The 63,466-nt window shown below is 40.1% G+C and overlaps 1 long non-coding RNA gene across 1 annotated transcript; it reads left to right on the top strand.

The window, feature by feature from the left end:
- The first annotated feature begins 47,133 nt into the window (after window positions 1-47,133).
- LOC138424564 (uncharacterized) lies at window positions 47,134-50,377 on the top strand. Its single transcript, XR_011250866.1, has 2 exons — window positions 47,134-47,235; window positions 48,484-50,377. It is a non-coding gene; the product is annotated as an uncharacterized lncRNA (long non-coding RNA).
- The last annotated feature ends 13,089 nt before the right edge of the window (window positions 50,378-63,466 follow it).

Consider the following 63,466-nt stretch of genomic DNA (forward strand, 5'->3'; position numbering starts at 1 on the left):
TATGACACTATTTATTATTTACTCTTCCAACTTCTTCACTAACTGCAAGAAGATGCTGGGCTGATAGATGAAGAGAGACAGGACGGCTTTGCTCAAGCAGAGTTAGGAGTGACTTCTTGGTATCCTGATGCTCCAATGACATCACACTGACATCAGACTGGTTACCAAGAGTACACAAGAAATTCAAATTATTATGGCACTGTTAAAGTGGAAACATTATTGGGGGTAATCTTTCTTTTTTTTGCTTTTCTTATGAATAAGTAGTTATACAGTTAAGGAAATAAGTTTTCTATTCTAAATTCTCTTTACTAAAAGTAAATATTACTTTTGATATGGCTAATAAATCAAACATCAAAACGTGACCAAAATAAAGTGAATAATTAAGTTAACAGAAAAAGAAAGATCTCAAATAGAAAAGAGGTTCCACAATTTCTTCTTAAAGAACATTGTAGAAAAATATAACAGTTCAATGAGATCATCATGATCAAAATTAGAATTATCATCTTATTTTTCACTTAATAATATATAATACACATCTTTACATGACATATTTATATATATACACACATACATAAACATAGATGTATCCTTTAATAGCACAAAATACTTCATTGTATGAATGTCCATAATTTACTTAACACCTCACTATACATATTTTCGGAGAAGGCGATGGCACCCCACTCCAGTACTCTTGCCTGGAAAATCCCACGGATGGAGGAGGCTGGTAGGCTGCAGTTCATGGGGTAGCAATGAGTTAGACACGACTGAAGCGACTTAGCAGCAGCAGCAGCAGCATACATATTTTAATTTCCAGTTGTGCATTAAACAATGCTAATCTGAACATCTTCATTGTTAAGTCCTTTAGTATGTCTTGAATTATGCTGTTAAATTGGTAGAAGGTGAATTAGAAGTCAAAGTGTATGGTACATATAGGCATTTCCCTTCGAGAGATTTTATTGGAAGGCAAAATTCAAGTTCACCTTTCTATCTGCTGTTTTACCTTTTCTAACAATGTAACTCTACTTCCAAAAGTCATGCCAACTGCAATTGGTAGTGAGCAGGATTTTTTTCAGTGACACGGACTACTTTATGCAACAAGAGATATCCCACAGCTTCTCCAAAAACTGCCTATATTAAAGTGAATGCCAGGTTTTGATTCAACTGAGTACTGATCACTGAATTATCATGCAGGTAAAAGTTCACAGAGACAGACCCATAGCAAATCTGATTCAGCCATGAGGGGAGCCCTTATTAGCAATTTGTCATTCCTTCAAACTAACCTCTTAACCTCACCCAACTGTCTACGTGTCAATTTAATTTACACACATAATTAATTTTTAAAATGTTGTCCCCAAGCACCAAGCCTCCTCTTTCTGATGGGTTCTCAGCAAACACTCATGGAGACAAACACTATTCAAAGTTTCTGACCTCGCTTTTGCTGTCCCTATTGTCAAGAATTTTACCTTTATTTTTCTTCTGAGACTTGCTCAGCTGAACTAGAAGACATTGGAAGTGATTTGGCTAACACAATGGAAAACACATAAGGTCCCCAAGGTCCCCCACACGTTGGTGTGAGGAATTAAGAAATAACTACACTGAGGTTTTTAAAAGTCATTACAGTAGACCATGTTTGTCCCTGGGCATATATGCCATTAATACAAAATATTTCCGACTATGGTGCGACCCCATAGACGGCAGCCCACCAGGCTCCCCCGTCCCTGGGATTCTCCAGACAAGAACACTGGAGTGGGTTGCCATTTCCTTCTCCAATGCATGAAAGTGAAAGTGAAGTCACTCAGTCGTGTCCGACTCCTAGCGACCCCATGAACTGCAGCCCACCAGGCTCCTCCGTCCATGGGATTTGCCAGGCAAGAGTACTGGAGTGGGCTGCCATTGCCTTCTCCAATTCAGTGGAAAGGCTTCCTCAAGTGTGAAAAGGGCGCCATATTTCAATAATCTGAACGATGATGTCATGATGCTGCAGTTCTCCTCTCTGGCCACTAGGGTGTCATTTTCTACTCCAAAGGGGAATTGGCTAGATGAGGCCTCTAGCCTATAATACCTCCCTCCAAGTGTGAATTTATTCTTTCCCGCCTCGCAAGCAATTTTTACTTTTCCAGCTTGGCACATAGAATCTTGCAAGTCTCCCTGGAAGGTGACTCATATTTAAATATGAATGGGGCAGCTGGCTTCTGTTATCTTAAAGGGTTTCATTATGTCACTGCACATTTTCAACTGGGGTAAAAACAAACTGTGCTCTTTCCACACATCAATTCCAGTAATATATATATTTGTATAAGATCACAGGGACTTATAAAATGTCTGAAATTTTTCCAGCTCCAAAAATTAAGACCAATATACTAGGTTTCTTAAGAATTCAGCAACTACTAAAGATATCCCTTTGTTACCTGCCTTGCAGTTTAGGATTATTTCTCTAAAAAAGGATTAATCTCCAAAATATACAAGCAGCTCATGCAACTCAATACTAGAAAAACAAACAACCCAATCAAAAAGTGGGCAGAAGACCTTAACAGACATGTCTCCAAAGAAGACATACAGATGGCTAATAAACACATGAAAAGATGCTCAATATTACTCATTACTAGAGAAATGCAAATCAAAACCACAATGAGGTATTCTCTCACTCCGGTCAGAATGGCCATCATCAAAAAGTCTACAAACAATAAATGTTGGAGAGCGTACGGAGAAAAGGCAACCCTCTTACACTGCTGGTAGAAATGTACGTTGACATAGCAACTATGGAAGACAGTATGGAAATTCCTTAAAAAAAACAGAATAAAATTGCCATATGACCCAGCAAACCCACTACTGGGCATATACCCTGAGAAAATCATCATTCAAAGACACATGTACCCCAGAGTTCACTGCAGCACTATTTACAATAGCTATGACATGGAAGCAAGCTAGATGTCCATCGGAAGATGAATGGATAAGGAAGCTGTGGTACGTAATGTACAATGGAATATTACTCAGCTATAGAAAGGAATGTATCTGAGACAGCTCTAATGACGGGGATGAACCTGAAGCCTATTATACAGAGTGAAGTCAGTCAGAAAGAGAGAGACAAATACTGTATATTAATGCGTATATATGGAGTTTAATAAGATGGTACTGATAAACTTATTTGCACTGCAGCAAAGGAAGCACAGGCCTTAAGAACAAACTTCTGGACACGGGGGCAAGGAGAGGGTGGGACAAACGGAGAGAGCAGCATGGAAACATACACACTACCATATATAAAATAGATAGCCAGTGGGACTTTGCCATATGACTCAGGGAATTCAAACTGGTGCTCTGAGACAACCTAGAGGGGCAGGATGGGATGGGAGGTGGGAAGGAGGCTCAAGAGGAAGAGAACATATGTATGCCTCTCGCTCCTTCATGATGATGTATGGCAGAAACCAACACAGTATAGTAAAGCAATTATCCTTCAATTAAAAAATAAATAATTTTTTAAAAATTAAAACGATGATGACAATGATGATATTGACAAGAATAAAGACAATAAAGGTTAAACTGTGTTGACATTCACCAACCACTGAGTACTGTGCCAACAGTTTTCCCTATAGTCTTCACTACACTCCAAAGAAAGAGATATTCAAATAGTTCCCAACTTCTAGGTAACAACTTAATGGGAAAAGGTCAGAGCTAGAAAATGGAAGAGGCAGGGTTTGAAAATAGCCAGTTTTAACTTCAAAGCCCATACTCTTAACCATTATGATACACAATCAACCTCATGTCTTAGTAAATAATTTTCTAAGGATCTGGTAAGCAAAGCTTAAATTTTCCTCAGATGCATTTCCTCTATGAAACCTTTCCTTGCCACCTAAGGCTAGGTGAGATGCCCTGAACTTTCCTAAGTAGCACATAGTCAAGGCCTTATAAGACCAGACAGCACACTCTATTTAAACCATCTGTCATCCCTGTCTCGAGTGTCCTTGTAGACACAAATTTAACTTGATGCTTCTGAACTGTGGTGTTGGAGAAGACTCTTGAGAGTCCCTTGGACTGCAAGGAGATCCAACCAGTCCATTCTGAACGAGATCAACCCTGGGATTTCTTTGGAAGGAAAGATGCTAAAGCTGAAACTCCAGTCCTTTGGCCACCTCATGAGAAGAGTTGACTCACTGGAAAAGACTCTGATGCTGGGAGGGATTGGGGGCAGGAGGAGAAGGGGATGACAGAGGGTGAGATGGCTGGATGGCATCACTGACTCGATGGAAGCAAGTCTGAATGAACTCCAGGAGTTGGTGATGGACAGGGAGGCCTGGCGTGCTGCGATTCATGGGGTTGCAAAGAGTCGGACACAACTGAGCGACTGAACTGAACTGAACTGAAGTGCACCCCAGAGAAGGCAATGGCACCCCACTCCAGTGTTCTTGCCTGGAGAATCCCAGGGACGGGGGAGCCTGGTGGGCTGCCGTCTATGGGGTCACACAGAGTCGGACACGACTGAAGCAACTTAGCAGCAGCAGCAAGGGCACCCAATACCTGGTAGGCACTTGGCATCTGATCAAATAATGAACACAGACGCAAATGACATCTATCTCCTTTATAATAGAGCAGTCAAGTTGAATTTCAGTCCTTCAGCCCTACATTCCTTTTCTATTTTTCAAATCATTCTCCATGAAACTGACCTCACTAGAAAGTTATCCCCAGACTTGCCTCCTTCTGAAAAATGGTGAGCATTGGAGTCGGAATACCTAGTTAGAATTCTGGGCCATTACTCCCCTGATGTAGATACAAGGTTTAACCCTCTTGTGTCTGTTTCCTCAGCCATGAAAGGGTTCTGTAACAGCACCTAATCCACACGATAGAGCTGAGAAGAGGATTAAACATAATATTGCAGTAACTGTGACTAGAATAGTGACTGACACAGAACAAAAACTGAGGAAAAGTGAAGTACAGTAGTAATAGCAATAGTACGAATAACTGTAGGGTAACAGAAGTAGTACATTTTGATTGAGTGTGGACTCTAGATTTATTCATCCATTTATGCCTTCTTTTTCTCCCCACACATTCCAAAACTCCCTATTAATAGAATTAATAGAAGTAGTATTAGCAGTAGAAGTATTCCCTGAAAAACTGAGCATGAAGAATGAAGGATGAAAGAGAACCTCAATTTTTAAAAGCTCATATGCTACTTGGTGCTATCCTTGTAAAGGACATAACTACTGCATTAAAAATAGTATGTATCTTCTTTAAGCGTTCCTTCAAACAAGTTACAAAATAACAATGCCTCTGTGCCAACGACTATGCTAAACATTTATGTGTGTTGTGTAACTTAATCTCCATAACAACCTTTCAAGGTAAATTCTGCTAACCTCAGTTACTGATGAGGAAGTAAAGATTCAGAGAGGTACAGTCATCTGCCAAGAGTCACACAGCACCAGGAATATGAGCCTGATTTTTTTCATTTACTTGATGACCTGTCCCTTCCACTAGCGTGCCATGACACAACAGATCACAACTATTCTGTCCCTTATTGTCCTCATAATAGCAATAGGGAATTTTGGAATGGTGAAAAAAAATGAATAAATGGATGAATAAATAGTCTAGAGTCTACACTCTTAACCAAAATGCACCTCTTAATTATCTGAGATGAATGACACTTTTGTATAACAAATCATCACCAGCAATGTTAGAAGCTGGTTGAGAAATTCTGTAAATAATAATACAACTTATTGAGTACCTACTATATTCGTTGTTTCTATGCTAGGCCTGGTAAAAATCTTGCTAATGCTTCCATCAATCAACAAGGTAGACAATACCTTTGTTTTAGAGATACTTTGTTACCCAGTTATGCAGGATTTGAAGGCAGGTCTTTCCTGAAGCCTTTTTGCACTTTAGGGTCTCAAATCTGCAATAGGAACAAAGGTAGTTGTGTGTTCTGTTCACTCTCAGAGTCACATGAGGTTGATGCCAACCAAACCTCAATTAACAGAAGCTTCATAACTCCACTGACCACACCCAAGAAGAATCTTCCAGAACACCAGATTACCCTAAGTGGCCCATGTGAGCTGAACTTGGTTCTGTCCTCTCCCAGTATGTTTCGCTTAGAGTTGAAGGGTTGAAACACTCAAGAGTTATGGACCTTCTGCTGTCTGCTTCCTTCAGGGAACAGGTGTATAGGTTTCAATTCTGACTTCTGAGCATGAGCAGTGACTTTATTCCAACACCTGATGATTAGTTTTGAGTTACCGTAGCTTCACGGCTCTGGCAAATGTTACACCAAGCCATGGATTAGTTTATAAATACCAATCAATTCCTGTAAGACCTCTCCATTTCTCTGCTAGTAACCAGTGCTGAAGTGCCTTCCCACTTATGATAAATGCTCCAAATAATGCCATCTGATGAATACAGATAAGAATCAATAAATCCATTCATTTTCTCAACAAATACTCACTGAGTGCCGACTATACATCATAGGTGGTCATTTTTGTAAAAGGCACGAAGGAGGCACCAAATAAAAGTGATGGCAGTAACTGCTGTCGCTGTGGGACTCTGCATCTTTCTGTGTACATGGGCAGAATAATGGTCTCCCCAAAATGTCTACATCCAAATCCTCAGAACCTGTGAATATGTTAGCTAACCTGAAAAAGGAACTTTGCAGATATTAAGGACTTTAATATGGTGGTTGAGCTTGAATTACCTGAATGAACCCAACCTGGTCACGTAAGTCCTTAACAAAGCCCTTTCCTGCTAACGTGACAGGCAGAGGAAGATGTGACTATGGAGGAATAGTCAGATGGGTGCAACCTGGCTGACTCTGATGATGGAAGAAGAGGCCATGAACCAAGGAATCCAGGTGGCCTTTAGAAGCTGGAAAAGACAAGGATGCAAATGACCAGCCTCCAGGAAGAAGTACAGCCCTGCCAGAACCTTCATTTTAGCTCAGTGAGACCTAGAAGGGTAATATACTAAATGTATATTGTGGTACTTGGTTACAACAGCAATAGGAAAACAATATACACAGCAATAGGAAAAGAATACACACAACTTTCAAAAAGAAACAGTTCTCCCAGGCTTCCAAGTAGTAGAGAAACCAAATTTTTCATTCAGGTTTTTCCATAACATCTCACAGAAAAATCCAAATGAATTTTTCAGCCAACCCAATATATTAAGAGTAAATATCAACTTTTACACCTAAAAACTGCAAAGTACAAGAATATAATTAATAATAAAATAAATATTAGTACTGGATACACTTGGTACCAGCTGCAAAAATACCTACTGCACAAATCACACTGCAAATCTGCCAAAATCAATACACAACATTAGCGGATTAAAATGTGCTCCCTCATCAGTTGGGATAGATGGTCATTCCTGATACGAAGTCAGCAGAACTCCCAACTGCTCACCAAAAAGATCTACAACAATCATTTGATTTTCATTTTTTCACTACAAATATTTTCATTGGTCACATTCACCTGTAAGTCTGTTCTTTCAAAAAAAATGTGTTTTCCACTAAGATCACTTCATCTACTGGGAGGGGAAAAAAGGATTGGAGTTGTGCCAAACAAGAAAAAAAAATTAACTTTCTTGCCATGGAGTATCTTGTTAAAAAGAAACGTCTTTTCCCATGAAATGGATGCTAACACAACACAACAGAATACTAATAAAGCCTTTTCATAATATTTTTCCTAAAGATTACTTTCATTTCAAAAATTGCCTTTTCTATTGCCCCCAAGTGATTCTTAAAAAGATACATCACTTCTGAAAAAGTGTTATTTTTTTCTTTGCATTCTGGTTAACTTACATATGCTTTTGTGAAGTTATCCTCAGTGAAAAGGAAAAAAAAAAAAAACATTTACCAAAAGAAAAGATCCTTTACAGCTAAAAGGAATACTTAGTATGATTTAAAGAAGCATAATAAAGCCCCACATTTTCTCAAGATAACACACATGCATGGCAGGGCCATATTTGTGCTTAACAACTAGGAAAAAAAGGACTTGTGTTTAATATTTCACAAACAATATATTCATTTTATGTGCATTTAATACATGCAATTTTAAATGTAGGCTTCTAAATATTCACTAGTCACTTCATAATGAAAATTGAGTGCCTCATGCTTTGGGGTTTTGGGGGTGGGGTGATGTATAAATTTTTAAGGAAATATGTATCTGCATTTTCCTCCCACAAGAAAAAGGAGGGTGGATAAAGAAAGCGTTGATGGTGTCAGGGTGTTGAACGGCTGGTGAGCAGGTGCGTGCTCTTGAAGGGGCCTCTGGTGAATTGGAAGCTTTTAAAAGAGATTGATTCTCTTGCTTAACTAGTTATTTCAAACATGCTTTTAAAGGTATTAATTACTTTGCGGAAAAGAGTCTCCATTTGCTTCTAAATTGTTTCTTTGGGTGATTCTTTGCTGGCAAAAATGTCTGGGGTAGAAGTTAACAATCTGTCACCATAATTTTAAGCATAACATTTATATAATATATTTAAATGTTATGCTTAAAATTATATAAAATATACTTGTGTCATTCAAGTAATATTTAAAATATATTTATAATACACTGAAAACATTTAAAATTTTATAAAATATTTGAAATTATTTGTTTTATATGTACAATTAAGGACTATAAAACAACTATATGCATTATTCTATACATACATAAATATATGTAAATACTAGATGGAACATCTCTTAAAAGAACTTCAGTGTTTGTTTTATTTGTGCACGGATGTGTATATTACAGAATTGTATGAAAACTTCTTAATCTTGTAGAATTTTGTAAATTATGATCAGACACTAATGAGCATCTTTACTCCCTTTAATACTGGTCCCCAGTGCTTCAAAATTGTTTATTCAGGGATTTTTTTTCAGTTTGATCTGCTAAGGGTATTTGAATCTGCATCAAAAAAAGCATCTTTATTTGGCCCCAAATATTTTAAAATACGTTGAAAGTAGTACCACAAGGGTAGACAGTACTATAATTAGGTCTTTGGGACATGAAACATAATGCTATACCGCCTCGGGTTTTAGCAGCCTGGGGCATCCAGGTCTGCAAGAAAAATATTTTTGCAGCCCCTCAGGTACATTATATTCTCCAAGTACAAAAGGAATACTTTCCAGTGACAAGAGGCCATTTTGCCAATTTGCTGTTCAGAACACAGACTAATGAGTCACAGACAGCAGAATAAAGAAACTCAACATTCCTGGCATTAATGAGTTGGGCAAGGATTAGTCATTTTCAATGATCCTTAGTAATACCATAAAGGAAGAAAATAACTTTTAAAAAAAAAAACAACAACCCATAGGCTCCTTGATGTTTGAGCAACTTTGACCCAGAATCTGCCAACATATGTAAAAATATATCCCGTATGCCAAAATGTCTATACCTTTTTCCACATAAACATTTTGAAACCAAAAGAGAAGAGTTAAAAAAAAACAGTAATCCTATCAATTATGTTCACTCCTCTTAGATTTTTAATAATGTTACAGCAAATCACCATCACTCATCCAGAGTTTGAAAAGCTTCACTGCTAATGTGAAATATAGATAAGAGAAATACCAAAGGAAAAAAAAAACGACATCAAAAATGCATTTTTCGTTCGCCCAAAACACATTTTAAGACACTGAATGAATATCTAATTGTTAAAACTAACACAAAAGACTGAAGCCTTTCTCTCAATGTTCCCAACAGGATAATGTAGTCTAACAGTTTATAAACACAAGTCGGGAATTAAAATTTAAAACTACCCCAGGTCAGAAATGAGACCACTTTATAATTACAGGAAAAAAATTACTGGTCCCCAGTGGAGATTAAGGAGGAGATGGTTTCTGAAAATGTACATAAGAGGGACAAAAATAAACAACTTCCACAGTCTGGTGGCACAATTCTGTTCCCTTGTGATGGAAACACAAAAAGGAGTCTCTAACAAGCTCCAAAAATATGTGGATGTGTATTTTAAGGAAAATTTAGCTTTCCAGACAACTACGTGCTTCTGCTGGAAATAATGAACTAACATAAAAATGATATAAGAGTGTGTGTTAAAAGGACATTTAAGTGAAACAGGTTGAAGAGCTTCATAAATTTACCAAAGATTAAATTAAAGCTGGATGTGTAAGATATAGTGATAAAACAATTTGGGGTGGTTCCTTCTTGAAGCAAGGATGGTTTGGGCTTTCAGGAAGCAGGCTTGCATAATTAATCAGTGGTAAGACCAGCCCAGGCTCCAAAATAGGAGTCCCAGGCAGCCCCTTGCAATACAGACACACTCAAAACTCATTATGTTGGATACGCCTTGTTCTTGACCTAAATGCAATAGAAATTCTTCCTTGGGGTGCATGATATACATGAAAAAGTACAACTCCTTTTTAAAACACCATTAGAATATTTTATTGTGTGTGGACATACACTCCTGTTACTCCTAAATGCTATTCTATTGAGTACAGTTTATATTCACTGGCAAAGCGAAATCTCCAGGGATGCCAGAGAGGGGAATGCAATTTCTAGTAATAACAGCTCACAACAGTGAATACTATCCACTTATCCCCACAATTTCCAGCTATTTTGGACTCCTTTCTGAATTAACCTTTCATATCAAAAGGAGCAATTCTGCACACAAGAGACTCCGGTACAATTTCATGCATAATTTATTCACTCAGTTCAACATTAAACGCACAGTCCTTGACTTTGTCAAGGTGGATTCTGTTGGCAGACTTCACAAGCAGCAAAACAGGAGAAATGAGATCTACAACTCAACCTCTTCACCTATTCTGTCTGGTGAGAGATTGGGGGTGGGGGCAGAGGAAAGAGAAAAAGCAGGCAAGATTGTAATAATGTGTTGTCATCCACAGAATCACTTGCAAGCTCACTGTATTTTCACATCAGTCATCTCTCAAAGGTATTTCTTAAGTCCAGGAAAACTGAAACAAGTTTGAATTCTCTTTCACCAACAGAAGTCTCGGGTAATTTCTTATCTTCCTGATGATTCCACCATTCATGGGATACAATATTTTTATCCTGAGTTGCTTAGTAGGTGCTGCTGGAAGTAATGGCTGAAAGCTGTTCATCAAACAGATCCACACATGGGCTTGAGGTCATATTAGAACAGCTCGTTTTAGAAATTTAAATAACACGACTTTCTGATGAGATCCCAAATCCCCGATTTGCACTCCCAAATTGGTCTTCAAGAACGCAGACATTCATTTTCTCTCTTAAACTACCCATTTGAACCCTCAAATGAGGGATGTGTGCAACCACTTGTAAAAACCGAACCTTGTCCGGATTAAAACCCACAGACTGCTCTATTTCCCGCTCTCACGGATGACAAGCTATTTTGTTCATGCTGTAACAGAGGGGTTTCCTCTGTCGATGATTACAGTATTAGGACTTAATACATACCAGCAACTTCGCTGTCATTATAGACTTTATTCCAAGGAACATCACCACAGAGATGGTGTTATTAATATCCACGAGTCGCAGATACAGAAACTGAGGCTCAGAGATTTCTGAACAACTAGGCAAACCACCTCCCTTGCAGGCGTCACTCTAGGCAACTCTGAAACTAAAGGAATAATAAATTAACACTGATTTCCCCAAATACACTAACCAAAGTGAACTGCTCCCTAACTTTAGCACTTGCCCTTTAAAACCTGACCTCCCAGCAACCACGGCCCACTCTCCAAACCTGCGGATAATATGAGGCCTAGGAGTATACATGGAGACGCCTTTGGAAATGCCAGAAAATGCTGGAAATTTTCATGCAGGACACTTGGCAAAAGTCTTAAATTCAACTTTCTTAGCCAGCTGCCCCCACAGGCTACTTAGAAGAAGCCCAAAGCATTTAAATTGGAGCCTTACCAAAACTGAGCCTTAGTTTTATAATTTGCCTTTAAGTTTATTGCAAGACCATGAAAATTAAATACCTCTGGTACCGTCAAAGTAGCTCGCTGAGAGTTTTAGCCGTCTTTCTCGGTTACCATTCAGCAGCTTTGTTTTTAGTGTCTCGAGATAGTTTCTGGATTGGGACCAAATCATTGAAATCTGTGAAAAACGGGAGATGCAGCAGGTTTTCTGTTTATGACCTTTTGCACCCCCTGAGATGTTTGAGGATTTGCTTCCCACGGAAGACGCACCAAAGTGGATGTGAGAAGTGCCATTTTGCTGTGCATCACTGCCCCGCCTCCCCGCGTCACGAGTGCCATTTGAGATGATTGGCAGGTGGGTGGGACTAGGCGGAGCCACGCCCAGCATGTTCCATTTGATTCTAGAAAGCACCGAGCCAGAGTGAGTAGCTGGAGTCCCAGAGATTCCCACGGCTCATCACCCTTGCTGTGCATCCGCAAGGGAAGGAATTTCCTTGTACTCCGATCCCTGCAACAGGACCTCAAGCTTCCACGACAACTAAGCCTCAAAGCTTCTAGAATTCGATTTATCAGAAGCCACACAGAGCTTTGTTTCCTGCAGACACTCGGAAGAATGCTCTTTTGTCCTCCAGCCTGGTGACCTGAGGCTCGTATTGTAACCCTTCGGCACCTCGGTTTCCACATTAGGAAAACAGGGAAATAATACCAACTTTAGAGAACTGTTGTGAGAATTTAACCTAAAAAGGATTTTAAGTGGCTTAAGCCACTGCCTGGCACAAGAGTTCAGTATTCACAGGTGACTTTAGTTGCTCTCCGTGCATGATTTCACTTTTAATTTTAACCTTCACGACACATCTGGGAGGCAGTTATTGTAATATTTGTCATATGGATATAGACTCAGAAGCCAGAAGTTACATGTGTCAATGTTGCTTAGCAGGTAAGTTGGCAGCTGGAACTTGACCATGTGTTAGGCTGGCCAAAAGGCCATTCAGGTTTTTCATATTGTCCAACTGGAAAAACCCAAAAGACCTTTTTGGTCAACCCAGTATATCTCTTTGATTTCAAGCCCCCAAAAGTTGAAATCACTAGACTATGGTGCCACATTAATAAATATTGCCAAAAGGAGCTTTGCAAGAACTGACAAAGTACTGTGGAAGGATTTATAAAGGGCCATAAATTTAACTTGCAACTAAATAAATGTTATTCACTACTCTTTTTTTCTTGCATCATTTTTCCAAGCACCCCATAAAAGGGATGTCCAAAAACAGGCTCCCTGAAGGAGACTGGTGCTTCACCAAGATCCTGTTTCTCAGCTGGTACATGTAGCCACCAGCTGCTGAGAAGGCCACTGCAAAGGGCTATTTTGTGATCTCTGTAAAAAGAATTGCCCTTGGCAGATGAAAGCTACCTCTCCCAAGAAAGAGGCCTCCGGAAGATGTTTCAGTCAGGATTCTCTAGAGAAATAGAACAAATATAATGTGTATATGGAAGAAATTCGGGCTTCCCTGGTGGCTCAGATGTTTAAGAATCTGCCTGTAATGTGGAAGACCTGGGTTCAGTCTCTGGGTTGGGAAGATCCCCTGGAGGAAGGCATGGCAACCCACTCCAGGATTCTTGCCTGGAGAATCCTCATGGACAGAGGAGCCTGGCAACTTACAGTCCATGGGGTCACAGAGAGTCGGACACGACTGAGCGACTAAGCACACACAGCATGGAAGAAATTCATTGTAAGGCGTTGACTTGTGCTGTTATAGAGTTGGCAAGTCCAAATCTGCAGTGTGAGCTGGCAGGCTGGAGACCCTGGAGAGCTGATGATGCATGTGAAGTTCAAAGGCGGTCTGCAGGAGAATTCCCTCTCACTTGAGAGGCCGGTCTTTCCATTGTATACAAGCCCTCAACTGACTGGACAAGGACCACGCACTGTGTTATGGACGGCAATCTGCTTTACTCAGAATTCAGGGATTTAAATATTAACCTCATCCAAAAACATTCTTGACTTGTACAATTAACCATTGCAGGAGGTTCGCCAGGCCCTCCACTTTCAGATGGCCAGTGACTGGTACAGGATTCAAAGGGTCCAAGCAGGACATCTTTATGGACCAGATTGAGGCTCGCTTTTACATAAGATTGTATTGTTGCTTGGATTTTCCCTTTCTCTATTTAGCTTCCATCTCTCTCTTACAGACTTGTCATAAGAAGCTGGCCCTCAATAATCAATCACATAAAACATAACCAAATCCTTGTCTCAGACTTTGCTTGTGGGGAAACCATCCCAAGACAATCACTATTAGCCTCTGACTTGCTCCTGAATCACTCCACGCTTTTCTGGGTTTTCTGGACTCCTCTATTTGTATTTCTCTTGCCCATGTGTTCTCCTATTATGAATTGTGCTATTCTGACTCCAGCTTCACCTGTCTGACAGATTGCCCCAAACTCACTCTGCCCCTTCACAAACTTTTCATCTGAGGGTTGGGCTCCGTGAGTCCAAAGTGAAAACCAGTTCTCTAAGGAAATTTAATTTACTTATCAATTTCCATCACAGGTTTTTGGTATTTACTGGAACTGCATTCATAATGAACGACAGTTATCTGGACCCTCTTTCTACAGCTGTATTTGAGGTCCGAGATCCCAGAAAGCCTTTTGGCATAAACTACCTTATGATAAGGTCTCTAAAAAGGTTTTACACTTCTCTTGATTGAGGTTAACAAGAAATTTGCACAAATAAAAAGCTGACCAAAATCACTGTAGATGGTGATTGCAGCCATGAAATTAAAAGAGGCTTACTCCTTGGAAGAAAAGTTATGACCAACCTAGATAGCATATTCAAAAGCAGAGACATTACTTTGCCAACAAAGGTCCATCTAATCAAGGCTATGGTTTTTCCAGTGGTCATGTATGGATATGAGAGTTGGACTGTGAAGAAAGCTGAGCGCCGAAGAATTGATGCTTTTGAACTGTGGTGTTGGAGAAGACTTTTGAGAGTCCCTTGGACTGCACGGAGATCCAACAAGTCCATTCTAAAGATCAGTCCTCGGTGTTCTTTGGAAGCGCTGATGCTGCGGCTGAAACTCCAATACTTTGGCTACCCGATGAGAAGAGCTGATTCATTTGAAAAGACCCTGATACTGGGAGGGACTGGAGGCAGGAGGAGAAGGGGACGACAGAGGATGAGATGGCTGGATGGCATCACCGACTTGATGGACATGAGTGTGAGTGAACTCTGGGAGTTGGTGATGGACAGGGAGACCTGGCGTGCTGCAGTTCATGGGGTCGCACAGAGTCAGACATGACTGAGTGACTGAACTGAACTGAACCATATATCCATCATATATTGCCAGCCCATAGAAAATTGTATTAGTATTTTAAACTGGCTAGCTCATATCCACTGACCTTTTTTTCTCAACTGTAGTAACTCTCAAACCAGAGTGTCAGGTTAATATTATCAAACATCTTAATATGATATTCCAATCCCTCCACAAGGTATTAACTTTACCTGACAAACCATCCTTCCACATCAAGATGGACTCATCTGGGCTGCTACAACAAAAATAACATAGGTTGAATGGCTTCAATATCATTTGTTTATCTTATTTCTTGAGCTGAGAAGTCCAAGATCAAGGCACCAGCCGATTCAGTGTCTGGTGAGGACCAGTTTCTGGTTCATAAGCAGGTATTTTATGTTGTCACACAGAAGAAGGCCTAGACAGTTCTCTGGGCTCTCTTTTATAAGGGCACTAATACTATTCATAAGAGCTCCACCCACAGGTCCTGATGATCTCCTAAAGGCCCTACTTTTAAGCACCATCACACTGGGGCTTAGTTTTCAACATATTAAGGCATTGTCATCTATCTGATCCAGCTAAAAGGCTGGATGGCAACTTCAGCTTCATCCTCTTTCAGCCTCCCACGGAGTCACCAACTCCCTTGAGTCAAGTGCTCCCACATCCTTCCAATCTGTCCCCTCTTCCTCGTTCACTTTCTGAGCCTCCCTTGTTCATCCTCTCTCACCTGAACAGTTACAAGCATATCCTGGCTAGTGTCCCTGCCTCCTGCCTCTTGCCTCTGATCACTGCAGTCCTGGAGATCATGTTCTCTGAGGTCACTTACAAGTCAGTGTTGAATCCCTCTTATGCATCAGAAGGCTTTTGACAAGTGATACCAACATACCTCGCTAGCCTCTGCCCCTTATCAGACTCGTCAGCTTTCACACTCTGACGTACCACCATTCCCCACACATCCTGTCATCTTCGGGGCCTTCAAGAAACACTCTATGTCCTTGGTGCTTTTACACCAGATGCTCAAGTTACCAGCAAGGTAACTTGCCTCTCAACCCACCTTCCCCCTTGAACTTCTAACTCACATCCTTCAACTCCTAGCTTAAATGTCGTATTATGTTTCATGTGGGTTCTTCTAAAGGCAGAGCCTGAATTGAGGACCAGGTAGTTTAGTTGGAAACTAATCACAGAAAGCAGGAGAGCAAAAAGGAGAGAGGGAAGACAGCAGAAACGAAGGAAAATAAATAAAGTTGCTTATCAAGGTGGTTATTATAGGAAATGTCAGGGCCTACTGAAAACCACAATGAAAGTTTCTTAGAATTGTTCCTTCTTCTTAGAATAGGGCATTGATCTACTCATCCTTAGGGGCATTAACTACCTGGGCAGTTCTGCACTCACTTCCAAGTCCTAATGCTTCAGGTACAAAGCTGAGTGGCACAGCCCACACTCTCAGTAAATGGGAACTCTCCACTGCCTGAGCAGTGGAATCAGAGGTGGAAAGAGGGAGGTGATGAAAGGCCCTCAGGGAATCTGCTACATTTTTCTTTCTTTTTTGGTAAAGCTTTTCCCTGCTCCCACAGATTCAGTTCAATTCAATTCAGTCTCTCAGTCATGTCTGACTCTGCGACCCATGGACTGCAGCATGCCAGGCTTCCCTGTCCCATCACCTACTCCCAGAGCTTACTCAAACTCATGTCCATCAAGTCAGTGATGCCATCCAACCATCTCATCCTCTGTAGCCACCTTCTCCTCCTGCCCTCAATTATTCCCAGAATCAGAGTTTACAGAGTCAAATCTTCACAGCAGGTGGCCAAAGTATTGGAGCTTCAGCTTCAGCATCAGTCCTTCCAATGAATATTCAGGACTGATTTCTTTTAGGATTGACTGCTTTGATCTCCTGGCAGTCCAAAGGACTCTCAAGAGTTTTCTCCAACACCACTGTTCAAAGCGTCAGTTCTTCGGTGCTCAGCTTTCTTTATGGTCCAACTCTCATATCCATACATGACTCCTGGAAAAGCCATAGCTTTGACTAGATGGACCTCTGTCAGCCAATAAATGTCTCTGCTTTTTAATATGCTGTCTAGATTTGTCATAGCTTGATGGGACCACATGCCATGATCCTAGTTTTTTGAATGTTGACTTTTAAGCCTGCTTTTTCACTCTCCTCTTTCACTTTCATCAAGAGGCTCTTTAGTTCCTCTTCGCTTTCTGCCATAAGGATGGTGTCATTTGCTTATCTGAGGTTATTTATATTTCTTCCAGCAATCTTGATTCTAGCTTGTGTTTCATCCAGCCCAGCATTTCATATGATGTACTCTGCATTACTTTGTCAACAAAGGTCCATCTGGTCAAGGCTATGGTTTTTCCAGTGGTCACGTATGGATGTGAGAGTTGGACTATAAAGAAAGCTGAGCGCTGAAGAATTGATGCTTTTGAACTGTGGTGTTGGAGAAGACTCTTGAGAGTCCCTTGGACTGTAAGGAGATCCAACCAGTCCATCCTAAAGGAGATCAGTCCTAGGTGTTCATTGGAAGGACTGATGTTGAAGTTGAAGCTCCCATATTTTGGCCACCTCATGCGAAGAGCTGACTCATTTGAAAAGACCCTGATGCTGGGAAAGATTGAGGGCAGGAGGAGAAGGAGATGACAGAGGATGAGATGGTTGGATGGCATCACTGACTCAATGGACATGGGTTTGGGAAGACTCTGGGAGTTGGTGATGGACAGGGAGGCCTGGCGTGCTGCAGTTCATGGGGTCACAAAGAGTCGGACATGACTGAGTGACTGAACTGAACTCTGCATATAAGTTAAATAAGCAGGGTGACTATATACAGCTTTGACATACTCCTTTCCCAATTTGGAACCAGTCTGTTGTTCCATGTCCAGTTCTAACTGTTGCTTCTTGACCTGCATACAGATTTCTCAGGAGGCAAGATGGTCTGGTATCCCATCTCTTTAAGACAAGAGTTATTCCAAAATCCTCTGTGCTTATTCCTTACTGCAGCGTCTCCAAAGTTTACTGTGACTGATTACTGCTCACTCTCTCACTCCAGTTACGCTGTGAGCTCCCAGATGTTATGTTCTCCTAGTAAAGAAGTTGGTTGACCCATTCTAGAATTCCTTAAACATTTGTTAAATACATCAATCACTAAAGCCTCTCCTAAGTCATTCCATGATCCTAAATGTCTAATTCTGCATATGTTGGACCCAGATAAAAAAGATGAGATACCAATTCATTAACAGGAAGTTTAAGATCTATAGCCCTGCTGTCAAAATAAAACCAAATATTTTAGACTCAATTCAAAATGCTATAGTAAAGTTGTTTTCTTCCTGGCTATTGGAGAAGGCAATGGCAACCCACTCCAGTACTCTTGCCTGGAGAATCCCATGGACGGAGGAGCCTGGTGGGCTGCAGTCCATGGGATAGCAAAGAGTCGAACACAACTGAGCAACTTCACTTTCACTTTTCACTTTCATGCATTGGAGAAGGAAATGGCAACCCACTCCAGTGTTCTTGCCTGGAGAATCCCAGGGACGGGGGAGCCTGGTTGGCTGCAGTCCATGGGATAGCAAAGAGTCGAACACAACTGAGCAACTTCACTTTCACTTTTCACTTTCATGCATTGGAGAAGGAAATGGCAACCCACTCCAGTGTTCTTGCCTGGAGAATCCCAGGGACGGGGGAGCCTGGTTGGCTGCCGTCTGTGGGGTCGCACAGAGTCGGACATGACTGAAGCAACTTAGCAGCAGCAGCAGTATGGTTATTTTAAAAGAAATAAGTAAAAGAGACAGAGAGCAAACTCTTCTAGGCTGAAGAATTTTAAATTTATATATATATAATATATATATATATATATATGCACACACTCTTTAAGTCACCAGTCAATACATCTTTATTATATTTTTTAAATGTTGTTGTTATAAACTCAATCAATAAAAAGCTACCTTTAAAATAATTTTAAGCAAGTGGCTATATTTTTTCTATTCCAGGCCCATTCAACTTAATTTGAATGATTTTTTTTTTTCTGTACACTTCTCTTCCTGTTTGCTTGATGTGTCCTGACATAAATTCAATACAAATATGGGTGGTTGGTCAGAGAGGCAGCCTAGAAATGTTAATTGGCTGATCACAATAACAGTCTCATCCTAATTCTGGGCAGTTCTCATCCCTGAAAGAATCATGCTCCCAAATTCCTATAAATTCAAAATAATATTACAGTGCCTTTGATTGAGTGTGCCAGTTTGCATTATTTTTCCATTTTATAAAACATATGGCTGGGGAAAATGTGCATTGCACCCAAAAATGTGCAACACACAGCTCATAAATAATCTTTTAAGTTGAATTATGATGTTGCTGTTGGCTTTGGGTAAAGTGAGGCTTGCCATTCAATCCCTACTTGCTCAGCACATCCCATGTGCTGGCACTGTGCTGCTGGTTGTATTTATAATTAGGGATACAGAGCCATTCTGCCATGTCAGGCTCCAGAAGTCCACAGTGTTTTAATAGTTTATCATCAAACTCTCTTGGAAAGTCAAATTGTTTCCACTTAGCAAAGCTAACTGATATCCCACGAATTATGCACACACCTAAAATAAAGAAGTTTTTCTCCCTTCAAAAGTGTTTACCATCTGTTAAACCTGATAGTCACTACAATTTTAACCAAACTCTATACTTAGATTTACATTTCGGTTCTCACCTAGCCTTTTTTTTTTTGCCCAGAAGTGTTTTACTCCTTTCTACATATATATATATAATACATATATATGCATTATATAGAATACATATATATGTATATAGAATACATATACAAAATATATATGTATGTATAAAATATGCATAACATAAAAGGTATAATTTTGGCAATTTTAAGTGTACACTTCAGTGGAATTACGTAAATTCCCAGGTTGTGCTAGTGGTAAAGAATCGGTCAATGCAGGAGACGTAAGGGATGTGGGTTCAATCCCTGGGTCGGAAAGATCCTCTGGAGAAGGGCATGGCTACCCACTCCCGTATTCGTGCCTGGAGAATACCGAGGACAGAGGACCCTGGCAGGCTACAGTCCACAGGGTCACAAAGAACTGGACATGAATGAAGGAATTTCGCATACATAAAGTGTCAGGCATTCATAACCTTTATTTCCAGAACGTTTTCATCATCCAAAACAGAAACTCTGTACCCATTAAACAATAACTATTCATTCCCCTGTGCCCCGGCCCCTGCTAACCTGTGTTCTACTTTCTGTGTCTATTGGTTTGCCTATTCCAGGTAACTCAGACAAATGGAATCATACAGTATTTGTTGTTTTGTGTCTGGCTCATTTTACTGAGCATACTGTTTTCAAGGTTTATCTATATTATAGCATGTATCAGAATTTCATTGCTTTTTGTAGCTGAATAATATTGCATGATCCAGCCTATGACTCAAGATCCTGTCTTACACTGTGATGTGGGTAAGGAGCCATCAGATGAACTTTAGGATACATCAGCCTCTGGGACTTCCCTGGTGATCCAGTGGCTAACACTCCATGCTCCCAGTGAAGAGGGCCCAGGTTTGATCCCTGGTGAAAGAATTAGATCCCACATGCTGCAATGAAGACCCAGCACCACCAAGTAAGTAAATAAATATTTTTAAATAAAAAAATAAAACACATCTGGTTTCAATATAGCTTAATGGTTTGGCTCATAGCCTCAAGAGCCAGATGGTACAAATGCAGGATCTCTTATGTTACTTTGAGCAAGCAACTTATATTCTTGAAGGCCAGACTGCCCATCTGTCCAATGGGCCTAAAAACTGTGCCCACCTCAATCCAGTGGGATGAATATGGAAGCACTCGGACTAGGGCCTGGCGATGCCTAACACATTTTAGAGATGATCACTATTACTATTCAAGAAGGCAACTCTCTTGTGTCGGTATTTGGACTTGCATTTCTTTCCCTGGAAAAATATTATATAATCTTATTTTGGCTATGCCTAAAGAATGGAATGATATTAATACTATCTGGAGAAGTTTCATTTCCAAGAATTGAGAAATGATTTGGTCACAGTTTTTGCTGTCTTTTGTACAAACAAGTAACACCACACTGACCAAAGGCATGACTTCTACCAAAATATTCCATTAAAACTTTCATTTTGCCTCCTCAAATTTAGGGTTGTTCCTTTCCCAACTAATGAATAACCAGACAATTTCTGGGCATGGATGTGACAGAACTCTGTGGCACACACAGGAATTTGTCACTCACCCACATATCTTTGGCCAGAACAAGAATCTGCCAGCCACGAATTCTGCCAGTTAGTCCCTCCCTCTGGCTGCAATCATGGGAATAACGGTCTTGGGAGCATACCCCTGCTCAAAGTAAACACTACCTATTGAAAAAGTGTAAGACATGTCATATCCACAAAGGGAGACAAATTCAGGTGAGGGATACTTTTTTAAAATTTTAATTAAAAAAAAACTTAACTCCCATCAGGGAAAGCATTAATTGGGTGAAAACGCAAAGCCATTTACATTTGCTTTAATATTGCCTAAGTGTCTGCTGCAAAGGCCTTGAAATACCGTCTATTTCAATATTACCTCCATGTGAAAATGATTTTGCGATGTCTTCTGTATTCTTTGCTGGGGACTGGAAAGAAATCACTGCATTACCTTGCATTTGCTCTGAGAGTCATTAGCCTTAGACAGCACCATCATTTAAGAAATTTATCATCAGTGCTGTCCTTCGCACAATGTATTAGTGCAATACATTATAAAAGCACCTTACTCTGATGATGTATAGCTCCAAAGATGGCAACATCTGGAGACAAATGGGTCTAAGAATAGATTTGGTCTAATAAATGTATAGGTCCACCTTGGTTGTGTTATTCTGAAATAAACCAGTATTTGTTGTTCTCCACCAACCCCTCAAACACTCATAACAATCTTTACAACTTCCTTGATTTAACAAAGAAACAATTGTTAGTGACATTAAATTGATTTTCATGACAAAGAAGGAAGGCTTCTAAATTAGTGGGCTGATACATTGAGGGATAACCTAGCCCAAGCGTGATGATAAATTTCAATCATGGCTTTCAGGAAAACTCTAATTTAGTCCACCTCTCGCTCACTTAAATTTTTCAGTAGATTCTCCAAAGGAGAGAGCGGAGATTAACGTCTGATGTCCTCAAGGGTATTAGAGCAAAATTGAGTCACAATTAATTCATCTATACCAAATTCTGGCTTTCTACATGGCTGATGATACATTTTTTTCCAAAGCTCAATTGTCCCATTTCCATTCTTCAAAGTCCTGAATGCTGTCCTCTCCATTAGTTTGCTTAAATAGGGCACAAATATTTTAGCTAACTACTGAAATAAATCATTATGAATGCTCAACCTCAGAGAAAATGATGGCAAATGAAAAAAATTCAATGGTTCAATCCATGCCTGCTAGAGTAAAATGCAGGGCCATGGACTTCTTTGTTAAAATGGATTCAGTTTCCAAAGTGCCCAAAGAAACTTTCCAGCAGTCTGGAAACTGGTCCTATTTGCTCATTTTAAGCACTGTGCCTCCAGGAATCAGTGTTAAAAAGTGATACTTGCATTCATCAGAGACTCCTGTCATTCAGTGATACTTCCTTAAGTGGAGTTCATCGATACTCCCTGTGTTAAGGAAGAAAAGACTGAGAGGATAAAGTTCCTTGCATGCACAGTCCCACCATTATGTCCAATTAGTGTATTTCCTGCAACTATGGTGACGTGCCAACCAGTTCAAAATATCAGTGTGATGAACTTGGAAGACTCCAGTTCCTTTGACTCCATGACCAGCAACTTGAATCTTGAAAGAGACTTGGGGCTCTCTCTGTCTCTCACCCTACCGTAAGCCTGTTTTATTACCCAACCTTAAAAAGCAAACTATTTCCCTCCCACAGGAAGTTATGGAGGGAGAAAAAAACCATAGTCTAGACCACTTGTCTGTGGTGGCCAGGGACTTGATGTTTTCAATGCTCCTGCAGTCTCTCATCTTTTGTTTCTGCCAAGGCAATACCCTATGTTATTTCTTACAGATTTACCAAACCACCAGGAAATCTTGATTGTGATGGGAAAGAAACAGAGGCAAAAAGAAACACAGACAAGTCAGACGAGAGAGAGAGTGGCAGAAGGGAAGAAGAAATGAAAAAGAAATGGATAAAAGAAATAAATTGCTGTGCTTCAAATTGGTTTATATTTAATGAGCTACCAGCTATCTTAAATCAGAAATCCTATTCTTAGAAGTTAAAAAAGAATCTATTCAATGCCTGGAGAGCAGCACTGAATATCATCTTCCAAAGACATTATTTCCTTTCATGAAAGAGAGAACCTTGGCAAAATAAAATATTTAATTAAGGAACATATCATTGTGTCATTGAATAATTTTCCAAGACTATTATATTTCCTCCTTTTTCACTTTGATGAATAACTAAACTTCCACTGTTTGTTATTTGCGTTATTTTAGTTTGTTCTCCTTTCTATTTCCTGTTTTCTAAATTCTTTCTGAGAATAGGATTTGATTCACGGTGGCTTTTAACTTATTAAATACAAAAAAAGAAAGAGAAAGAGAAGGCTCAGTATTATCATAAAACTCTGTATATATTCCAAGATCCTGTTTCTCCAGACTCTTTGAAGCAAGTGTGCCCCAAAACCTTACCACTCCCCCAATCCACAAGTGCTATGAAGTTCAGCTGATTTCATTTAAAATTAACACACATCCTCTGCACCTAAGTATAGATATTGGTCCATGGTGTCCTTTGTGGGAAGCTCAAGGCCTTTGTCAGCCCCTTCTTCATCCCTTTCACCAAGAAAGGGACAAGCTCATGACCACAACAAACTTTAGGTCATCTTTCTCACACCTCTTCCCAAAACTGATTAAGCAAATCTGAATTGTCAAATATTTACTCTCCAATTTACTGCCTCTCTCACTCCTTTTCCTCTGTATCTTTCTTTCTTTGTCATCAACGTTAACATCCAAGATCTGCATGACATATGGGAAAGCACATGATGTGATTTAATGTCTCATCTCTGGAAAACAAAACACCATGCCACTGGGACCAGCCTAAATGGCAAAATTCTACATTGAAATTTGGAGGCAAAGTCCCAGTCAATAAAAGAGCATTCTGACAGTTTTCTATGCCTCTTTGTGTATGTGTGTGGGTGTGGCTGTGGCTGTGGGTATGGGTGTTGCTGTGGCTGTGGCTGTGGGTGTGTGTGGTCAGTCGTGTCCAACTCTTTGCAACCCCGTGGACTGTAGCCCACCAGGCTCCTCTGTCCATGGGATTTTCCAGGCAAGAACACGAAGGGGATTGCCATTTCCTTCTCCAGGGGCTCTTGCCAACCCAGGGATCAAACCCACATCTCCTATGTCTCCTGCATTGGCAAACGGATTCTTTATCACTGTGCCACCTGGGAAGCCTATATATATATATATATATATATATATATATATATATAACATATGTCCTCTTAACATATATCGTATATCTCTTGGGGACCTTGTGGAGAACAAGAGATTAGGATGAAATAAAATTCAGCTGGGAGGCAGCAGAGTATAATGACTGAGTGGTCCTCTGGCATCTGAGACTTTACTGCTTTCTGGCTCTAAGCCTTTGGGCAAACATCCTATATTCTCCATTTTACATTTTACTTGGTGGCACATGATAACTTGTGGATAAATATCTACTCATTTTACCATTGTTCTTGGGATGCTGGTTTAGTATCATTTTCTAGCTTCTATTCTAATCAGAATGGATATGTCGACCTTGTTTTTAATTTAAGGCAAATAGAAGAGGTGGCCTTGAAAAACCAAAAGGATAAATCATTAAAAAATTACAGCCAAGTATTGTGCTTTGACCATGGTATATCAGTGAAAGCTGGGAAGTCATGCATTGGTTCCATTAATCAGATACTTGTTTAATATTAAGCACTTATTACCTTTCTAAACTGTGCCAGTCACTGTCAGAACACAAAAGAGGTATGGGGCCTGGATTTTTGAGTCAAAGAGCTACAGATTTGGTGGAGGAACCAAGATGGACATAGAATGATGGGATCTGGTATTTTTAGTGACTGAAGCACATCTGAAGTAAAGGACAGACTAGTGTGGGTGACCATAATCAGGAAGCTGACATAAAAAAGGAATCTGAACCAAGCCTGATTGGGAAGGTCAGACTAACAGAGCCAAAAGGAGAAAGTGTGGGTGTCCTAGGAGGAGGCCTCAATGTGAGTAGAGAGACAGAAACAGACCTGACCACAGTGACAGCTAGAAATGGGGAACAGATCTTGCTTCACGATTATTGGAAATCACTTGGTAGTTTCCACTGAAATTAATAATGTTCAAAGAGCCAGTTTCAGAAGAGAGATTATGAAATGAGCTGAGATTTTGTAATTCTGATGTCACATAAGATATTTCAGAGGCTAGTGGAATTTAAGAAGGGTTGGGATTCAATTTCTCCACCCATTTTCTTAATCCAAGGCGGTCATGGGAAGATATCAACCCAGTTTTTTCTTCACAAGAGACGTATGCATGCAATCTTTCCTCCATCTCCAGAATAAAAAATAAGTAAATAAAAGCCATTTGAAACTGATGGTAGCTACCATTATGTTTCAAGATGAGAACGTTAAACCAAATTGAACTATAATCGTCTTACAAGCCTTTTAGTTGCGCACCAAATCAATCAGCATCTATGAATTCTTTTATGATATTCTTGAGAAACACCCTGGGAAGATGAAATGAAATGGTGAGATGCTTACATCCAAAGGGTCCTTACTTCGTCTGGTCAATTAGAATTGCCTTTGGAATTTATGATGCAAGCCAGAGGACTACATAGATTTTGCAGTAAGAAATGAAATTAGCCTCATAAATGTTCCCAACTGAAAGGCCAAAAGAACTGGAGGGAAAAAAAAAAAAAAGACTATTAGAAATAAACCAGTCGTCTTACTCTCTTCTAAACTGGCTGTCACAATACAATTCCTTAACAAAATCAAATTATATATATTTGGGGGCCAGTGGAGGACATCATGGTGTCATCTGAGTCCTCTGAGTTTCTGTAGAGAACCAGTTTTGCAGAAACTTTTGTATATTCCAGCCTCAACTCAAGGACAACAGATGATTGGAGGAACAAAATCTTTAAGGTTGGCAAAGACAAAAGGCTCTTCTTGTTAATATGTTGCCTTCCAGCAAGCACGACTTCTCAGCAGGCAACATGAGACTCTGTCACCTACCATGATGGCTAAACAGGTTTAGATCTCAAAGTCTTTCTTCTCCTTGATAGAGACTTCTCCTTTAAAACTGTTGATGAAGATTTCACAGGTTTCTTTGAAAAGAATTATTAAAAAATAAATGGCTCCCAGGCTTTACCCACGCATAGCAATAAGCCTCAGCTACAAGCAAGTTTTTTTAAGTCAAGAATTTTCATTCCAAAACACAGCTTTGTAGAAATACATTAAGAAAAAAACCTTATTAATTGAAGCAGGCTACAGGCCAATTATTTCAATGGCTTAAAAACAATTCCAAAATAATAAAATATACAATAGTGCTATTTTTTCCTGCAAATATCACCACAATCTTAGAAAATCTTTGAGGCATTGCACCAAAAGTAACTTGGATCTTTAATGACTTTTTTTTTTTTTGGTTTTGCTACACGGTGTGTGGGATCTTAGTTCCCCAACCAGGGGTCAAAGCCAGGACCCCCGCACGGGAGCACAGAGCCTTCACCACTGGACTGCCACTGAAGTCCCTCTACTGACAATTAATTACCAAAAATCAATGAGCGAGGTTTGAAGAGTAAAGAAAATATAACCAGGTATAGTGTACATTCATTTGCACGATTTAAATAAGCTATGTTTTTCTTAAAGCTCGTTTAGTATTTTGCCACAGATGTTTTATTTTATAAGTGGATAAATTTTATCATTTTCACAGACTAAAATTTTTAAATGTAAGATAGGCAAAAAGGTTACCTACTGACTGGGAGGAGATATTTGCAAATTATATATCAGATAAGGGGTTAATATAAAAATATTCAAAGAATTCACACAATTCAACATAAAAAAAAAAAACACCAGGCAATGGATCTGAATAGATATTTTTCCAAAATACAGATGGCCAACAGGCACATGAAAAGATGCTCAGCACCACTAATCATCAAGCAAGTATAAATTAAACCTACAATGAGATACCACCTCACACCTGCCAGAATGGCTATTACCAAAAAGGCAACAAATAACCAATGTTGCTATGGAGGAAAGGATACCTCTGTGCATAGTTGGTGGGGATATAAATTGGTGCAGCCACCATGTTTTTAAAAAGTATGGAAATTCCTTTAAAAAACTGAAAATAGAACTACCATAAGATCCAGCAATTCCACTCCTGGTTATTTATCTGAAGAAAACAAAAACACTAATTTGAGAAGATAATCATGCCTCTATTTCATTGCAGCAGCCTTTACAACAGCCAAGATATGGAAACAACCAAAGTGCCCTCAAAAGATGAATGGATAAAAAAGATGTACGGTATCTACATTATATATATATATGTACATCTATGAAAGTGAAAGTGTTAGTCACTCAGTTATGTCCAACTCTCTTTGACCCCATAGACTGTAGCCCACCAGGCTCCTCTGTCCATGGAATTCTCCAGGCAAGAATACTGGAGTGGGTAGCCATTTCCTTCTCCAGGGGATCTTCCCAACCTAGGGACTGAACCCCAGTCTCCTGCACTGCAGGCAGATTCTTTACAGTCTGAGACACCAGGGAAACCTGTGTGTATGTGTATGCACGCATGCATGTTAAGCTGCTTCAGTCATGTCCGACTCTTTGCAATCCAATGGACCCTGCAAGGCTCCTCTGGCCATGGGACCCTCCAGGCAAGAATACTGGAGTGGATTGCCATGGCCTCCTCCAAAGGATCTTCCCAATCCAGGAATCGAACCTGTGTCTCCTGTGGCTCCTGCACTGCAGGCGGACTTTTTATCTCTGAGCCACTGGGGAAGCCCCATATACATGTGTGTGTGTATGTGTGTGTGTGTGTATATATATGTATATATATATATATATATAAGTAAACATGTATACACACACATATATATACACACACATATATGCATACTGGAATATTACTCAACCATAGGCTAAAAGAAATCTTGCCATTTACAACAACATGGATGCACCTCGAGAGTACTATGCTAAGTGCACTAAATCAGACATAGGAAGACAAACACTGTATGATTTCAGCTACATGTGGAATCTAAAAAAAAACAAAAGAAATGAATAAACATAACAAGACAGAAACACAGTTATAGATACGTAGAATAAACAGGTGGGTGCCAGAGGGAAAGAGAGAGAAAGGAAGGAAGAAATAGGTGAAGGAGACCAAGAGATCCAAACTTCCAACTGCAAAATAGATTACTCATGGTATGAAATGTACAGTGTAGGGACGATAGTCAATAACTACATAATATTTTTTATGGTGGCATATCGCAACTAGATGTATCATGGGGATTGTTTTGAAGTGTGTCGAAATTCCGAGTCACCATGTTGTGAAACAGCAATTAACACAGTATTGTAAATCAATTATACCTCAAAAAACAAACTCATAGAAAAAGAAACCAGATATGTGGTTATCAGAGGTGGGGGTTGCATGAGGGAAGAATAGAATGAAGGCGGTCAAAAAGTATAGATAATCCAGTTTTAAGATCAATAAGTAGTAGTGATGTGATGTACAACATGATAAATATAATTAACATTTCTGTATTTTACATACGAAAATTAAGGGTAAATCCTACATTTTGTTTTTTTCACTACAAAATGCTTTTTCCATTTCTTCTATTTTGTGCCTATATGAGATGATGGTGTTCACTAAGCTTATTGAGTCAATCCATGATGTAAGTCAAATCTTTATACTGTACACCTTAAACTTAACACAGTGCAGTATGTCAATTATACCTCAATAAAACTGAAAGAAAAAACTGAGGTAAATAATTACAAAAAGACCAAACAGTTCGCAAAGCTAAAAGAGAGACCATATACTAGCTTATTTCTTGAAAAGTAAACATATTTAGCAGAAGTAAATGAATATCTAATACCAAAAAAATGCACATTCTTAATTGAAAACAAAAACTCATTATACTAACTGTAAAAGCAGGAGATGTGCTTTACACTGCCTCTTATGAATAAGATCCCTCATGTCCTTCCTTTCCACCCTCTCCCCAAACACACACACACCACACATACACACCACATAATTACAAGAAATTCTTTCCATGAACCAATGATGTGGTGAAGAAAAAGCTCTCTATAGTCATTTCCCATGAAAAACAAATTTCCACTTTTAGCTACCTCCTTGAAGCTAAGGCATCAGAATGCCCACGCTGAAATACAACTGTAACACCTCAGAGGGTAGAACACTGCACTCACCATTAATAGCTCGTGGGTTTGGTTCTGCCTCTTTGGAACTCAGAAATTTGCACAAGGGTTCTAAATCCCTTCATGGGTAAACAACTATAGGTGTTCATACAGCAATGCAAGTTCATATAGTTGCTGGGGAGGTGTTATGAAATGATGTCCGTCAAGAGCTTGCTTTGCCTCATGCCTCATGAACTGCAGAAGGGGTTCAATCAGCAGAAAATGCTGCTCCCTGGTGATTACCGTTACTCCCATCAGCTAACAGGAAGGGGCAGGACCCAAGCTGGCTCAGTCAGATACATAGTTGGAAGGTATAAAGAAACGTGTAGATGAAAGTAGTGGAAGATGGGCAGTCTGAAAGATCTGGGTCCCTCACTGCAGTGGGGAGGGGAAACGTCTAAGATAAAACCACCTCCTGGTCAAGTTCGTCTGTAGCTAGGCCTGACTGGTGGCTCACCTGTCACTCCCACAGATGCCACCATCTCCAGACCGGTGGGCAGGTGTCTTAGTCCATGTGGGCTGCCACAACAGAAATATCACAGACTGCGCAGCTTATACGCAGCTAAAATTTATTTGCCACAGTCCCGGAGGTTGTAGAATCCAAGATCAAGGTGCTAGAAGATTCAGTGACTGATGAAACCCTCTTACTGGTTCATAGACTTCCTTCTAGTGGTGTCGTCAAATGGCAGAGGGGCAAGGGTGCTCTCTGAGGTTTCTTTCGTAAGAGCACCAATTCCACTCACGAGGGCTCTACCCTTATGATCCAAACACTTCCCAAAGGCCCTGCTTCTCATACCACCATCCTGAGAGTTAGGTTTAAACATTGGCATTTGTGGGGCACAAAAACATCAGACTAGGGCACTTAAGTTAGTAGAAGCAGACCTGTGCAAGTACAGAGCATTTGGATAATTTATTTCTACTCCTTAGACCACTTCCTGGGAACATTAAAGTTGTACTCTTTCACCCAGGGTACTCACAGGGAACAAAAACTCCCCAGAGAGAAATTTCCTTGATCATTCAGTACATCTTACACAGAGCATTTCATGGAATTACCAGTCTCCTAAACACTTGGGGAAATGTTTGGCAAAATCCCAAGATGGTTTTACATCTTGATTTGCTCTTTTTACCTTAGGTTATTTAGATGTGGTAATCCAAGTTCATATTATCTACTTAAGAGAGAAATTTAGAAACCCTATCATCATCCTTAGTCATGCTGAAATGACATTTAGGACACAGGGCTCAAGATCTTTAACAAAAGCCACAAGTCCGTAAGAGATACAGAGAGATGGACAACTCATACAGAATCACACACTTCTGTGAAAAAGCCTTTTTCTTACACTCCACTGTTGACTCTTGAAGATTAAGGCCATTAGTTACACAAGGTGTCAGAGGAAGATCAGCAGGACTGATTCTGTGTGTAGCATATGCTAACTGGCACCCTAACTGGCACCTTTCCATACCTTTGGAGAAGGTGGTCACAGGTGGATGCCACTTTGGTGTGTTCATTCCCACCTCAACCCCACAGAACAGAACTGACGTATCTGGATTTGGCTGGAAGGTATGCCCTCAGAGAAACGTTGTGGTTTTGCCCAGACTACAGACTACTATTATATCAAAGAACAATAAATGTTATGTCCTAAGGAATGAGGGAGCATGGTCCTCAGATACAAGCAGTTTCTCCAAAGTCTCCTCATGGTGGACAAAGGTTGACTTTGCCTACAAAATGAGGATGTGTTTTATCTTCCTTTTAGATACCTCTATATCTTGAGGAAGAAGATACTGTCTAACACTATACGAAAGCATCTCACTGTAGCCTATATAGATTCCCTCTGTCCTGTAGGTAAAACCTTGGGTGCCAGACCCACACAAGGCCCTAAGAGTGGGAAGCCCCTCTCCCCTTTGGAAATAGGAGATGCTATGGGTTGTAAGAGGGCTTCCCTGGCGGATCAGTTGGTGAAGAATCCACTTGCAATGCAGAAGACCCAGGTTGGATCCCTGGGTGGGGAAGATCCCCTGGAGAAGAAATGGCTACTCACTCTGATACTTTTGCCTGGGAAATCCCATGGACAGAGAAGCCTGAAATGCTACAGTCCATACCTGAGCCACTAAAGCACCACCACCATGGGTCATAAGCCTGGAACAAAGCCCGTATCATTGCCATCAGAGCAGAGATGCTCTTCTTGCAACTAAAGCCAATACAGAGGGAAATAGACTTGCAAGATGTAAAAGTATCATTTCCAGATGATCGTGCCAGGATACCACTGAAATCTTTTCTCCTTAAGCTAGTTTGAGTTGAATTTCTAAAGCTTCAATAAGAAAGTGACTGAATAATCCACTCCTATTCTTAAAAATTCATGCAAAATTTGCATTCTCCTTCATAATGCACCCATGTTTATTTTAAAAGAAAAATATGTTAAATTATTTACCTTTGAGTAGAGCTGACTTTCTCAGAAGATATGCCATGTTTATACAGTGTCTCCTAACCCCCTGACTCATTGCTGAGGTTCCCCGTTTTGGGGTTGCCTGATTATGGAAGAAGAATGCAATAGTGCCTTTTTAGTTCTTTCGATCTTAACTATCCTGAAGGCAAAGAAAGGACACATCAAAGAAGATGAAGAAGAATTACATTCTAGGGAGGCTTACGCATCGACTCCTGGCCTTCTCTGCCTGGAATCCCATTGACTGCCATGTGGCTAAAGTTTTCTGAGCCCTTACTATGTGCTCTATGCTTTATATGTATTATCTAAGTTCTCAGAAAACTTGAGTCAGTTGCCATTATTATTTCTACTTTATGGATGAAAGGGCATTGAGAGTCACTCAGATTTAAAAACAATGTACATGATCACAAACTTAAGAATAGCACCATAATCAAAATCAAACAAATCATCACCACCATTATCACCATGTATATTATGTTCTAGGCACTGCTCAAGTATTTGATGTAAATAACTCATCACTTAGAGACTGTTATCCTTACATTAAAAATGGAGAGACTAAAGTTAACTGACTGGCTTAAAATGTCATAGTGAATATGTTCCAAAACCAGACAGTCCTGCTCCAGTGCCTACAAATCTGGCTAATGTACTACCTTCTTTATGAGGCCTGGATGAAAAGGAGAAAGAGGGCTTCTCCCAAAGTAAAATAGTCCCCAGCATTTTCATGCCATCCCACCCACCCATGGTAAAAAGCTAGAACTTCTAAGAAGCCAAAGCAATCACGACTTCCCATTGAAAACTAAGAGTGAGAAGCAGAAAACTTGCCATTCAAAATCTCACCTGTCCGTAGATGAAACTCAAAGTTGTACCTTCTAAACTGTGAGCGGACACCTGTCCTCTGGATTGACTGAGGCACAGTGAGCTCGTCTTGTAGGAAGAGTGGAAAGGTTGTACCTCTTTTCAACTGCTGCTGTAACAAATACCACAAACTTGGTGGCTTAAAAAAAAAAAAATCCCTCACATTTATTATCGTATGGTTCTGGAAGTCAGACAAAGAAAATGGGTCAGTAGGGACTTCCCTGACCGTCCAGTGATTAAGACTCTGCCCTTCCACTGCTGGGGCTGCAGATTCAATTCCTGGTCAGGGAAGGAAGATCTCTCATGCTGCAAGGCATGGCCAAAAAAAAAAAAAACTAAGTAAAGTTTAAAAATTAAGGGATTTCTCCAATGGTCTGGTGGCTGGGAGTCTGTCTTCCAGTGCTGGAGATTCAGGTTTGATCTCCGGTGGGGGAATTGGGCCCATGGGCCACACCTACTGAGCCTGCACGCTCTGCAGCCCACATGCTGTGAATAGAGAAAGCCTGTAGGTTGCAACAAAAGATTATATATGCCACAGCTGGGACCTAGTGTGGCCAAATAAATAAACACATAAATATTTTTTAAAATAAAATAAAATGGGTTAGCAGGGTTGTGTTCCTCCTGGAGATGCTAGGGGAGAATCTCTTTCCTTGCCTTTTCCAGCTTCTAGAGGCTGCCTGTAGTCCCTAACTCGCCATCCCTTCCTCCATTTTCAAAGTCAGTGGTGTAGAATCTTCTCATCTCTACTGCCTCTTGCACTTAGAATGGCCCTGGTAACTACAGTGGACCCATCTGGACAATCCAGGATACCATCTCAAGGTTCCTACCTTCATCACATTGCAAAGGCCCTTTCGCCATGTCAGGTATCCTCTCCACGGGTTCCAGGGATGCAGGCCTGGTTGCTCTAGAGGAGCTACTATTCTACTCATCACAGTAGGCAGAGGAGGTGTCAGCATCCGCAGTGGCCCACAGATACTGCCTCTAGAAAATAAGTCCGACTTCAGGATTTCTGCGTTCAATCTCTCCACTCCAACCCTGCATCTTGGGGTGGAACTAGCCAGCCCTGTTTGCTCAGTCTGGGAGAACTCTAAGACAAAGGGGTGGAGACAGTTCCCACAATGATCCTTGTTTCTTCTAGGTCAAAGGTCACACTGCCTTTTAACCCAAAGCACTGCCATTTATGGTTGCCAGGATGCAATCACCTGCGGGAATTAATTTCATCTACTTCTTTCAAAATAAGTTTCCAGAGGCCTCTCTTCGATAACTGTGCTTAAAAACACAGTATGAACAGTGATTATTTCCTTGTCTAGCTCTGAGATCACTGTGCTTTCCACGCTTCATAATAGTAAGTGATTTATCTGTTCTATAGCTTGCTTTCTTGGATTCCCTCCCAGGTCATGTTGAAATGGGCATTATCAGATTTTCCCAGTCTGTTTTCTTTGCTATTAGAGAAATGGAACTGAAATACCCACAGTTTTCTCTTCAGATACTTCTCAACCAATTGACTTCATTCCTATCATAAAAAAATTAATAAATAAATCTACGTTCTTTCAGTCTTGCGTACAACTCTGAGACCTTTTCCCTTCCTTGAATTTTGGAGTAAATGAAAGCAGACAGGCTTTTGTTAAGATTACAGACAAATTATGTACATTATGAATGACTAACAGAAAAATAAAGAATAAAAACTCCCCCTACAAATATATTGGACTCGGGAGAAGAAAAGCCCTAAATTTAAGAATTCCATTGGTCAGACTCTTAACTACAGGTACTTTTAAAACTTTTGGCCAAACGCTTAGGTATTCAAAGGAGATCTAGAATGGAGTTTGTAGGGAGAGCAAAGGAAAAGTGGATTGCTTTTCCCGTAAGAGAATGAGACACTTGTTGGTTTTATTTTTACTTTTTTAAATCTTAGAAAACAGCTATACATAAATGAAAATAATGGTCTTTCACAAACTTTAGAAAAACAGGTAATGAGCCAGATTTGGCCTGTGGGTCATAGTTTACTAGCCTCCGATCTAGTTCTTGAAGCTAATAAATTCTCCCCCATTCTTGACATGTTTTTTTCTTTTTTGCTTGAGCTAAACCAAGTCATCGTACTGAGTGAAACTCTACTTCAGTAGAACTGGTTTCCTTTGTATTGCAATGAGAAACATTAATGTGAGGTGTCCGCACAAGGGATCTGAAAGGGATCTGAAATACAAAACAGGTTAAGAACCCCTGAGTAACACACCAAAGTGTAAAAATGAGTGCTCTGTATATACACTTCTCAGGAACCAACTATTCCTGAGAGATTATATGTGATGAAGTTACAAATAGGTTATTAAAAGTTGGGGAGGTTTAACAGAAACCATAAGACATGAAAATAAGGTCAAAGAGAATAGCATCCATCCTCTCCTTGGTGCTATTGTTAGAACATCAGTAGAACAGGATGAGCCCAGGGCTAAGCCCAAGTGGCATTTCTCATGGTAAAGCATGATTTTCTTCTGACTGAGAGTCAGCTTGGGAGCAGGAAGTCATATGGATTCTGTTAAACACTGAGTCCGGGGCTTGAATCCCATGTTTATCTCTAGGTAGCTGTGGGTCCTCACCTACTTGATTTCTGTGAGTCTCAATTTCCATCTCTGTCAAACGTCACACAGCTCGTAAGGATAACAAAGGACAAAATGCAGTTAAAGAAGGGCAGGCACTTCTCTTGCTCTCCTTTTCGCTGTGGTTATTGGTTTCCTAATGACTACCGAAAACAAGAGGCAGGAGTGTTCCACGAATGTGTAGAAGCACACAGCTTCTCATTTCGCATTTCAGGTTTTTATTAAGCAAACTGATAAGACTTATATTCTGTAATTGGTACGTGTTCTTCTTTTTGCCTAATGACACTAATCTGTTTTCATCTGAGTCATTTAACCACGTTTCATGATTAGCACAGGCAAGGTTTTAGGGATTTAAATCATTTGTTTGATGTTTTCGCTTTTAGGCATGTTTGATTATTTATTAAAATCGATAAAATCAGCTGTGTCAACTAGTTATTAAAACTATAATTCTTTTATTGGCTAATACCAGGAGGGCTGAAGCAAATGAAAAACTAAAACATTACATGAATTCTTGATTACAAAGCCAAGCTTCGATAGGGGTGGCCTACATACTTTGCATTAACTGCAGCCTGTTTAGAACAAGTCTGTTCTATCTTTAGTCCATAAGGAAAGGACCAAGTGGGTAAGCATATGCGCGACTCATGTTCTAATTTATGCTTTAAAATAAATACAAGTTTGAAAGAAGCAATGTGTTCTGGTCTTTAGAAAAGAAATATGAAATACTTGCCAACGGAGACTGGTGAGTAGTATCCAAAGATGGCTTCCATCAATCCCTTCTCCCCACTTACAGGCACATCACTCCAACCACCAAGAGGTGGATTCTATCGCCCCTTCTCTGAATTTGCACCTGCCCTGTGATCTACTTTGACCAGTGGAATATAGTGGAAGTGACACCTGACCAGCTTTGTTCAAGGTCTTCAAGAGACCTTTAAGAGCCTCCACTTTCAATGTAGGGAGCCAGATGCCAAGCTCTAAAGATGCTTAGGCCAGAATCCTAAATGACGAGACACCACATGGAGAGAGAAAGGACACATGGGGAAACACAGAGAGGCAATGCCAGACAAGACAGTAACATCTTCTTGTACCTTTTGGCCCAGCCCACCCCATATGGAACAGAAGAACTGCTCAGATGAGCTCTACCAGAATTCCTGATGCAAATACTGCAAAAGATAATTAATCATGATTGTTTTAAGCCACTAAGTTCTGGGTTGCTCGGTTACCCAAAAATAGATAACTTAAATGAAGGCAGAAGGGATAAGGGAATGAACACAACTTTTGATCTCAGTGCTCAAAATAAAATATCTAGTTGAATGAGAATCCCAGGAGTTTTTACTTACCTAGGATTATCTCAACCCTTCAAAGCTACCTCAAAAGAAAGCTCCTCTTATGAAACACTGCTAGGAAGAGAGAGAAATGCCCAAAGTGTCAATACAGTTGAGGAATAGATGTTGGTCCAGGAGCTGGTCCAGGTCCAGTGGAGTCCAGGTTCACTCCAGATCAGAGTGACTAGCAGGAATAATTAGTAACATGAATAATGTGCTTGTTCATAAAAAGAGTTAATTTATTCGCCATAGGCAGCACTTAGATGAGTTTGTTTTCTTTGTATGTGAACAAAGAAGCAGATAAGTTACCAAAAGCATCCCTTATACTTTAACCTCAGTTATGTGAATAATGTAGGCTCTCCTCATCTCTGAGTACGGAAAAATGCACTTAACCTTGTAAGAAATTAAGTACCTAAGATAAGAAAAAGGTAGTAAATATATAAAACATACTCAAATTAAAAGAGTATAATACCACTATCATCTGTCAAACTGGCAAATTAAAAAAAAATAATTCCCAATGAAGGCAAAGTAAAGGCATTTTTATTCTAAAAGACTAAAAGAATTTGTCACAAGCAGATACTCACTAAATAATATGCTGAAGAGGATTCTTTAAGTAGAAGAAAGATCATCCCAGATGAAACAAGATGCAGAAAAGAGTAAAAAGCAACAAAAACAGTAAACATGTGGATATGTCAAAATGGATATTAAAGTTACAAAACAATAACACTCATGTTTCATTTGCTTTTGCACTATATAAAATTTAAGTGCATGATGTCATATTAGTCAAGAGAGGGTGAAGTGAAGTGAAGTCGCTCAGTCGTGTCTGACTCTTTGCGACCCCGTGGACTGTAGCCTACCAGGCTCCTCTGTCCCTGGGATTCTCTGGGCAGGAACACTGAAGTGGGTTGCCATTTCCTTCTCCAGGAGATCTTCCCAACCCAGGGATCGAACCTAGGTCTCCCATATTGCAGGCAGATGCTTAACCATCTGAGCCAATAGCAGCAAAGTGGTTAACATTAAAGTTCGAATATCCATAAAGAGGTTTAAAATAGTAGTATTTGACTTTGGTAAGTCAAGGATGGGTGTAATAATCAGATAAATAATGAAAGAATATGAGTAAAACTCAAACTCCTGGAGAAAAATAAGAGACATTTAAGAACTCTTTAGTTTAATTCATCCAATACAACACCAAAAAATAAAGGGAAAAGAAGAAAGAATAGGTTGAACAAAATTATAGAAAACAGTCTGCAATATATCAACAACTATATTAAATATATATGTACTAAATGCTCCATTTAAATGACAAAGACCACTCAACTGGATGAAAAAAAAACAAACACTAAATCCAAGCTGTTTACAAGTTATAAATAAAAAGGGTTGAAAGCAAAGGATTTTAAGGGAAAGAAAATGTTAGGCCATACAAACTCAAAGCAAGAAAGTTGTGAAGCAACATAAAGTAAATTTTAAGTCAAAAACACTACTAGAGTTGAAGAGGGACAATTTAAATCATAACTATTTAACTGACTGGGCAAATACAAAAATTTTAAATCTCTGCAACTGATGGGGCTCAGGGCAAGTTGCCTCAAAATATACAAAGGTTGCATACTGATTACTTTGAATTAAATTTACTTAAGAAACAGTTGGTACAAAAAGAACCCCCTGACCCTCCTTTGTTCCCCTGAAAGCAAGAAATCCAGCTTTCACGGGAAGGTATCGTCCCTACGCTAGGAGCATGGAGGGCATCCTCATTCTCCCACTGAGACAGAGAATACAACCAAGAAAGTATATAAGCTGACGTTGTTCTTTCATTATTTTGCTCTGCCAGCTGAAACCCTTCCATCTTCACAAATCCTCATAAATATGATTCCTGGTCTTAAAAGGGATACAGACAGACTACTTTGGTCTTAGGACCTGTACTTATCAGACCTCTATACTTACAATATTAATTTTTTTCTCCTGTTAATATATCTTAAATAAAACTTGCGAACTCCAGGAGATAATGAAGGACATGATGTGCTGTAGGCCACGGGGTTACAATGAGTCGGACATGACTGAGCGACTGAACAATAACATATAAACTTGATTATTATATCAGCTAAAAGAATCTAGAAGGGTAGAGGAATATTTTTGCTCTCTTTGCATATCTAACAACTGAACTTCAAAATATATGAAGCAAAAACTGACAAAATAAGAAGAAGAAATAAATAAACCCGAAATCATGGTAGGAAATGGTAACATATTAATATATTTCTCTATTACTCACAGATCATGTCAACAAAATCAGTAAGCATGTAGAAGGTTTGAACAGCACAGTTACCAAACTCAGTTTAAAGAGAGTACAAAGAATACTGCCCTGAAATAGAGAAAGATACACATATATATAACCACAATCAATCACGTAATGGTCCTTGAGGCAAGTCCCAGCAAATTTCAAAGGGTTGAAATGATACAGAATATGTTCTGTCACCACTAGCAATTAAATTAGAAATCAGAGAAACAAAAAGTTAAGTAGAAAATCTCATATATTGGGAATTTAAGAAATATATTGAATGGCCTCTATTTCCAGCTATGATGGAATTGCTTGTTGGTAACAATTCTCTTTTAAAAAAAACCCCTAAAATCTAGACAAAAAACAACAACAATGAGTAAATGTAATTCTACCACCATGTGTGAGAAAACTATAAGTGATTTGGCAGCTGGCTTTTTTTGTGTGTTTATATTTATTTTCCAAGTTTCATAAACTCAGCAAGAATAACTTTTTCTATATTCATTAAGAATAACCTTTTCACTTAGCAACCCCAGAGAGTTACTACAAATAAAGTATAACTACATTTTTTCCATTATTTGCGTTCTCTGTCAGTAGTTACAATAGAATGATTATTCTCATGTAAGGGCCTTAGATACCATTTCATGCTATTAAAATTGTACACATCCTTTGAACCAACAGTTTCATTTATGGAAATTTACCTTCTAAAGTATATTCATACATCTGTCTAAACACAGGTAAACAAGAACAAATATTGTGTATAGATGTATATTCTGGAGCATTTGTTGTTGGGATACTAGAAACAAGGTCCACTAGGGGATTGTCAAATAAGGGTAATACATGGATATAAACATGGATATATACATCTTTCAAAAATTAAAGGATGATCTGTATATGCTGATAGACTGTATGCCTTTGATTAAACATCTTTGGTTCAAACAGCAGAAATCAAATCTGGAGTACTCGAGCCAAAACGAAGTGAACTGGAACATTATGAGTTGGTCCACAGAATGGCCCAGAGGCTGGAGAGCAGAAGAGGAACTGGCAACCCCAGACCACTCAGGACCTCAGGTATCACTCCATCATCCTCTCTGGGTACTGGCAGTGGCCTTCAAATGCTTTAATCCTTTAGTCACTCTGGTTGAGATTCACTTTAAAAAGCGCGAGAGCGAGCTTAGGTTGCATACCTCACCCTTGGCTACCACCGAAGACAAAGGACTTCATTTGCATTCCCACGTGTGCAAAAGGAAAAAGAGGTGATCCCACAAAATAAGATTAGGGAGCTATTTGGAAAGGCAAAAAAAATATTGTACACTACAAAAAAAAAAGAGTCTTCTACATAATGTGACAGGAATAAAAAAGGTACATACGTAGTAAGTCACCATTTGTATTTTTTTTTCATGAGAGAATATATATTACAGATATATGTGCAGAAGGTATTCTGAAAAACAAGCAAATGAACAAAACTAAAACCCCACTAGAAACACCATAGCATCTGTATCTCTCATTAGGGCCCTCAGTTCAATAAGAATAAAACTGTCCTCGGCTGTATTTTCAACAACACACCACAACGCTCACAATAAAAAGTTTCAGAGTGAATACAAGAATGCAGTTCAAAGCAAGAGAAGAGGGGATCTGGGGGCAGGGGGAGAAAGAGAGAGAGAGAGACTGACTTTTCACACATTAATTTTTAAAAATCAAGTTTTTGTAGTCCTTTCACAGAAAAAAGGGTAAAGAGAATTAGTAATTACAATATACACATCTGTTTATTTGAAAATTCCTTACTCTAGGAAGCTTGGGGATTGTTGTAATGGATGGCCAGCCTCACCCACTCTCCCCTGCACCATCTCACTGTACGCACCCAGTGAGAGTCAAGCAGAAAAGGCTGCATTGTCCAGTGGAACGCACCAGCTTCAGCAGGGGGAGCGCCCCGCCCCTGCGCAGCACACAGGGCAACCCAGTCCCTCCTGGGCCTCAGGAAAGAATGACTGTGCAAAGATAAATAGTCAAGGGTTATTTGGTCATCACACTGGGGCTCCAGCTCTCTGGAAGTCTGCACTGATAGCAAAAACATTGCTGACTGTCTAAATAATTTGAATGATATTAGGAAAGAGACTCTGAAAAGAGGAAAACAATGGCTTCATGACAGCAAGCTGACAGTGGAACAGAATTTTGTGGGCTGAGATGATTGTAGAAGCAAACAATGGTGATATTGTCCTTCTGGTGTTATTGTTGTGCGATGCCGTAATTTATGGATGAAGTGGGATCTCACACAAAATAAACAGACGTGAATTTGTTAACTAATACAGTAAGCATAGAACATTCTGCTATGTGAGAAGAGAAATGAGAATGTTTTCTATACCTCTGCTATCTGCTGAACAGAAATATGTTTATATTTGGCATAAACTCTTGCTTTCCATTGTTTTTGCTAGCTTTTCAAGAATATCCTTTTTCATTTAATCTTGAAAACAGATATAAAATGTGGGTGAAAGAGGAATACTGTCAACATGTATCACTATACAATTATTTTATAGTTTGACAACTTAAAAAAAAAAGAGTGCATTTTACCAGCCAGAGAAAAATCTGTAAAAGTGTCAACTAATTTACTCTCTTCTTTGAAAACGTAATGCCTCTCTAACCACAGATACTAAGGTAATGTGATAGCAATAACAACAATAACTATTTCTCTGTCACAAGTAGTTCATGATGTTCTGTTGAAAAATTTAGTTTCAATTACACATAGAAAAGCAGAACCATGTCTCTCTGACCTATAAAAAGTAGGTTTATAGCTCAGTAAGCCCGGTTAGTCAGAGAAGGCAATGGCAAGCCACTCCAGTACTCTTGCCTAGAAAACCCCATGTGCTGCAATCCATGGAGTCGCTAAGAGTCAGGCACAACTGACCGACTTCACTTTCACTTTTCACTTTCATGCATTGGAGAGGGAAATGGCAACCCACTTCAGTGTTCTTGCCTGGAGAATCCCAGGGACGGTGGAGCCTGGTGGGCTGCCGTCTATGGAGTCGCACAGAGTCGGACACGACTGAAGTGACTTAGCAGCAGCAGCAAGCACTGTTAGTGAAAAATTACCATTATTATTAAAAGTTATTATTATTATTATTATCCATTATTACTCATGGAATTCTTAGATTAACCTTTAATAAACTGGATAGGAGATAAATTATGTACCTTACATATCAATGCTGGGAATACTGCCTGACACATGGTAAGGAGCGGATATTTGTTGAATGAGTAAATATTTGATTTTTCTATGAGCAAGGTATTATTCTAAGTTGGGGATACATTTGTCAAAGACAAAACTAAGTCTGAGACAAAATTCACAAAGAGTATTTATTCATAAACTTGAAAGGGAACTTACAAGCTGTCACTTTCATTTCAGCAGGGATTCAAGGGTGCTAGAAAGGAGAGGAAGTTACATTGCACAAGAAAGGAAAATCTAAGATAGCCTCTGATGGACAATGGTTCTATTAATACTAAGATGGGATTTTCAAAGCCCTGGTTTGGGCACCATTGGGCAAGTAAGCAACATAGGGACACTTGTTAAATAGATGCTAGGGGCAGAGAGTTTTCCATGCCAGTAATTTTCTGGCACATAAGGTATTCAAAGTGGCATGCTGTTAATAGTCAAATGATCATGGTGGTCTTGTATGAGAAGCTGCCTACAACCTGGGTCCTCTTTCTCTCTCTCTCACACACACACACAGAAACAAATTTTGTCTCTACACAGGCAAAACAAAAAACATAAAACTCCTGAAAAAAAATCTAAAAATAAATAAAATAAGACATCAACTTCAAAATGGAAAATACCACTATCACCCCCAAATCCTAAATGCAATAAAAGTAAGAATAATATCTCTTCAATTGTTCCTGAGAATTCACCTGATAGAAGCAAATTTGCTTTTTTATTCAAACCTTATTTAATCACAGATGTGGTCTCAAGACAAAGATAAACAATTCTATTTTTTCCTGAAATTTACATCATGTCAGTGAAACATTTTCCTGAAGACAGTAGAGCCTGCTTTCCATAGGTGTTATCATGTTTACTGTGCAAAATAACCACCTTTAAAAAAAAAAAAAGCTTGCAAACATGATTTAGAAGTTAACCGCAAGGATTCTCAACCTTTCAATGCCTATGTCTTTATTTATTAATTTATGAAAATGCCATGGGGAAGGCAGTATTAGTGACCATGGGAAATTTTAAGAAATTAAATAGACCTCTGGCTTGGTTCCCAGAAAAAAAATGTCAGTCCCTGCACAGAAAACCAGGCGAAAGATAAAAAAGATTCCATTATATCTATAATACAATCTTCTTATGGCTTTAGTACAAGTTTCTTCTCTGCTAACAGAAGTCCCTGCAGAAGGTTTAAACAATCCCAACAATTTCATTATGTGAGCGTAGCTAAATCCAATAAAGTAAAAAGGCCTACAGAGCCTTCCCATATGCTCAATTCTAGACCTTTTCCTTCTCTGGGAGTCAGAGAACTCACTGGCTGGAAACTGATTCTCTCCCGATTGCCCGGAGCACAAATCTTGCTTTGTTGACATCAACGCGAGCTCTCCTGAGGACACACAAAGAAAAGAAGAAGCTATTAGAATTTCTCGTGACCCTGCTCCGAGCCAAATCCAGCTTGGCTTAAATGAATGAAAATGCTTGTTACGTGGCCCAAGAAGCTACTTTGTCCATTTGAAAATTAATTAGACCGTAGCTAGATGAACAACCGTAAGATGCTTTCACAATGTTCGTAGATGGATGACCTTGGCAGAGTTCCCGATTTTAACAAGTTTACCCTAAAGCAAAAACATGGCCTTTTGGCTGAGCTAGTGCCTACAATTATAATGCTTTCCTGAGTGGTAGCCAAGTGCTCAGCACAATCCCATCAAAAAGGAAGTTAAGAAGAAAGTTAAAACTTTCACATGCAGTTGTAACAAAAGATGTTCTTGAAGGAAAGTTTATGTCTCTATCAGCCAATTTAGTTACCCATTTCACAGCTGGACTGGGAGAAAATGTTAAAATCTTGTACATACCATGATCCACTCTTAATTAAGACTCCCCGAGGGTAGAGATTCCGTTGCTCCTTGTGGTGTAGAGGGACCAGAGGATTGGTAGATTAACTGAAAGAATAAAACACAGACCCACAAGTTAATCTGTTTTTCAAATGTTGAGTTGAGGGTGTTCCTGAATGGCTACGGATCACCTTTGGGTATAAGATTCTGATCCACTCCACTCACAAAGATAGTAACAGTTACTTTATAAAGCAATCTACATTGAGGAAGGTCTTTATTAAATATTAGGTATGACAATATAGAATAGCAAAGAGAGATAAGAAAGCCTTCCTCAGCGATCAATGCAAAGAAACAGAGGAAAACAATAGACTGAGAAAGACTAGAGATCTCTTCAAGAAAATTAGAGATACCAAGGGAACATGTCATGCAAAGATGGGCTCGATCAAGGACAGGAATGGTATGGACCTAACAGAAGCAGAAGCTATTAAGAAGAGGTGGCAAGAATACATGGAAGAACTGTACAAAAAAGATCTTCACGACCCAGATAATCATAATGGTGTGATCACTCACCTAGAGCCAGACATCCTGGAATGTGAAGTCAAGTGCCTTAGAAAGCATCACTACGAACAAAGCTAGTAGAGGTGATGGAATTCAGCTGAGCTCTTTCAAATCCTAAAAGATGATGCTGTGAAAGTGCTGCACTCAATATGCCAGCAAATTTGGAAAACTCAGCAGTGGCCACACAACCGGAAAAGGTCAGTTTTCATTGCAATGCCAAAGAATGCTCAAACTACTGCACAATTGCACTCATCTCACACACTAGTAAAGTAATGCTCAAAATTCTCCAAGCCAGGCTTCAGCAATACGTGAATCTGAACTCCCAGATGTTCAAGCTGGTTTTAGAAAAGGCAGAGGAACCAGAGATCAAATTAGATCATGGAAAAAAGCAAGAGAGTTCCAGAAAAACATCTATTTCTGCTTTCTTGACTATGCCAAAGCCTTTGACTGTGTGGATCACAATAAACTGTGGAAAATTCTGAAAGAGATGGGAATACCAGACCACCTGACCTGCCTCTTGAGAAACCTGTATGCAGGTCAGGAAGCAACAGTTAGAACTGGACATGGAACAACAGACTGGTTCCAAATAGGAAAAGGAGTACGTCAAGGCTGTGTATTGTCACCCAGCTTATTTAACTTATATGCAGAGTAAATTGTGAGAAATGCTGGGCTGGAAGAAGCACAAGCTGGAATAAAGATTGTTGGGAGGATTATCAATAACTTCAGATATGCAGATGACATCACCCTTATGGCAGAAAGTGAAAACTAAAGAGCCTCTTGATGAAGGTGAAAGAGGAGAGTGAAAAAGTTGGCTTAAAACTCAACATTCAGAAAACGAAGATTGTGGCATCAAGTCCCATCACTTCATGGGAAATAGATGGGGAAACAGTGGAAACAGTGACAGACTTTATTTTTGGGATCTCCAAAATCACTGCAGATGGTGATTGCAGCCATGAAATTAAAAGACACTTACTCCTTGGAAGGAAAGTTATGACTAACCTAGATAGCATATTAAAAAGCAGAGATATTACTTTGTCAACAAAGGTCCGTCTAGTCAAGGCTATAGTTTTTCCAGTAGTCATGTATGGATGTGAGAGTTGGACTATAAAGAAACCTGAGCACTGAAGGATTGATGCTTTTGAACCGTGGTGTTGGAGAAGACTCTTGAGAGTCCCTTGGACTACAAGGAGATCCAACCAGTCCTTCTTTTTTTTTTTTTTTCAACCAGTCCTTCTTAAAGGAGATCAGTCCTGGGTGTTCATTGGAAGGACGGATGTTGAAACTGAAGCTCCAATACTTTGGCCACCTGCTGCGAAGAGCTGACTCATTTGAAAAGACCCTGATGCTGGGAAAGATTGAGGGCAGGAGGAGAAGGGGACGACAGAGGATGAGATGGTTGGATGGCATCACCGACTCGATGGACATGAGTTTGGGTAAACTCTGGGAGTTGGTGATGGACAGGGAGGCCTGGAGTGCTGCGGTTCATGGGGTCACAAAGAGTTGGACACGACTGAGCAACTGAACTGAACTGAACTGATGACAGTATAACTGACGCTGAACTCTGCAACATGGATTTGAGGACAGAGATTATAGGAGGTGGACAAATTGTATGGAAATAAAATTCCCCACTGTTCACAGAGCAATATTTAAAACAGTCAAGGCATGGAAGCAAACTAAATATCCATCAACAAGATTGGATTAAGAAGATATGGTGTATATATACAATGGAATATTACTTTTCCATAAAAAGAGTATACTACTGCCATATGCAATAACATGGATACACCTAGAGAAAATTATGCTTAGTGAAATGTCAGGGAAAGGCAAATACTATACAGTATAACTTATATGTGGAATCTAAAATAATATAAATGAATGTATATACAAAACAGTAACAGACTCACAGAGTAAAAAATAAACTCATTGTTACCAAATGGAGGGACAAATTAGAAGAATGGAATTAATAGACATAAACTACTATATAAAGTAGATAAGCAACAAGGATGTGATGTATACCACAGGGAATTATACCCACTATATCACAATAGCCTATAATGGAATATCACCTGCAAAAATACTGAATCACTATGAAGTGCTTGTGAAACTAACACAATACTATAAATCAACTATATTTCAATTTTTTAAAAAAAATTCCAGAAACTATCAAAATTACAGACATTTTGAAAAGTTTGCCCAAACCACCACTTTTTATTAATTCATTTATTTTTTATTGAAGGATAATTGCTTTACAGAACTTTGCTGTTTCTGTCAAACCTCAGCATGAATCAGCCATAGGTATACCTATATCCCCTGCCTTTTGACGCTCTCTCCCATCTCCCTCCCCATCACACCCCTCTAGGCTGGCACAGCCCCTGTTTGAGTTACCTGAGCCATACAGCAAATTCCCATTCTTTATTGATAAAAAGGCTCGAAAGTTGACTCTGCCCTCATGATAGCCGACTGGGGCAAGGATAGACCTTTGACCTTGACAGAGCCAGTTCCCTGGCCTATGCTGACCAATTATATTCTTCCTCTGGCTTCACTCAATCTCCTGTGTGCGTGTTTTCTCTTTCTGAGGAACACAGTGGAACATCTTCAGGCATAAAGATGATGAAACAGAGGCACGAGGTGGCCTCGGTGGAGGAGAATGGTTCAGGTGTTGAAAGAAGAACAGAGGTAAGAGACCATGCCAGCTTTAATTTCTTGAGATAGAGGAAAATTATAAAAACTTAAGAAGAACAACAATGAAGCAGGCCACTAGACTCCTTAAGGAATCTTTCCTCTGGCTCACCCCCCATGAAGAATTTATATAGTTTACGTGCACAAACAATTAGATGCACTGTTTGGTAGGACAACTCTTCCTGCCTCCCCTAATTCCAGAGCTCTTCTGTGTCCTCTATGACTTAATAATTATCCACCATCATCACTCTATTCACTCCTTCTGAAAGAAACTTATGTAGATCTGGCCTCTGGAAAAATCTAATACATTCAGAAATGTTTAGGTTATATAGTTCCATGGATATCAGGGAATGAGTGACTCTGGTAAAAGTGTGTTGAAATGCAAATATTAGTCTCTGAGTCATGTTTGACCCTTTGCGACCCCATGCACTGTAATCTACCAGGCTCCAGGCAATAAGACTGAAATAGGTAGACAGTCCCTTCTCCAGAGGATCTTCTTGACCCAGGGATCAAACTCTAGTCTCCTGCATTGCAGTTGGATTCTTTACCATGTAAGTCACCAGGGAAGAGAGATATTAAATACTTCCTCTCGGTGCTCCCAAATTAGAGACTGGATAGAGTTAAAGACCCATTGAATAGAGTTAGAAACATCACACTGTTTCCTCCCCCATGGGAGGAGGAAAGCCACTTGACTTCTCCAGGATAAAATATTTCCTAAGTTAAACAGCAGGATTGGCCACTTTTATGTTATCACAGGAGGTTACCTTTGCTAGCAAGTGAATAATTTGGCATCCTTAAGGCACACTGACTACTCTGGATTTATAGAGATGTCTTCTATCACTTCCCTGGTGCCTCAGATGCTAAAGAATCTGTCTGCAATGTAGGAGGCCATGATTCGATCCCAGGGTCGGGAAGATTCCCCGGAGAAAGAAAGGGCAACCCACTTCAGTATTCTCACCTAGAGAATTCCATGGACAGAGGAGCCTGGAGGGCTGAAGTTCATGGGGTCACAAAGAGTCGGACACAACTGAACGACTAACACTTTCACTTTCTTTCCTCTATCACTTCAGGGAAGTCCCCTCATAGGCTCACGTGTGTCAGATTCTGACCCCTGCTTTCTGCCAATGGTTTGAGTGTTTTCACCCTCCACCCAAAGAACCATAACTCTCATAGAATCTCCAACAAGTATGTAGAACTGTGGATGGCTTCGAGACTCTATGTTCTGTCTCTTTCTCTTCCATTTAGAGGGGAAGTGACCTACAGGATCACTTTCAAAAGGTGGACTGACCAACAAAGAACCCAGAGGAGGCAACACAGAGACCCCCCAGGATGGCTAAAGTGGGTCCTGTAACAAGCATGGAAGACAAACAGAAAGCCTGATTTGACAAATATGCAAACAGGCCCATCACAGGCAAAGTAAAATGTTGAATACAAAAGCACAAATCAGCAGTAATAGCAACAGCAATTTCTATTTTCCCATGATGCTTCATAGTTCTCAAAGTACTTGTGAATATCTTATCACAGCTAAATATGCAGTTTGCTGTTATCATACCCAGACTGCAGATGAACAAACCGATCCTCCAAGACGTTAATCAACTTTACCAGAAGCGCAAGGCATAATTGTGGATAAGAACACATGCTGTAGAGGCAGAGAGACTTGAGTTGGAATCTTGGTTCCCACTGTTTATTAAGTGCATGAGAAGACTGGGACAAGTAGTTAAATCTTGCCATACCTCTATTTATCTGTAAAATTGAACCAACTTATAAGAACTAAGCACTGTTCTAAAAGTTATATTACAGATACAATAAACATTCTCCCCAAACTCCTGTAAGATAGAAACCCCATTTTACAGTTAAGAAAACTGAGGCAAGTAAAAATTAAGTCACTTGCTTATGATTACACAGCTAGCAAGCTGCAGAAGCAGGAATCACGCCCAGGCCCAGCTTCTCATGATGATACACTACTGCTGTATGTCTTCCAAATCTCTCTCATTAGAAGAGTTAATGGCCTCACAAGACTGCTGTGTATGGTGTAGCAAGAGTTCAAAACATGGCAGCCATTCATTGCTTTTTTAAAGGAGCTTCTCTTATTTACTGACTGTCACTATAGAATGGAGGCTCTCTAAGGGCAGAGGTGTCCATTTTGTCCGCCATAATGGCCCTAGAATATAGAACAGTGCTTGGCACAAGAGGGGCCTAGAAATTACTTGTCAAGTAAATGAAGAGGTGAAGGAATAAGGATCATATTCAGAGGACTTTGGGGGAGTGGAATAGGGAAGGAGTCAGAATAGAACCTGAGTTATTCTCTCTGAGCATATTTTCAAAAGTGGGTACACTGTCAACATCTTTAAAGAAATACCATTAATATGAAAGTTAAGACTGATGAAAAGGCATCTTAGGAAACGGAGTGCAATACACAATTGAAACTTCAGAGGCCAGACCTTGAGACAGGCAGACAGGTAGGAGAGGGTTGTCTGGGGTACATGTGTGCATGTCACCTGCTGGTGCTGCAAACTCTACAGCCTTCTGCCTCCCCCCTAAAGCCTTGCTGTACCTTCTAGTCCAGCCACTACTCCCCAGAGTTCTGAATCTGGCTGCATCCCTGGACCCACTGAACCAACTGGGGAGCTGAATGGAACCCAAGCCTCCTGACTCCTATCTCAGTTTTCTATCACCCCTCATGACCTCAAACACCCCCAAAGGATTCCATAAATGGACGAGGATCCAAATGAAAGAACTAGATTGAAGGTAGGCAGGAAAGTGAGAGTGTCCTTTAAATGCCAATAGGCACTGCCTTTGGCATAACAAAGGAGTTAAAACATAATTAAGATCTGAAGACCGATTGCAGGAATGTGTATGATTATTTTTATTATTTTTCCTCTTTCTATCTTCGTGATAGGATGTGATCAACCTTGGCCATGCTCCATTGCTTAGTAGCAGACAGAGTTTTAATTATATACTAAAATAAGCTAAAGAACAGAAAACTGCTTTATGTCTAATACGTATATATCAAGAAAGGCATGTGACAGCATCTAAATTGCTTTAGTGCCTGATAAAGAGTGCCTCCGGTAGGGTTGTCATCAAAAGATCACAGACAGAGTAGGAAAGTATTATTAATAAAGCTGCTACTCTATTTATATGTCTTCCATTGTTTGTGATTCCTTGTTAGAAGCTAGAAATGAATTTTTATCTACCACTAATTTCATCAGTGTTTTTTTTTTCTCCTAGTCAGAGGAGGAAAAAAAAAAAACACTTTTATCAATTGCACTGCCAACCGTGGTCCTCCAAATAGAATTCTTTTCACTCCTCCAGATCTTCAATTCCCAAAATATTATATCTCACAATAAAAAACTAAAGAATTAGTCCATTCATTCTTTCAATGTTCTACAAAGTCATGTGCCAGCAGCAAACCCCAGAGGCGTTCTTGGCCCTCACAGAAATTTAAGGGAAGGGAAAGATGATAAATAAGTAAAACAATGAAAAGATAATCGCAGATTCTAACAAGGGCTATAAAAGAAATAAAGTATATTATGTAGGATTATGTTTAGCTGCAAGTGATAGAAGATTCAAAACCATTTGGCTTTAACCAAGGCTGTGATTCAGCCCAGTATGTATTTAGGTAGTTACAATTTTTTAACGTTGGCATCTATTCAGACTGATCAGTGCCTGATTCTCTTTGGTTGGTTCAGATTCATATGCTGGAGAAGTTGTATATATGTTGACTATTGATTATGGTTTAAAGAGTTTTTTCTCCCTTTCTCTCATATTAAGAAAGGTTCTTCATAATGGGTAAGGCAGCTTCATGAATTCAGCAAGGACCCAGATTTTGTTGTTCACCATTTTCTGCACCTGGTTCCCAACTCATGGTCTAAGATGACTGCTTGGGTTCCAGCCATTACATCTACATGAAGAACAAAAGTGAAAAGAGAGCCATACCTCCATCGCTTGAGGATAACTGAGTGTTTACCCCAATAACCAGAATATGGTTCATGGCTGCAAGGGAAGCTGGAATAGGTAGACTTCATTTAGAAAGGCAAATGCTCACCTGGAAATTAGGCAGAAATTCTACTGCTAAGAAAACAGGGAGGACGTCCCTGATGGGCTGGCTAGTGGTTAAGAATCCACTTGCCAGTGCTGGCGACATGGATTTGATCCCTCCTCCTGGAAGATCCCGCATGCCCTGGGGCAACTAAGCCCGTATGCTGAAACTACTGAGCCTGTGCCCCCTAGACCCCATGCTTTGCCACAAGAGAGAGAAGTCTGCATATTCCAACTAGAGAGTAGCCCCCACTTGCCTCAACTAGAGAAAGCCCACATGCAGCAACGAAGACTCAGTGCAGCCAAAAATAAATTAATTGCAAAAAAGAAAACAGGGAGCACACATAAAGACAGGTAAGTAGACCTCGCCACGCAGAGTGATGGGCCGCAGGGCGACTAATACACAGAGTGCTGCTTTCAATAGTGTAGTCAAACAGGACAGCCAGGAGGCAACAGCTGAGCTGAAGCCTAGGGCATGCAAGTGACCCTGCCAAGTGCATCAGAGGCAAAGGACTCCAGGCAACAATGATGTCTTTTTCAAAACAGATCAATAGACTTTTACCTCATTTTATAAGTAATATTATGCAACTATGACGTTTTCCTGAGCTGCCTGATAATCCGTTTTCTTCCCTAATTCTTAGTTGTCCAAATCTCAAAGCACGTTACATGATATTTGAGGTTATTGCAACAGGCAACTACTGTCACCTGTAATTCTGAACCTGGGAGGAAGATAGCTGAGAAGGTATTTAGCAGCAAAATACTACTTGATGTATTATTTAGGGGTGCTTCTACCAGGGTGGGGGTATGGTAGCCAAGCCAAACAAAATGTGCATCTAGTATGTCTTAGAAACCACCATGAGTGGTGTAAATATCGTGTTAGATTCAGACAAAGCCACTTACAAATTAGGGTATTAAATCACAACTCACATTACAATAACATGATTTGGTTTGGTGTTCACTGGAATAGAACTGATCGTATGGAACTAATGTGATGTTTTGTGCAACTGTCACATTCGTTATGCATTTGTTACGTGATTTTCGTGGGTGCCAGCGTGTAATTCATTGGAATAAACAGAAAAGCCTCACAGCATGAAAGCCTAAGCTGTAAAGGGGAATCTGCCTTCCCATCCTATAATTAAGGTGATATCACACCCAGTGCATTTTCTTAATGAATATCTTACACTGACATCAAAGAGAAAAAAAGAAATTGGTGATAACTGTTTATTTCTGTAGACTTCATGTGAACAAAGGTCATTATAAAGCCAATGAATTTCATCTAAATTTATCTTCCAATGGCGCTTCCCAGGTGGCTCAGTGGTAATGAATTCACCTGCCAGCACAGGAGATGTGGGTTTGATCCCTGGGTTGGGAAGATTCCCTGGAGGAGGAAATAGCAACCCACTCCAGTGTTCTTGGGAAAATCCCATGGACAGAGGAGCCTGGCGGGCTACAGTCCATGGGGTTGCAAAAGAGTCAGACATGACTTAGTGACTAAACATCTTCCAATGGCAATCCTCCTTACTAAAGAAAACAGAGATAGTGTGTATGGAGATGGATGGATATGGATATGTGTGTTTTAAGACTTCTTCTTGACTCTGCTGACCCATCCACAGAAGAGGGGAATTGCCATTATTACATGTTTGGAGGAAGAAGCTCTAAGAATATACTTTTTCTAAATTGACTAGATTCCCTACACATCTTTATGTATCTACAAATATAAGACATAGTCTATGGAATCAAGAAATCATGTCTGTTCCAAAGCTGTGAGGATGTGAGGCTCATTTTCAAGTGCAAAGACGATGTCCTTTTTTAACCTCTGTAACTTCAACACCTGACACAATGTTTGACATAGGGTGGTTGCTCAGTAAGGTTTAAATGAATGAATGGTAACTCTCCTTCACAATTTTCACATACTCTATAGCTCTTTTAAGTCCTTGCCAAAATCCAATCTGACAAAAATCCAATATATAATAAAATTCCAAGACCATGGAAATTAGAATTGATCATTGAGAAACCAGTAGCATACAGGATTCTATTGCACATATCCCCTTCCCTCTGGAAACCTATCTCAATTCAAAACAGTAAATGCACACAGTGACCACACCGTACTGCAGTATACACATTTAGGTGTGAAAAAAAAAGGAAACTGTATTTCCACCCCCCCCAAATTAGACTTCATTGCTAATTGAAGTTTCCCACCTCTTATTAAGGAGGTGGAAGGATAATCTTTGAAATTGGGGGTTCCATTCCTTTTCTCAAAAGGTTTTGCCTCAGATTCGAGGGACTCTTTAGAAAAGAGGCATTAGGGTAAGCAAAGCTTCAGGTCCCCCCTGCTACTGTCTCTGATCCTTGGCAATGGGCCCAGGTAGGTTACTGATGAGTCGTCCCTCACAGCCTTCTCTGTAAGGTCCTTCCCAACTGGTCATTTTCTTCATTAATGCCAGGCGTTCCTAGCGGGTGACAATGCTGCCTAAAGGCCCTACTCTACCTAAATGCTCCAGGAGTCTTTTTTGTCCTCTACAGAATGGCTTCATCTTTAGGAACTTACCTGGGAAGACCTTCCTGCCCTCTCTACTCTCAGATCCCACCAAACTACCTGAGATTTTTGCCATCTCCCCAGGCTGTGGTCTAAGTAACACTGCACAAGATCTGATTCCTCTGGTGTCCACCAACACCTCTGCTCCCCGACCTTTCCTTTACCCCAAACTCAGGAATCTTTTTGGAGTCTGTTAAAAGAAATTTTTGTATCCAAGTATTGTTCCTGTGCTGTGAAGTCTTTCCTATCTCACTGTGAAGAGACTTCTCTGCTTTCCCTTTTCTGAAGTCACATCCCTCTGCAGGGTCCATGAACACAGAATAATCAAGTCCATGAACTTGTGGAGCCATCAAGGAGGAGGTTACAGTACAGAGGGAATACTTGGGTTAGTATGATATGAAAATTTGATTCTACCCAGTAAGTTCTCTGTGGGGACATGGAGCTGGAGGCAAGAAAGGAAGTGAGAGCCTGGGGATGGGGATGGGCAGTAACAGGAAACGCTGTGGAGGGCTGTGGAAGCAGCAAGTGAAGGTTAGCAGAGATGCCCCAGGGCCCAGATTCGAGGGGTTTAGGATTACTTAAATCCTAATCCACGAAGACCCAGCAATCAAGGAAGACCTAGAAACCAGTAGCCAGAAGCACTCCGGTAACAAGCGCTTAACGATGAAACAGAGCCAAATTTATAAGAGGAAACTTTTAAAAAAAAAAAAGGAAAAAGACTTCAAATCGTTGACACTTCTCCCATCCAGAGGGGATCCACATTCCCCCTCTCCTCCTAAATCAGAGAGGGCCAGTGATTGCTCTGATCAGTAGAGAAGCAGAAGTAACGCCTTCAGACCTGTGAAGCTAGGTCTTAAAGCCATGCAGCTGCCGTCTGGGTTTTGCGAAACACCGGCTCTTGGCTTCCTCCCTCTCAGACACCAGCCACCAAGCTAAGCGAAACCCAAGCCACATGGAAAGGCCACGTGTGGGCACTGTGGTCAACAGCCTCAGCCGAGCCAAGTCTTTGAGTCATCCTGGCTCGGGCGCCAGACTTGGGAGCCAAGAAGCCTCTGGAGGAGTCTAGCCCTCAGCTGCTGAGTCATGGCCAGCTGTCGACATCCTCCCAGCTGCGGCTCCAGACATCATGGAGCAGAGATAACACCAACCATGCCAGCTAGGTCCTATCCAAGTTCCTGACCCGCAGAAGCCATGAGCATAATAGGATGGCTTTTGTTTTATGCCATGATTTCAGGTGGGTTTGTTATGCAACAAAAGATAAGTAGAAGAGTTGGGAAACAGAAACGAGAAAAGCAAGGCAGTGGGCTGGAGCTGCTCACTGCTAGATTGGAAGGTCAGTCCAAGAAAAAAATTAGCCTCTAGTGCACAGTAAGAGCTGACATCTGAATGTTAGTCTGTGGTGTTTCTGACATGTATTCATTAATTTAGCCTCACAACTGTCTGAGGTAAGGAATATTATTTATGGACATTTTACAGTTAAAGAAAGATAGGTAGAGACATGTTGGATTTCTAGCCCAAGGTTATACGATTGTAAGTGGAGGGCATTGAAATAAAATCCACTGGTGTGGCTTGTGTGGGACTTGTGTGGTCATGCAGAAAACTGTAAACCTATTTGAGAAGATTCTGTTAGCCTTTTTAACAAAAGAAAAAACAACTGGTCTTTTCCCTCAAGGAATTCTACTTGAAAGATAACAAGAGAAAAGAAGTTGGATGTTTTTATCCTATTTCAGCTCCAATATTTTGGCCACTTGATGTGAAGGGATAACCCATTGGAAAAGGCCCTGATGCTGGGAAAGATTGAAGGCAAAAAGAGAAGAGGGTAGCAGAGAATGAGATGGTAAGATAGTATCACCAACTCAATAGACATGAATTCGAGCAAACTCCAGGAGATAGTGAGGAACAGGGAAGCTTGGCGTGCTGCAAGTCCATGGAGTCACAAAGTGTCAGACAAAACTTAGTGACTGGACAACAACAACCATTTCAAACACTATTTATGGCTAAATGGAGTTTGGGTTTTATAGATACTAAGATATATTGGCTAATAATAAAATTAATTTATCTGGAGAAAAGACAACTATTGTTTAAAAGAAAACACTAGTATAAACACAACTGGAGAGAAAACAACAATAACCATCAAGTGTTGTTAAATGTGGAAATAACTGGTTTTTATATTTTGTCTTATTAATCTTCACTCCAGCCCTCTGAGATTGTCTTAAACTATTTACCTAAGAAGCTATTACATATCCTATACCCTTGAAAAAAGATGAGAAAAATGGCATTTCAGGCTTCTTTCCCCACAGTGCATAGCATTTATAGTGTCACTGTATAATTTTTTATTTTTGGCAATGTATATATAGATAAAATGTCCTCTTTTCAGGGGTTCTTCATCTCAAACTAGATATGATTAAATAAAAAGTTCGGGGGACAACAGAAGAAATAAATACCCAAGGCTGTTATTGAGTCTTGTATAATAATCCCAATAAAGAGATTAAATCTGCCAACGGTTTTCACTAACCAAAGTAAGATAGACCTCCCATGTTTTGGTTTACTTTCCTTTTTTCTTCCTACTGTTACAAAAGAATAACTATATCTCATAAGCCTTGTCTAGGAAACACACAAAAATCCTTAGATGGCTTTTAAAATTCTAATTCAACTATCCTCATCCAAGCTACAAAGAGAAATTTACATCTGTTTTTGCTTAGGTAGAGAAAAAAAAAATGCACTGATTTACATTATTTGAGTAGTAGGCCAGTAAAACATGGTGAAAATCCTTAAGCAACGTCATTAAAGAAAAGGATGAAGAGGAAGAGCAGGGGAAAAAAGGAGAAGGAAGAGGAGGAGAAAACATTGCTTCCTTCCAATAAGCATATAGTATGTTTTCGAGCACAGCCAAGTAATAACAGAAGATTTCAGACTACAGACTTTAGATGAGTCCCCCCTTTTTTTTTCACATACAGTCTGGATATGAGAGGTACAGGGCTGGAGAGCAGCCGTGCTACAGTCAACGTCGGGCAGCTGTCTCCCGGTTCCAAGCAGCTGTTTCAGCTCTCCCTCTTTTCCAGCCCATAGGAAGTAAGACATAGAGGGCTGCTCACATCCTGTTATCCCGAATTCAATGGCATGGTCTCATCTAGTTGTAAGGGAGGCTGGAAAAAAAGGAAGTGAGCAATGCGGCTATGTGCTGAACTAAAATTCAGAGCATTCTATCATTAAAAGGAAGAAGAGAAAATACGGACAATTATCCGTCTAAATCATGGACCAGAGATTGGAAAATTATGGCCCGAATCTGACTTACCACCCGCTTCTGAACAGCCTGTGAGGTGACTGGCTTTTACAAATGAAGATTTATAATCAATTTGATCAACATTTACAATCAGTTTAGTTAGTGTTGTTGCTGCTGCTAAGTCGCTTCAGTCGTGTCCGACTCTGTGCGACCCCATAGATGGCAGCCCACCAGGCTCCCCCGTCCCTGGGATTCTCCAGGCAAGAACACTGCAGTGGGTTGCCATTTCCTTCTCCAATGCATGAAAGTGAAAAGTGAAAGTGAAGTTGCTCAGTTGTGTTCGACTCTTTGCTATCCCATGGACTGCAGCCCACCAGGCTCCTCCGTCCATGGGATTCTCCAGGCAAGAGTACTGGAGTGGGGGCCCATTGCCTTCCCCGTTAGTCAGTGTTAGGAAACACTAACTTCAAACTCCAACTAAGCCAAAAGTTATTCCCCTCAAAAGAGAATTCCTTTCTTTTCATGAGTAGATCTGAGCTACAAACACAGCACTCACAGTACTCAATTGTTACTATTATACTTTGAGGCTCACCAACGAAACACTTGTGGTAAGTTGTTCTCTCTCTTTTTATACAAGTAGTGACATACTTTCCTTGATTTTGCCTCTTGACTTGCAAAGTCCACAGTATTAAATATCAGGCCCTTAAAAAAAAAAACTTTGTTGACCCCGGTCACCGTCTGAGCTGGACTAAATTTGTGGAATTCCTGCAAAGCACAGAAAGAATGGCTTACCAGCGGCAGAGCAAAACAGAACCTCATGACCCCAAGGAGTCTGGCCTGTGTTTCTAATCATAGTAAAACCTCTTTAACCAGGTCACCAACCCAGGGACTTCTCTAAGCCAAAGTCCGACGGTGTTGGGGGAGGAAACTAGGGGAGAAAAAAAGTTTCTGCAGAGCCCAAATGAAAGAAATGAAGTTCATGCACTGCACATGCGGAGAACACCCAGATCTTCATATTTCACATGTGTCTTCCTCATACAAGACACACTTCTATAAACTGATAGTAACTCGAGTGGATTAGCAGTTCACCTGAACCCACTGCAGAGTTTTAACAGTAAATTTGAAGGGCTGGGGAAGAAAGAAGACGAGGTAAGAGCGCTGCTCTCTCAGGCCTTTTCATTTAAAGACCGCAAGCTCCATTCCATCTCTGAAGCCCCGAAGGACACCACTATATCACCGCTCAAGGAAGTAATGACCTTAAAGATGGCCTGTGCCATCAAGCACAGGTTGACATCACATTCCTTATGTTCTATTTCAAGAGATAGAGAATAATAAAAATGATGAAGATAGACTTTCCTAGTGGTCCAATAGTTAAAAATCTGTCTGCCAATGCAGGAGACAGGGCTCTATCCCTGGTTCAGGAAGATCCTATAAGACGCAGAGCAACTAAAGCCTGGTATACCACAACTACTGAGCCTGCACTCTAGGGATGGGACTGAGCTGTGGAGTCCTTGAGCCACAGCAACAAGACGCATACGCACTGAAAGGAGGAGGAGCCCCACCCTTACCAGGACTAGACAAAGCCCGCACAGCAACAAAGACCTAGCGCAACCCAAAATAATAAATAAATAAAACACTGAAGAGAAATTTTGGCCAATTAGAGAGATTGGTTATTGAGAACCAATTCATAGGGGGCTTTTCTTCTCCCAAGAACTCCTGTAAATAAAACATGGTAATGTACTTATAAGGGCTTCTTGGGTAGCTCAGCTGATAAAGAATCCACCAGCAATGTGGGTGACCTGGGTTCAATCCCTGGATTGGGAGGGCCCCTCTGTAGAAGGGAATGACAACCCACTCCAGTATTCTTGCCTGGAGAATTCCATGAACAGAGGAGCCCGGCAGGCTACAGTCCACCGGCTCACAAAGAGTTGGACACGACTGAAGCAACTTAGCACAGCACAGTACAGGTATTTCCACAATCCTAGCCAACAGATGATTTTAACCTATAACTTTTTTCCAACATTACGTTTTTGGTTTTATTGGCAGTATTATGGCAAGACTTGCCAGTCCTGGTCTACTAGTCACAAATGATTATCTTATACACAAGTGACAGCAAATAAGTTCAAATTGATTTAAGGAGGGAAAGAGGAAGTTGAGGAGAGGGAGCAGAGAGGCAGGGGGTGAAGAGGGAAGAAGGAGAAGAAGAGGAAGAAAAAACAGAAGGAAATGGGGTGTTAAGAAAATACAAGTGGAGCATACTTTATGTTAAGTGGTCAATACTGTCTTCTCTGAGGAGGTAAATTTTCATCTAAATATAAATGATAAGGAGCCAATTATTGGGAAAGCAAACATTAATGGTCACAGGCAGAAAGGACATGTGAACAAGAGCCACAGGAGGACCACCTTTCGGCTCTCAGGGCTGCCCGTTTCCACTCGAGAGGGGCCGAGTCCACCTGACTCAGGCGGGAAGTATGCGGCCTGCCTACGCCCCACCCCTGCCCACAGTGATTGGTCCAGGAATATGCCTACTGGCCTAATCAGGCCAAGGAGACTCTGGAAGGATGGAAATGCCTTTTCCAGGCTGGGTGATAAACAAGCAAGGGTGGTTTGGGACCACTGGTCATTTTGCGACCTCACAGAGGAAGTCTAGGTAAGAATGAAGGCCAAGAAAAGGGAGCAGAAGCACGAAAGACAGAGGGCCCCTGACTCGGAGGTTTCGTTTGCGCATCTGAAGTCACTACAGCAGTTTTTCTATATGAATCAGTAAAACCTCCCTTTCAGTTTAACCCAGTGGAATTTGGCTTCCGTCACACGTAACTGAAAGCAACATGACAATGCGGTGGGCTTTGGAAATGACAGAAGTGAAGAGTCCCTGTGTATTTAGAGGACTGTATACTTCATGAGTCCCCTGGACATCTTACTGAAAAGCTTGGATATCCATCTTGGGATAGCCATCTGGCAGAGGATTACATGGTGGTGGTGGTTGGGGGTGGGGGATTGGAAAATCATTTATGAAAACCTAGCCACGAATGATGAAGAGGAGGGAGACACAGATATAGGAATTCAATACCTTCCTTCTCTCCCTTTCCCTCGTACTGTGGTTAAGGTAGAGGGGAGAAAAATCCTAAACTGATACACCTGGGAGTAGCAAGAGTTCGGAAAAGGTAGAGCTTGCCCAATCCTCTCCAAACGTACAGTGATGAGTATCTATTGTTCTGCCTGCCTGAAGTCCTCTCCGCCGTATTTTTGGAGCCGCATCACCATCTGGAATCTGGGTGAATCTCACCTCCCTTTCTCTTGGTCCACACAGTTTAGGTGCTGATCACTGAATCTACAGGAGTGGACAACATGACCCAGACCTGGCCATTTGGCATGTTCCACCCTTGAGCCATGGTGGTCACGCTCAAGCAGGCCTCTTCAGAACTAATACAGGGACTTGGCCTTAGCAACAGGGAAGAGGTGCTGGCTTTCAACTGGACCTTGGAACTACCAGGAGTCCTCATGGAGAAGATTCACCTGCAGAGAGGAGGGCAGAGTCCAGAAAACTATAGAGGGTCTTCCCTAGTAGTTAAGACACCGTGCTTTCCCTGCAGAGGCATGAATTCGATCCCTGGTCAGGGCACGAAGATCCTTCATGCCATACTGCACAGCCAAAAAATGAGAACAAAAACAAAAAGCACAAAAAACTACAGAGAGGCAGAGAGAATGCCTTGTTTAAGCCCTTTAACTCTGGCACACAGGAAATTACAATCACCATTTAGACTTTTTGGTGATGTGAGCCAACAAATTCCTTTCCCATTGGATAGGAATTCTTCTGTTCACCATTTATCCCCAAGAATGGAAACTGAACAATATGAGTGAAACAAATTTCCAATCTCATTTGTAAGGAGTGGAAAAGATGTGTTAATGTGTTTTCCCTCAGAGTTTGTAATACTGGGACTTCAGGTACCTGATGATTAGCGTAGATTTTCTGGGTTAGCCTACAACCAGTTAGTAATTGACATTCTGAGATTTAACCTACAAGATTTAGGGCTTCCCAGGTGGCCCCAGTGGTAAAGAACCTGCCTGCCAATGCAGGAGATGAGATGCAGGCTTGATCCCTGGTTCGGGAATCTCCCCTGGTGGAGGGCATGGCAACCCACTCCAGTATTCTTGTCTGTAGAATCCATGTACAGAGGAGCATGGTGGGCTATGGTCCCTAGGGTCTCAAAGAGTCAAACATGACTGAAGTGACTTAGCACACACGCACAGGATTTGCCTACATTAAAAAAAGAAATCATTCACAAGACTGTAAATTCTGAATTCTTGCTAACTTCCTTCCACCAAAAAACCAATGAGCAGGACCTAAAGTTATAAACCAACTGCACTGTGACCAAGACCTCCACCCTCCTTCCCAAATTATCAGGTGTCTCTATTCAAAGGAGTAAGAAACATGCATTATAAAGGCCTTTTTTAAAAACCATTCACAGAAAGGGTACACTGAATATGAGCATAACCAGAATTTATATATTCACTAAAAATCAAAACACAAATTACTTTTTGAATCCAAGAATAATGATATCTGAATGGCAATAGACTCCTTAACCAGAATTTTATATTTTCATTGGAAATGAAAACCTAAGATAAAATGCTTACTTATGAATAATAAAGTTTTAATGACAGCATTTTCATCCTACACAATAAACAAATGTAAACACACTTACCTTAGGAAAACAGAAGAAATTTTCCTTATCAACTCCATATAATTTCTTCAAAATGTCCAGAATTTTCCAAATGACATTCTTTGGAACTATTAACAAGTATTTTATACACACATACATACACACACACAGTCAGAAAGATTAGGAGATATTACATACTATTCCAGTCCTGAAAACCCTCACGCACATTTTCATATTTCAGAATGTGAAAAGTCTTGCAGTAGAAAACTATTGTAATTGGATTAACATGGTATTGCCCAAAGTGAACTTTCTGAAAATTAACTATATTTCCTAGTTAACTATATTTCCATTTTGCTTCCTACCCCACCTCCAAACCCTTATTCCCCAAAGCAACTTTTGGAACAGCTTGTGGAATGAGTTCCATAAAGCAAAGTTTGGGAAACACTAGTTTACTGGCTTCTATCTACACAGATTTTGCTGTCTGAATAATATGTAAGGAACTTTGAGTGACAATTGCACCCATTTGGTTATAACTTTAGCTGACTCCATAATTAGAAATTTAAAATGCAAATTTTTCAAAAGCAAACTGCCTTTACCATTTAGACATGTTGCTGAGATTTATTTGGATTTGGGTACAGTCATATTACTTTCCAGTGTATCTGGTAGAGGTAATAGGCTCCAAAGATCTATAAATATTGAACACAAATAAGATTAGCCATGTCTAAATTTCATATATAAACAAGTCTGACAATTTTAATATGGTAAATGTACTCTGTATTTGGTGAGATGGGGGAGGTATGTGCCTCTTGGGAAAACTGGGAATGGAATGGAAGCTTCTTCATTTATATTCTGCACAAGCTGGGTGACAGAGATTCATGTTAGCATGGATGAGGACATGAAACCATGGCTATTGGGCTTCAGAGGTGGCAGCAGAGAATTAAGACATCATTGCCATTTCTCTCTAAATATAATGAAAATCTAACTTTACAACACTCCTCTTAAATGAGCTTTCCTCATGCTACTTGGCTGTGCATTAAATCTTGGCATACACAAAAAAAAATAAAAACACAGTGGTTCTAAAGGTTCATTTATGTTGGCTGGATTAGCAAGACTAACTCCTCAGATGGTGTTCGAAAGAAGTCATCAAATGTAAGTATAATTGAAAATAAAAACCTGAAAAACATTTACATACTGATAGACAAGCGAACAGATAGGATATAGACAAGATACCTTTCTTTAGATACATAACACCTATGTGTATCATAAAGGATTAAAAAAATAATTCTCTAAGGAATACAATAGAGATTCCAGTTTCAGCAAGGTAGATTTTCTGGAAATAGCATTTCTCAGAGCAGAGGCACATGTGCAGAGCAGAAAGGTTTAAAACAAGTTATATTTTTGGTCATTTGTGCTGAAGATGTTGTCACAACGTAGTAAACTGGATTTATTGCTAGTGCTCTAAAATATTTTAATCCTGGATCCTAGAGACAATAATGTCCTCTTCTCCAAAGTAGCCTGTGGGTTCCATCACCTTGCCAATTCACACAAACATCGGCTATATACTAAAATATAGAGTTTCTCAAAATGTGCATGCTTCTGTTGACACATATGATGATTTGAGGTGACCCGGGAGTATTCTTCTATTTTAATAATGAAAGTGGTTATGATGATAATATACAAATAGCTATACATATTGAACATTTACCATGTGCTGCCAAGCAAAAATTCTAGCTCATTGATTTGAATACTCTTCACAAGACCACTTTGTGG

The sequence above is a fragment of the Ovis canadensis genome, chromosome 19 (assembly GCF_042477335.2).
Source record: "Ovis canadensis isolate MfBH-ARS-UI-01 breed Bighorn chromosome 19, ARS-UI_OviCan_v2, whole genome shotgun sequence".
NCBI classification, from domain to species: domain Eukaryota; kingdom Metazoa; phylum Chordata; class Mammalia; order Artiodactyla; family Bovidae; genus Ovis; species Ovis canadensis.